Genomic DNA, 64676 nt, shown 5'->3' on the forward strand with positions numbered 1-64676 from the left:
GGTGGGGGTGGGGGGGGGATGAAGGGGATAGGAGGAGCATGAATCAGGTAACCATGTTAAAAATGTATATTAATAAATGTTAAAAAAAAAAATAATAATCTCCCAAACACAGAAGTCTAACCATACCATTCCTCTGTTGCAGAACCTCCAGTAGATAAATTTCAAGCATTTGAAAACCCTTACCAATCTACCTCCAGATTCCCTTTCCAGACTTTTTTCACATTACTCCCACTCAAATTCTATAGCCTAACTGGTTCATTTGTTTTCTTTGAACTATACATTGTATTTCCCTCCTCTGTACCTTTTTGCAGTTTATTTTCCCATGTCTATAGCCTGCTCTCATATTTTCTCTTTTTATTATTAACTCTAGCTTCATTCAAGGCTATATTCATACAGTACCTTCTAATGGGAAGACATTCATGATTCATCCTAGTTGTTCATGTTCTCTCCTTCCTAAAATATAAGAGCAGTCCGTCAACAGATGTCATATAATAGATACAAAGAAAAGCAAAGACAGTCCCTGCTCTTGTGGACTTCACAGTCTATTAGGAGAGACAATATGCAAACAACCATGTACAAACAAGCTATATAGAGAATAAATCAGAAATAATCAATAGCAAGAAGGCACTAGAATTAAGAGAAACCCAGAAGGGCTTCTTGTAGAAGGTGGGATTTTAGCTGGGACTTAAAGGAAAGCCAGGGAAGCCAGGAGTTGGGATGAGGAGAGAGAAAGTTCCAGTCATGGGAGAAAGCCAGTGAAAATGCCTGATTTCAGGAGATGGAGCATATTATTCCGGGAGGAATATCAAGGAGACCAATATTACTGGATCACTGAATATATAGTGGAGAAGGGAAGAGTTCACTCTTCCCAAAATGATGAAATGTAATCTCAACTCCACTCCCAATTTTGAAATAGGATGCTCACCTCCCATTTCATATTCTGAAAAACAAAACGAAACTTGTTTACTCGAAGTCTCCAAGAAAAACTTTAGAGCTACTTTCAGACCTGATCCAGGGAGACTTGTTTTCATTCCTTTTTAAAGGCTAAAGATCTTTGCAAAGGCCACCAATTATAGCTACCCTTTACCTCTATATCCTGAAATGGTTGGTGCCACCATGGTTGCCCACTCTATGGGATTTTGACCTCCTTCCCTTTCCTCAGATTCAAACAAATTAAGATTCCATAACTCAGGTTTGTGGATTACAAAAGGACTAAAACTCTAAAATGATATTTAAAATAGTACAATGAGAAAACATTATAAAGACATTCATTTGTTTGATAAACATTTATTAAATTCACATCATTTAAAGAATATTAAAGGGAAGATTCAAAATTCAGACAAGGTATATATTCTGCCCTTGAGAACTTACAGTCTAATATGAATATCGGGTGAAACACATATGTAGATCATCATATTAACTACTAAAGAAATATAATAGGCTAATAAATACGTTTTTGATAGAGGTTTAAAACCAACTATATTTGAGGTAGGGGAGGAGCAGAGTAAGACTATTGTCAATGGAAGAAATCTTGCTATACTTTAGATAATCTCTCAGCTTCTTTCCAACTCCAAATTATGTGATTGTATGTAATAGGAAATGTTGATTGATTTGAGCTTTAAATAATGGGTGGGAATTCAGCTCACACCCTAAAAATACCTTTATAAAGTTTTACAAAGACATGGCTACAAGAAATTGGTCTGTGCCAAACACAATATCATACTGAACACCTGCATCTATTTAAAAAAAAAAAAAGCACTTTGAATCAGTTCCAAACTAGATTTCTTAAAAAACTAATTCCTTTACATATTCATATCACCAGTACAATTTAAATGCATTTTTCAGTGGTATAAACCCATAATTTCAAATTTACATATAACTAAATTCTCCTTTATAAAGGCCAGAGATTTTTTTTCTCATCTGGGGTTCTATACCCACTTCAGGAAAAATGTGTTCAAAATGCTCTCCTTTAACAATATCTTTTCCTTAGAGATTATATCCTTCACTCCAGAAAATAAAACAGCTTTGTTAAAATAGCCTCCTTTTTGGATAGTACAAAAATCAGCCTTTGTCTGAAGCTTGGCCCTTCATATTCTTCACCAAAAAATATTATGGTATGATGTAAGTGCCAGCACTGTCTTAGTTCAGGTTCAATAGTGGGACAAAATAAGGCATGTGCAAGTCACTGAACATTTAACAAAGGAAGTTTATTTTGCCCTAACACAACAACAAGGATACAAGGGTACTTAGTTTTTTTAGAAGTAGACCACAACCATCTCCATCTGGAAAGATGTCTGGTCAATAAGTTATTAGAGTATGGTGAGTCATGTGGTCTCAGGAACACCCCCCCCCCCCCAGAATAGAGGCTCAGGCTTCATGCCAATAGGATTTTTCTCTTTTCTTTTCTTTTCTTTTCTTTTCTTTTCTTTTTTTTTTTTTTTTTTTTGGCTTCTTGACCAGGAAGTCATATCAGTGAAACTGAGCCAATGAGGGTAAGAAATTGGGACTCTCAAGGAAGCTGGAGTAAATAGAATTTGTATTGGGAAAAATCTGCTCCTATAACATGATATATTCTAGGGGTAGAGAAAGAATATAACTGATGCAATTGTGTCAATTAAAAGCTTTATTTAATGTGACACCTCCACCTATTCATCTTTCTTGCATTAAATTCACATCATATACAGATGCCACAAGTGGTTGAACTAGAAGTAGTTACCTCTCCTAGATTAATTTGAGTCAGAAAAAAATAACACCAGTTTAAAATGTAATACCCCTCAAATTCTACTCTCATCTTCTCTATTGGTACTTTTTCCTACTATTCTTGTTTACTAAAGGCAAAAGAATGATCATTGAAAATCTATTGTTCTGAAGGAGACTTCCTCTCTAGGGTTCTATTTCAACTTCTCTGTACATATGTGGTATGTACCTAATTATTTTGTTTATATATTGTTTTCTCTATTAAAATGTGAGTTTCTTCGATGTGGGCAATGCTAATTGGGTCTCATCCAAAGCTCAGATTGACAGCTCAGACTGACTCAATGGCAAGGAAACAAACTTTATTATAGGAGAATATAGTAATAGTGTGGCTACAGATAGTTAACTAATATAGTAAATAAAATAAGATAGGTAAGTAAGGTAAGCAAAGGTGGGTAGACATTTTCAGGAAGGCTTTTTATCTCTATTAATCACTAAGAAAGGTCATTTGTTTGGGTAGTTGTTGCCCTGTTGTTTCCAAGTAACTGATGTCACTTTATCAATGGTCCACTTTGGTCTGTTTGGCTTTACCCATTATTCACTCTGTTTGCCAAGGAGGGGGTGAGGGGGTGGAGGAAGGTAGCAAATCCCAATGTAAATGGGATGCTAATGATAGGTTAAATATCCCAGGGTAACTTTCAGTAAATTTTACTCTTTTCTTTGTAGACTCTAAAGAAGACAGTGATTGAGGAAATTGAACATTGATTAATCGATTGATTAGTTGTTCATAGTGGCAACTTAATATTGTCTTTATAACACGGGGCCTTCACATGTAGGCCAATTTTTTAATACTTCAAAAGGTGTGAGTCTCATCAGGGATGGTACTCTCTCCAAGATGCCATAATAAACACCTTAATACATGGCTCCATAAATTGCTGTGGCCCAAGAAGATTCAGTACTTGGGAATAAACCTCTCAAAATCAAAAACTAGACAGGGTCTCACAACAGGTATACAACCCTTTTAAGCTTGGTGACCAGATTTTACATTGCACTTTAAGATCTGCAAAGTACTTTGCATACATTATTCCATTTGAAACTCCAAATTTCCTACAAGGTAAACTCTAAGGGCATTTTTTTTTTAATTTTTTATTTTTAGAAAAATTTTCCATGGTTACATAATTCATGTTTTTACTTTACCCTTCACCCCCTCAACACCTCCCCCCCACCCCCACCCCCGTAGCTAACTCACATGTCCACTGGTTTTAAAATGTGTGGTCAGTCAAGACTTATTTACATATTATTGATAGTTACATTGGTGTGCTCTTTTCAGGTCTACATCCCCAATCATGTTCTCATCAACCCATGTGTTCAAGCAGTTGTTTTTCTTCTGTGTTTCCTCTCCTGTAGTTCTTCCTCTGAATGTAGGTAGCGTTCTTTTCCATAAATCCCTCAGAATTGTCCTGGGTCATTGCATTGCTGCCAGTACAGAAGTCCATTACATTCGATTTTACCATAGTATATCAGTCTCTGTATACAATGTTCTTCTGGCTCTGCTCCTTTCACTCTGCATCAATTCCTGGAGGTCTTTCCAGTTCACATGGAATTCCTCCAGTTTATTATTCCTTTGAGCACAATAGTATTCCATCACCAACATATACCACAATTTGTTCAGCCATTCCCCAATTGAAGGGTATATCCTTGCTTTCCAGTTTTTTGCCACCACAAAGAGCATAGCTATAAATATTTTTGTGCAAGTCTGTTTATCTATGATCTCTTTGGGTACAATCCCAGCAATGGTATGGCTGGATAAAAGGGCAGGCATTCTTTTATCGCTCTTTGGGCATAGTTCCAAATTGCCATCCAGAATGGTTGGATCAGTTCACAACTCCACCAGCAGTGCATTAACGTCCCAATTTTGCCACATCCCCTCCAACATTCATTACTCTTCCCTGCTATCATTTTAGCCAATCTGCTAGGTGTGAGGTGATACCTCAGAGTTGTTTTGATTTGCATTTCTCTAATTATTAGAGATTTAGAACACTTTTTCATGTGCTTATTGATACTTTTGATTTCTTTATCTGAAAATTGCCTATTCATGTCCCTTGCCCATTTATCAATTGGAGAATGGCTTGATTTTTTTATACAATTGACTTAGCTCCTTGTATATTTGAGTAATTAGACCTCTGTCCGAATTTTTTGTTATAAAGATTTTTTCCCAGTTTGTTGTTTCCCTTCTGATTTTTGTTGCATTGTTTTTGTTTGTACAAAACCTTTTTAATTTAATATAATCAAAATTATTTATTTTATATTTTATAATTTTTTCTAACTCTTGCTTGGTTTTAAAATCTCTCCTTCTTAGCTGTGTGGCCCTGGGCAAGTTCTAATTGCCTAGTCCTTACCATTCTTCTGCCTTGGAAGAGATATTTAGTATCAATTCCAATAAAGAAGATAAGGGGTTTGGTTTTGGCTTTGTTTTTTTTTTTTTTTTAAATAGACCAACTTGTATTTGATCCTAGAAAAAAGAGAGTCATTAGAGTTTATTGAGATTGGGGGATGACATGGTCCAACTTATACTTTAAAAATATCACTTTGGTATCTGAGTAAAGAATAGATTGGAGGGGAAAGAGATTGGAAGGAGGGAGGGCAGTTCAAAGGCTGTTGCAATAATTCAGACCAGAGACGATAAAGGATGGGAGGAGTGGGGTGGAGGTAGGTGTGACTGTATGAGTGGAGAGAACCACAATGAAATATCCTATAATCATAAAGCCCCAAAGAAGAATTTTCATGTAGGTCCTCCCAGGAAGAGCTTAATATCTTTTGGCTTAATTGCAATGAAGCATTCATCCTGTAAACATAGAGTTTTGCTCTCTGTAACATTTTCTTTGCTCCCTCCCCCTTCAGTAATTTCTCACTTTCACTTGATTATATACTCATGCCTGACTCATTCCCCTATTCTTTATTTTTTTTTAATTAAAAACATTTCTGGCTGGCTGAATCAGGTTTACCCAGGAATAATGACTTTACAATGAATAATTACTTTCTGTACCAGTCCTGTAATTGGGATTATAATAAATAATCATTGTTTCGGTCAGGATGATCAATCACCTGTTAATGACTAGTACCTACTTGTATCATTTGTCACTGTTTCAAGGACCAGTCATCACCTAGACCCAGACTTGGAGCCAGGCTAGGATATTTTTCATCCTCAGCCTGTTTAAAAGGGCATGCGAGGCAATGAGGCATCTCCTTCTAGCTTCTTCCCTCCCACTCCCCACCCCCTGCCACTAGACAATAGTATTTCATATTTCTATAATGCAAGTGAGAAAATGTGAGCCATGAGGTGAATTAATTTGTCCACAGGCCACAAGAAGAACAAATCGCAAAACCAAAATTCAAAACTAGGTCTTCTGATTCCATGGTCAATGCTTTTTCCACTGTACCACACTGCCTTTTTCTAGGATTGCTGACTTGCCAAGTTGGCAGAATTGAGTCAATTTGTACCCAGAGCTAGTAATCTGTTCCCTTAGTAGGAACCCTAAGTCCAGAATCAGCCTGTATACATTTAAGTCCAACAAAAAGATATTAAGCCTCTGATATATAGAAGGATCTTTGCTAAATTCAAACAATACATAATTAGAGTCAGTCTATTAAAGATAAAGACATAGTCAAAAATAACTGATATAAAAGATAGCGGAAGAGAGGGCCAGGCAAATTACTGAGTTATCACTTTCCCTAATGAAGGGGCAGTAATGGGACTAGAAGGGAAGCATGTCAGAGAAAGCATCATAGAGATGGTAGTAGCATTTGAGAAGGGAGGGAGGAACTCCAGGACTGATACTGGCTCAGCAATCACAGTTTCAAAGGCTTTCTGCAGTCTAGAAGATAGTCTATTCAGATCTGGTGACTTGAACTCTTTGGGAGCATTTTTTTTCTGCCATATGTTGTCCCCTCATTCTACTAACTTCATTTTATGTCTTGTCAGACTACTCAGGATTCTCTGAAATAATCTCTTTCATCATTTCTTATAATGCAATAAAACCCTAACACTGTACCATTCAATATTATATTCAAATAATACAATTTGTTCAGGTACTCCTCAATTGATGGGTCACTCTCCTTAGATTCTAGCTCTTTGCTTTCATTTTTTTAATCCTCCCTTCAGAGTCAGGAAATTACTTTTGCTTGGTTGGTTCCCTCCATCCTAATAGCTCCTTAATCTATCTCTGCTTTTTTCCCTGTGGAATTTGATATATTTCTAAGACAAATCACTTGTGTATGTTCAACCTTCCTTCTTCCATTTTAGATAAGAGTGAGCACCATCTGATGTTCACTTCCTACAATCCTTCCATCCTCATTTATATACTCTTCTTCTAATGCAGCCCCATTTATAAGAAATAATTTTCTTTCTCCTTTCTATAATCTATTATTTTTTACCTTCCTTTCTCTTTTCCCTCTTAAAATCCTCAGAACAGAACACTTCCTAAACTTTTTCCCAGGTAAGTTGTTTTTATATCAGATCTTACATTTTCTTTCACATTTTTAAGTTTTTTGATTTTTATTTCCTATCATCTCATAGATTCAATGATTTCTTTTTCATCTACTTCAAATAATACCTTTGTAAGGTACCATTTTCTGTTCTAAGCTATTGATTTTCTGTCCAATTCTTTGTTCCAGAGCTCTTATCTCATTTGTTATCTCTTGGTTCACTTCTTATATGCATATAGTACTTGTGTAAAACTGATTTTTTTACATTTAGAATACAATTATTGTGAAGCTATTTCCTCCTAGGTTAGATTTTGGGGTATTTTTACATCTCTTATAATGTTCTTTATCATGACTAGTATCTTCAATATCTACTAACTTTACTTTTTAGGGATCTCTAGAACTACAATAATTTTTATACTGATTCATGTTTACTTTGTTTTGCCTATTGCCCTATATAAGAATTTAAATTTAAATTTTTATGGTAAATATGAAAGTTCTAAAGTAATATTGTGGTTGCCAATTTAAAAAAAATTTACTCTTAAATTATGAATCTGTTAACTGCTCTTAACAATTTAGTTTAATAGAGATATAGCAAAAGAGAGAAATGTAGGAAGGAAGTAGAAAGTATTGCCTAGCTAGATATCCTATAATTTCTGTCCAAAGAAGTCGAGCTCACCACCCAGCAAGGGCTCTCAAGTCCCAATCTCCACATGGAGTTGTGGTAGTCTCTTAAGCCAGGAGTCCCAGTGGTGTCTTCAGCAAGGGTTCCACCAACACAGTCTCCTCCAAGAAAGGAAGACCTCTCTGGAACCAATCTCTCCATAAGCCAGGAAAGGAAGACCAGCTACGCACTGAATAAGCCAAGGCAGGGTCCAGAAAGAGTCTCCTCCTTCACTCTAGCTCACTGATGCAATGTCCAAAGACAAACTCCAAAGGGGAAGAAGTTCCAAGGAGAAGTCCCTTGGACAGGAAGTTCAGGACTTTTTATAGTCCTTTTTCCACATCACTTCCTTTCCGGAACCAATTGCAGTCTTTCAATTTGCCTAGCACCGCCCAGGGGCAGGGCAGTGGTCTCTGGAGTTATTACCTACTTTAGCAAGTGACTTGCAACTCTCTTACTTAGTGTCAAATAGGGGTACTTTAAATGTTTTATTTGATTAGCTAAAAATAGGCAGGAGGAAAGTTAATCCTATCTTCATACCTAGCATTAGCTCTTGTTTTGGGACACTATACTAGGACTAGTTTCTACCCCTTTCTTGGCGATGGATCCCTGCTTGGTCTCAGCCTGGATCTCCTGAGTTTTTGCACTGACCTCCACTTTTTGAGGCTAGATACACCCAACCTAAATCTTTGGGGTTCAGAGTACTGGATTTTCAGGGCCTTTTATGGTATCTCAGGACAGAAGGCTTGGGACCACAGAGACCTGGTTGCTTGGATCATCCCAATCTAAGTGTTGTCATGCTATTCTGGACATTACTACTCTCTGGGCCATCCAATGTCCCGACCCTGAGTCTTTTTTGGAGGGCTCTTCTCTCTCACTGTCTCTGCATTCAGAGTCTTTCCAGCTATGTGAATCTCTAGTGCATTACTAGACTCCTAGGAAACCCTCATTTTAAAGAGAAAGAAATTAAAGCCCTGAGAGGTTAAGTGACCTACCCACAGTCAAACAAGTGGCCATTAAACAGGACTTGAACCCAGACCTTCTGATTATAGATCCAGTTTTCTTTCCACTATACTCTACCTCTTTTCATAGATGGCCTTGAAGAATGAAAAGAATTTCAACAGGACTAGAGATGAAGGCAGAAGATATTCTAGGTCTACAGAGGGCCCTGAGTAAATGAAAGGAGGTGGGAAAAGGCAGGATGAGCTTGGGAAATAGCTCAGAGTCCAACTTCACTAGAATATAATCCACGTTCCATTGCTTATACATTATAGGCACCAACCAATACAATCTGAGTAGAGCACGAAAACATAAATAAGGTAAATTCAATGTCACAAAGGCTCATTAAACACCTACTCTGTACAGGTATTGTGATAGATACTAGAGATGCAAAAGACTGATTTTGATAGTGAAGTGAAATTGGAAAAGTAGTTTAGAGCATAAAATGTTTCTATTTTAACCTACGCACAACAGAGAAGTAGTAAGGGTCCTCAGCTCCAGAAATAAGATGGTCAGAACGAGCAATAGAAAGATTTGGGGGATCAGCTGTAGGAAGGATAAATTGGACATGAGGAAAGATAGGAAGTGGGAGGAGGGGGGACCAGTTAGGATGCTACTTCTAAGAAAGAAGGTAAATAAAAATTCTATAAGTAGAATCAAAGGAGAGACTGATGAAATCTTGTTTAATAAAATTTTTTAAATCTTGTTGTAAATAAGAGAGCTGTCTTCAGCTTTGTCTTCTGCAAGTAAGGAATTCTGCATTCAGAACTGCAGTTTGCTCTGATTATGCAATAAAGAAATGTTTATTTAATGACTTACAAATGATGTTAAAGGAAGATATATGAAGGTCATAACCTGCTGTTTTCCTGTGTATCATTTCTCTTTCCACATCCTTCTGAGAGAAGCTCATTAACTAGTTTTAAAAGGAAGTGACTTTATAGAAGAGGACTAAAAACTCATGGGAGGTAAGAAATATCAACATTTTAAATCAACTGTTCTTTCCTCCCTTTAATCTTTTCCTATTTGATGTATGATTATTTGTTTTTACTTCAAAAATCAAAATGTCAGAGAAAGAAAATTCTCATTTTGAATGACTGTGCATTACTATGGTTCCCTTTTGGAACCTAAATAAAAAAGAAGCATTTTAATTGGTCTTCCTCAAAAGCTCTCCTCTGTTTCCTGATCCTTTAATAAAAGCAATTCTGGGCCTTAAATTTTAATATGGGGAGCATAAATTTTGGCAGGTTCCACTTGAAGAGGAAAGTTGAATGCAGTATTAGTTCATACTTCATATGTTCAAAGGCCAGCATAGGCTAAGTATGGAGAAGCATAGTCATCAACTAGCTGATTATTTAGATTGTGGTATAATTATTACAAAAGAGATCAGAGAAAAAGGTAAAATACTCTTAAGTTCAAAAATATTTATAGCAGCTCTTTTTATGGTGGCAAAGAATTGGAAATTGAAGGGATGCCCATCAATTGGAGAATGATTGTACAAGTTGTGACATGCCATGGAGTACTATTATGCTATGAGAAATGATGAGGGGGATGGTTTCAGGAAAAACATCCCATAGTTTTAACCCTTCCACAAAAGTGTTAATAAGGGAAAATGTTTTACATGATTGCACATATAAAACCTATATGAGATTGCTTATCATCTCGAGGAGATTGGGGAGTTGGGGTAGGGGGAAAGGGAAGGAGGGAGAGGATTTGAGATTCATAAAATAAAAAAAGAAAAGATTTTGTACAAACAAAACCAATGTAACCAAGATTAGAAAGGAAACAACAAACTAGGGGAAGTGGGGTATTTTACAGCAAATTTCTCTGATAAAAGTCTCACTCAAATATATAGAGAACTGAATCAAATTTATAAGAATACAAATCATTCTCCAATTGACAAATAGTCAAATGATATGAATAAGCAGTTTTCAGATGAATAAATCAAAGTTACCAATAGTCTAAATCACTCTTGATTAGAGAAATACAAATTGAAACTCTGAGATATAACATGACATCTATTAGATTGGCCAATATGACAATAAAGAAAAATGATAAATGTTGGAGGAAGTATGGCAAAATTGAGACACTAATATGTTGGTGGTGGAATTGTAAACTAATCCACCCATTCTGGAGGACAATTTGGAATTGTGCCCAAGGGATATAAAACTGTGCATATCCTTTGATCCTGTAATACTACTACTAAGTCTGTATCTCAAAGAAATTAAAAAAAAAAAGAGGGGGATGGGGATACCTACTTGTACAAAAATATTTATAGTGGCTCTTTTTTTGGGGTGGCAAAGAATTGGAAATTCAGGAGGTGCCTGTCATTTGGGGAATGGCTGAACAAATTGTGGTATTTGATGGCGATGGAATACTACTGTACTCTAAGAAATGATGAACAGGATGATTTCAGAAAAAGCTGGAAAGACCTACATGTACTCATGCAGAGTAAAATAAGCAGAGCCAGGAGAAAATTGTTCATAGCAACAGCAATATTGTATGATGATCAATTGTGAGAGGCTTAACTTCTCTCAGCAACACAATGATTCAGGCCAATTCTAAAGGACTTATGACAAGAATGTGATCCACCTCCAGAGAAAGGACTGTTGGAGTTGGAATGCAGATCAAAGAAGACTATTTTTCACTTTTGTTTATTTGTGTTTTTATTTTGGAGTTTTGGTTTTATACTATTATTCTTACAACAATAATCAATACATGTATAATCCAGATCAAATTGCTTACTATCTCCAAGGGGTGGGGAGGAGAAGGAGGAAGGGAGACAATTTGTATCTTATAATTTTGGAAAACATATGTTGAAAATTGTTATTAGAAAGTGGCATCTAACCTTTACCATTCTTCTGCCTTGGAACCAATACACAGTATTGCTTCTAAGTCAGAAAGTAACAGTTAAAAAAAAGAAAGAAAAGAAAAGAAAAGAAAATTATTACATATAATTAGGAAAATAATATATTTTAAAAATAATAATAGCTTAAAATCTAAAATTTAAAAATTAATTAGATTTTTTAAAATCATGTATTGGAGCAGCTAGGTAGCATAGAAGAAAGCAAGCCAGGCCTGTAATCAGAAGAACCTGGGTTCAAATCTGGTCTCAGACAGATTTCTAGCTGTGTGACCTTAGGCAAGTCACTTAACCCTGATTACATTACTCTTCCTGAGAGTGGATACTGAGACTGAAGGTAAGGGTTTAAAAAAGAAAGAAAGAGAGAGAGCATGTATCCATTTAGAATGTATATGAAGTATGGTGTAATGTATTGGTCTAAGCTGAATTTCTTCCAGACTGCTTTTCAGTTTTTTTCAGCAGTTTTTGTCAAATAGAAGTTTTTCCCTATGTAATTTAAGTTTTCCACCTTATCAAACACTGGGTTTTTGAATTTTATTGTTTCTGAATATTCCTTGTGCATTCTGCTCTACTGATCTCTCTTTTTTTAACCAGTACCAAATGATGTTGATGACTACTACTTTGTAGTTTAGTTTGAGATATAGAAGTATTATTCCTCCTTTTGACTTATTTTCTTTTCATTTATCCTGATATTCTAGATCTTTTGTTTTTCAAAATAAATTTTTTCATTTTATAAAGTAACCCTTGCTAATTTGATTGGTATAGCATTAAAAAGTATAAATTAATATTGTTGTTAAATCATTTTTCAGTCATGTCTTATTCTTTGTAACCCTTTTCAGGATTTTCTTGGCAAAGTTTGTCATTTCCTTCTCCAACTCATTTTACAGATGAGGAATTTGAGGCAAAAATGGTTAAATGACTTGCCCAGGGTTATGTAACTAATAAGTATATCTGAGTACAAATTTGAACTTGGGAAGAGAAATCTTCCTGAATCCAGGCCTGGCATTCTAGCCATTGTACCACCTCACTGTCCATAATATTGGTAATATTGTCATTTATGTGATATTGGCGCTGACTAGCCATGAACATTTAATATTCCTCTACCTATTGAAGTTGTTCTTTCTTTTTTAGTTTAAGGATTACTGGGTAATTAAATCTATCCAAATCTTTTATGTGCTTTGGGAAGTTGATCTTCAGATATTTTATGCATTTTGTAGTTGTTTAGAATCAGATTTCCCTTTCTGTATTGCTTTTTGTGATTTGTTACTTTTATACAGAAATTTGCTTTTGATTTTGAGGTTTTATTGTGTAGCCTGTAACTTGACTCTTGTCCCAGTTGGTTTCTTTGCTGGTTTTCTGAGGTTTCAAAGTAAATAATTACATTATCAAAAAACAGGAATAGTTTTATCTCCTTTTAACTAATAATTTTCTTGTCTTATTGCTATTGCTATCATTTCCAGAACTATATCAAATAATAATGAGGAGAGGGAGGAATTCCTTGATTCTCCCCAATATCTATTCTTTAAAAGGTTCCAACATATATCCATTGTATATGATCCTCACTTTTAGCTTCAAATAGATGCTTTTTATGATACTAAAATAAGATCCTTCTATGCAAGGTTTTTAGCATGAAAGTCCTATATTTTGTCAAATTTTATTTTCTTATAAAATTTGTCACTTTTTTGTTTTATTGGACTGTTTGATCCATTCATATTTAAAGTTATGTACTGATCTCTAAATTTGTCATCTGTCTCTTAAATTGGAAGTTTTTTCATGTTACGATTTTCTCCTTATGTTGTAAATAGAATATTACATTTGTTCCTTCACTTATTTTAATTTTTAAGGGGGTCTTGTTCCCACTAGCTCTCTTCCTTTCATCCCAGCTCTCCTCTTCTTGTTTGTTATCATTTTCCCTTTAGAGTTTTATTTATTAGTTCCTCTTTCTCTCCTGCTTTTATCTGATTGTATATTTCTTCCCTCTCTGTTTTCCTCTCATTCAAATATTCCTCTCTTGCCTTTAATGTAGTCCTGTTCATTGGTTTTTAAATTTCATTTTCAAAGCCCTTTCCAAAAAAGGGCTTTTTCTTCCTCTCTTCATTATCCAACTTCTCTTTTTGTTTACTGTAAGCCCTGATTCTCTGATTCATGATTCCTGTAATCATTTGGCTTCTCTTTTTCTCTGGATTCCTTATACACAGTCAGGGCTTCCAAGGTATCCATCCTAGGCTCTGCCTTCTAGGTGCTTTCTGCCACTGACTTGTTTGGATTAACTAACTCATAGATTCCTCTTTTCCTCTGTGCCTTACTCTCAGGATAATGCCAATGATTGCAAATCTCAGAGAGAATACTGTGCTATGCTACACTACACACACACACACACACACACACACACACACACACACACTGGTCTACACTCTCTTTGGCTAATCTTTTTTTTTTCCTGTATTCACATGTTCTATGCTCTCAAGGGTTCCAACTCCCTCTCTCCCAAAACAAAAAAACTTTTCAGGCACCAAATCCTCCAGACCTCATCCATTGTAAGATCCACATCTCCCTTCACTCACATCAGTGGAACTCTCGTCCTGTTGTGGGGTGGGGCATGGGGGGACTAGAGATTAGCCCTCCGTCCAGGGAGGGTGCCCTTTCAAAAATGACAGACTATGGGGCAGCTGGGTAGCTCAGTGGATTGAGAGCCAGGCCTAGAGACAGGAGGTCCTAGGTTCAAATCTGGCCTCAGACACTTCCCAGCTATGTGACCTTGGGCAAGTCACTTGACCCCCGTTGCCTACCCTTACCACTCTTCCACCAAGGAACTAATACATAGAAGTTAAGGGTTTAAAAATAAAAATTAAAAAGAAAAGAAAAGAAAAGAAAAATGACAGACTCTGGTGGAAACCCTTTAAAGATAGAGAGGTTTATTTAGGTTAGATGGTTGGGAGGCAGTTTGTAAGACCAACTGCCTCCCTGAACAGAGAAAAGTTCAGGATTTTTATATCCTAAAGCGATGGGATCTAAGTGACTTGGAGGGAAAGGATGGGGAGGGGGATGAACAATGAGAACAAACAAGTGGGCAATCAGGGGAGAATAGGTACCAGAATAGGCGCTTTTGGATCTGGAGGCTTAAATGTAAGCACACATTGTTTATGACATCCTGATCACAGAGGTAGTCTTGGGGCATAGTACAAGTATACATCTTTTATGGTACCCTGATCATGTTAACGTTGGGGGTGTGGAATCATAATGGTGGGTAAATTATCTGGAGGAGCCTAATGCATTTGAGATGTAAACACAAGGTATCCCCTCATGCTCAGACCCTTATCTTAAGGCTAGTGTAGATATATCCAAAGCTTAGAGGTAGAAGATCCTATGTTTGTTCAGCTGTGAGTCCTGCAAGGTGAATTCCTCACGTAATCTTTGACCTGTGGTGTCTCTAGGAATTTGGGGTGTACTGAGGGACCCTGGTGCCCACCACAGTCCCATCTTCAAAGTAAGGTCTTCCTTCTTCCACCCTTTTTAATCTTAACTCGTAAAGGAGCCTGATTAGAGAAAACATCGACCTCAGAGTGAACTAGTTGGATTTGTCTGCATTATCTGAAAAAGCTACCTAAAAAGTATTTTCAGTGAGCTCTGCTTTGCTGTGTAACAAGATGCTGAGAGAAGAATGGACAACTTGGTTGACTAGAGAATCAACCCAAGGGGCTTTGCAGATTCTAGATTAATGGAACTAGTTATTATTACAATAGTGTAGTGGTTCCCAAACTTTTTTGACCTACCACCTCCTTTCCAGAAAAAATATTACTTAGCACCCCCTGGAAATTATGAAGCTATTTATTGAACTCAGAATAGAATGTAATACAAAAAAAGTGTGGCCATCACCGCTCCCCTTGATCGCTGCAGCACCCACCAGAGGGCAGTGGCACCCACTTTGGGAATCACTATTGAATAGTGTAACACCTCTTTAGCATTCTTTTTAAGGGTGATTAGGAAATTTAATTAATTCTGTGACAATAACTGACATATATCTAAGCACTTTAGTTTCCAAATGCTCAAAGCCTCATTATAGCATATATTGGTCAAAGATGCATAGGATCTCAGAGGTGCCAGTATGGAGCTTAGACCCAAAGCTAAAAGTGCTACTCTGGCACCTTCATCCAGTATTCATGACCTCTACAGCCAATCAAAGCAAGATTTTTAAAAATTAAGTTTTTATCCTTTCTAAAATATCCCAGACATGAAGCAAACAATGAATCAACCACAGGTCTACAGACATTTACTAAGTTCTGCTATGTGCTGGGCACATGCTAGGTGATGGGGTACTAAAACAAAAATGTTGGCAACCCTTATCCTCAAGGAGCTTACATTCCACAAGGGCAAATAACAAACACATAGAACATCTATGCAGAGTAAATGCAAGACACTTTGAAGGGAAGAAGACACTAGCCACTGAGAGGATGAGGAAAGACCTTGGGAAAGAACAAGGAGCTTTATTTTGATATTTGTATTCCCAGAGCTTGGTACAGTACATAACATGTAAGAAGAGTCCAAGAAATATTTTTTATTCATTCAAAACTTCATAGAGCCGGAAATAATTGTAAAATTCCACTTGTCCTGAGTTCACCAGTATTCTGCTGATTAGAAAGCAGTGATATCTCCCAAAGCAGAGAAGACACCAATTTTGTCGTTATGAAGCATTTGAGAATACACAGCAAGTCAAACAGGAAAATATTGCCTCTTACTCTCTGGAAGGGCACGGCTCCAACTTCTTTTGTTATGATACATTTTTGAAATATGCACTTTATAAAGTTAAAATCTTCCACAAAAGTCACTACATTCAATTTCATTTGTGCATCTGAGGAAAGTTCAAGTTAAATATTCATCTTTGTTTCCTGCTTTTTCAGTGTTCTGTCATCCAGGAAATGGGCTTTCTGAGCCTGATCTATCACCCTGGCTCTTTTCCAATGTTTGATCCATAGTTCATTCTTTTATTTCTTCCTTCAAGTCTGCAGTCATTCATTCAACACATGTAGTGAGTGGATCTGCTGAGATCCATGGCATCACATTACAACTAGGTTTACAATTATCTCCTCTATCATCCGTAACATGCCTCCTTTTAGCATCCCCTTAAGATTACTTTCCACCTACCTGCCTGCCATTTATCTTGTTTGTATACACTTGTTTGCATGTTGTCTCTCCCAGTAGAATGTGACTTCCTTGAAAGAAGAGATCTGGGATTTGCCCTTTTTTGCATCTCCAGGATTTTGCAGTTTATAGCACATAATAAGTACTTAATAATTAATAAATGTTTGTTTACTAACTAATCTTCATCTTTGGTACCCATAATTACCATCCTTGGCAAAAATTGACCTCATGTGCTTCCTTCCCCTTCTTATTGTTTTTTCTTCTTGTTTCAGTCATGTCCAGCTCTTTATGATTCCTTTTGGAATTTTCTTGGTGGACATACTGGAATGGTTTACCATTTCCTTCTCTAGCTCATTTTACAATTGAGAAAACTAAGACAAGCAAGGTTAAGTGACTTGCCCAGAGTCACATGACTATAGTCTGAGGCCAAATTTGAACTTAGGAAGAAGAGACTTCCTGATTCCAATCCCCAAACTCTATTCCTTGTATACCTAGCTGCCCTTTCCTCCTCTTATCCCTATTCAGGTCAACTCCATTCTTCTCCTTCTGTTGTGCCCTCCTGAATACAGAGTCTCTTCTAAGTAAACTTTCCCAAGTCCTCTTCCTTATCAATGGTCTGGCTTTTCATTCAGTCAGCCTCCATGAAACTGAAAACCAGTTTTCTCCTGGTGACAATATGTCCTTTACAATACTATTCAGAGGAAGGTATATCTTTCACTTTACATTCTCTTCCCAAACAACTTCAGTCTCCTATTCTCTCTGTGAAGATAGAATTAACTCTCCCTTTGTCTATTTTTTAGTTAATCAAATCACTTAGTAACTAGCTAAACATTAGGTAAGAGACCTCACAAGTCACTTACTAGTCCACACACCCCCAGGTCACAAGCATTGCCCCCCACCTTGGGCAGTGCTAGGCAAATTGGGAGACTGCAATTGGTTCCTGTAAAGAGGGGGAGAGACAGGAAATGACATGGAAAAAGAGGTATAAAAGAAAAGACCAACATGGTCTGATCTCTTTCCTTCCTTGGTTTTTGGAGAGACTGGTTCCTTGGAGACCATTCCTTCCTTGTCTTTTGGAGAAACTCTTCCCTTGGATTCTGCATCAGTGAGTAGAGCTGAAGAGACATGCTTTCCCTTGGAGTCATTTTGTGTTGGTGGAATTCTGGTTGAAGACACCACCAGGACTTCTGCCTAAGGACTACTGGGAAATCCACGTGGAGATCAGGTCTTGGGAAAGCCCCTTCTGGGTGCTGAATTGGACTTCACTTCACCAGAGAAGAACTTAGGGCTTGTAGACTAGACCAGACTTTGTCTCTTTCCTATATTTCCCACTTTCACTATCTCTACCTTGTTGTGAATAAAAGCTGCTAACAGTCATTTTGACTTAGGGTCCAATATTTTATAAATGGCGAACACTTTTATAATGCTCATATTTAGTCAAACCTAATTTTAATTGTACACTTCCCACACCACCACTCACATACAGGAAGGAGAATTAAATATTCCTTATTTGCCACTTTTTCACAAATACTGACATACTCTTTTAACAACCTCTTCTCTTTCAAAGATATATCATGGACAGGTAGAGAGTGCTTTGGAAAGAAAGTTAAGCCTAGAGTCAAAAAGAATTGAGTTCAAATCTAGCCACAGACACTAGCTGCTAGACTCTGGGAAAGTGACTTATTCTGCTTGCCTCAGTCTTCTCAAATGAAAAATGGGGATGATAATAACACCTACATCCTACAGTTGTTGAGTGGATCAAATGAGATCATATCTGTAAAACATTTGGCATAGTGCTTGCCACACTGTAGATGTTTGATACATATAGTATATTAATATTTATATATATTACATGTAACATATTTAATAACATATTTGTTCCCTCTCAATATCTTATATCCACTACAGTTTATGCTGTCATCAATTAAACTCCAGACCCCCCCCTTTCCCTTTCTAAATGATTTTTTAACATCTGATTCATTATCTTTCCCACTCAATACTTTTCCTTCATCTACAGTGACTTCAACATCTCATTAAATATTATCAGCACTAACTACCCTTTCAAAAACCTGGCCCTAGAGCTCCTTGTCTCCTTTTCGCCAGGGTATTTATCTCCATTCCATGTTGCACTTCCATTGGAATGATCACCTTGGATCCCTTTATTATCTGAAATTCTCTACATAACTTCAATCAAATGAACTAACAAATTTTTATTAAGTACTTTCTATGTGCCAGACACTGTCATGGTCACTAAGGATGCAAAGAGATAAATAAAAAAGTTGCTGCCTCCAAGGAGTTTATATTCCATACAGGGAAACATGTATACAAGGGAAATAACTAATACACACACACAGTAATTTGGAAGGGGTAGAAGAAGTCGTCACTAGTAGCAAAAAATTCAGAAAAGGAGATAACAGTTGGGATGAGTTTTGAACAAAATTGATTCTAATGAAATAGATTCAGTCACACATGACAAGAGATGTCATTTCAGGAAAAGGGGACATACATTTACAAAGCTCAGAAATAGGAAAAGGAATGCCATTTGCAGTAGGAAGCAGGCCATGGACCACAGAGTATGCCTATCATTCTGGAACCAGGCATGACTAACAAAAATGTGACTGCTAATATAGAAACAACAGGAACTTTGGGGGACCTGCTTGCTCCCTTACAGAGTTTTGGATAGAGAAGAGGAAATAGGCATAGTGGTTTCTCGTAGGAGTCCTTCTATCTCTCTCTTTGCCTTTGTATATAGTTGCTAAAACCTAAAATATGCTCTTTCTTCATCTCAGTCTTGAAGAATATTTGCTTTTCTTCAAATCATGGTTCAGGTGCCACTTTCCTAAGCCCCCAGTTATTAGCACTTGTTCCCTCTTGAAATTATTTTGTACTTACTTTTTGAATTTTCTTATTTGTTGTATACTCCTAGATGGACATAAGCTCATTGAAAGCAGAGAATGGCTAAATTTTTTTCCTTAACACATCCACAGTCTAGTGTTGAACACAGGAGCAATCAACACTCTCTGAGTCAAAATTAAAAAATAAAAATGGAGAGAAATGTGTAATAAAATTGAAAAGGTAGATTGGAACTAGATAATAAAGGGCTTTAAATGCCAAAATAGAACAGGGAGCCACTAAAACTTTTTGAGCAGTATATGGCATGATCAAATGCTGAAATGGTTACCAAAAAAATATAATAAAGGAATCTTCATGGGGAACATCTAATAATCACCTAGTATGTAAAAGGCACTCTGGAAAGCTCTGAGGCTACAAAGAAAGACAGAAGACGGTCCCTGGCCTCAAGGATCTCATAATCTAATGGTCAAAGATGACTCAGGTTATGGCTTGTCTAAATGAAATATAAGTTGATATAAATAGTAAACAGAGAAAGATTGTGTTTAATTATGGTCATAGAGAGTTTGAAATGAAGACAAAAATTAAAGTGCACAGGCCTACTAAGATGCTAGATATTTGGGACTTGAGTTTGAGGGAACTAGTAAGGACTAGAAAATAAATTTAGGAATCATCCAAGTAGAGAAGATAGCTGAAGTCAAGAAAGTAAGTCAATGGTCCTGAGAAAGAAAGTGCAAGAAGAGGAAAATCAAGATCTTAATACTGTAGCTTTGGGAAATACCCAAAGTTGGGAGCAGGAAGAACAGGATGAATCAGAAAAGGAAACAGAGTAGGAGTTATCTTGTTCTGAAAGAAACAGAAAAAGAAGAATAATGCATTTTTACAGAAGCCAAGAGAGAAAAGATTTCAAGGAGAAAGAGATTGTCCCCATGGGGTCAAATGCTATAAAAGTCATAGATACTAAATTCAAGGAACAGGTTAATGGGCTTTGCAATTAGAAAATCATTTCCTCAATAAAAAGCTATTTCAGGGGCAGCTGGGTAGCTCAGTGGATTGAGAGTCAGGTCTAGAGACAGGAGGTCCTAGGTTCAAAGTGAGCCTCAGACACTTCCCAGCTGTGTGACCCTGGGCAAGTCATTTGACCTCCATTGCCCACCCATACCACTCTTCCACCTAAGAATCAATACACAGAAGTTAAGGGTTTAAAAAAAAAAATAAAAAGCTATTTTTTTTCTCACTGCATTTTTGTTACTGTTCACCAATCTAGGACCAAAGATTATATATATATATATTTAATCACTGCTGCTCCTAAGATTGAGGTTGATGCATTAAACTTTAAACTCAGGAATTCTATTGCAATGCAATATTGTAATATAGGGCTAATACCCATGGAGTGACCATACTAAGTCTAGCACCATTATGGTAATCACCCAGGAGCAAAGAGGTTGCCAAGTTGCCTAATATTATATTGGTTTTAACAGTTGTATTCATGGGAAGCTGTAAAATGCCAGTGGTCTATATCAATCAGGGCTTAGTTGTCCCTTAGTATATGAAGAGCCCACACACAGGCTCTCAGAAGGCTTGAGTGAAAAGGGAGGGGCACAATCTTGGGAGCACTCTTTTACTTCCCCCCTCCCACCAAGCAGTTAGGAATCAGTTACAAATGGAGGTTGATCTCTTATCTTCTGGGCTCAGTCAGGAAACTAGGTAAGGCTGATCTCAAAAAGATATTAACTTTCTCTAAACTATTTCCCCACAGGTTTGAGTAAGGAGAAAATAACAAAAGCTTGATATCTTGAGGCTTTCAGGGAAAGACGAAGGGTCAGGCTTTGGGCCACATGGCTGGAGGAGCTCAGTTTGAGGAGATGCAAGTATATCCCTAAATAATAGCCAGGCACAGCTCCCAAATGATGAAGGGTTTAATGATATGTGGGGAATGGAAGGAAGGGGAGATTTAACAAGGATAGGAAAGGTCTGAGAAGCCCTAAACTGTTATGTCCAAGCAGCCCCTCCCCCCAGAGGGGAAAGGTATCTTGGTTAGCTAATAGTTCTCTAACCTAATAGATAATCTTCTCCTCTGGTCTAAATAACTAATTTGAGATAATAGTGAGGTTGATTGAAGGTCCAGTCAAGCTAGAGCAAGTTGGCAACAGAGAACTAAATGGCTTGGTTAAGATTCAAACCTAAAGATCTGGGATCATCAAACAGAGTGACCTGCTCACTTCAACCCCCAGGAATCAACTGCCCCTAACTACTGCCTTAAACTGCCCCCTCACCCAGAGTTCTGGGGTGGGGTGGGGGGTGGGGAACCTGGAATTCTCAGCTGAGGCTTGACCCACTTTCTTGCAACTGGAATTCCACTCTGCAATTTCAATGATACACTAAGTAGGGGTAAACCAGTCCAGGTTGGAAAAAATTCAGCACTTCAATGTGATTATAGTGGGATTAAGCCTATGAATGACTATTGCACATCCAACCTTGGCAAGATTAGGATGCCTAGTCCCTCTGTCCCTCAAAAAGATGATGTTCAGATTCTATCCCACTTACCTACAAAGAAAAACCCAACATCCTGAGAAACTTCCAGATGTAAATAACTATTTATTAATAGTGGTCAACAACTATGTACACATGTAATCTGATGCCACTGTGTTATGTGACAAGGTTTCATGTCAGGGCTTCTATGATATTTTTCCCACATCTTGAGATCATGATTTATTTTGGAGGTGAAATAACTTGTAGGTGAAATAATTTTAAATCCATAGAACAAAAAGGTTGAGATTTATTTTTATATCCAACCAAAGTATTCTTGGAGATCATGTAGCAAACATTTTCAAACATTATTGAAATAATAGCTTATCTAGCTAAAAGGCACAAATAGTAGACAGTAACCAATTTGATCAACATTTCCTAAATACTATTAAACAGGTCCTTCACCTCAAAGCCATTAGCAAACAAACTTATCAGCTCTTTCCAATAAGAGATGTGTTTCTACCTCAGACTTAAATTTCCTAACAAGCAGCAATACAGAGACAAATTTTTAAGAGAAAAATAAGCATTTACCTTAAAAATTAAGCTTAGAGTGGATTTGGAGACTTTGTTTTTGTTTGTTTAGCAGATGCTGAAATAATCCTTAGTATTGGAATCTAAATAGTTTTCCAAGAGGAATAATCATAGCTTTTTAAACTTAAAAAAAAACAATAGACATTCCATCAGCTAAAAACATGCAATATACATCACTCTTCTACATGTGTTTTCTCATGTGTGTGGTTGAATAGTTCAGTGGGAAGAGTCCTAGATTTCTGGTCAGAGGACCTAGGTTCAAAACCCATTTTTATAATTTTGGGGACACTTTCTATTTTTATGACTTTAGGAAAGTCCCTCAAACTCTCTTGAGGCATGGTTTCCCCATCTTTAAAATAAAAGAACCTGGATAACCTCTTAGGTTCCCTCCAGCACTCTGTTATATGAACCTATGAAACTTTTTAAACAATAATTCAATTCATAGTTTTTATTAAATGCCTACCATGTGCTAGGCACTGTCCAAAGTTCTGGGGTTAAAAAATGTAGCAAAAGATAGTCTTGTCTTCAAGAAGCTCTAATATTTGGATTTTAACCAATAAAGAATACAAAAGCCATTTCCAAAGAAAAGCATTGTTTATTGGCAGGTGTATATGTGGACTTCTAAGCAAAAAGATCCCAAATGAGCCTTAGCTCTCTTCTTTAAAGGGAGGCATGTCATCTTTCTGACTAGCCAGACAGCTAGACCTTTGGACCTTCCCTGGAAGTCCCCATTAGTGGATATTTCAAAAGAAAAGGTGGACTTAGAGACCTCAGTTCCTCCCTCATTACTTCATCACAGGGGAGGTGGGTCTTTTCCTAAATAAGGAAGATGCCAACACATCCCATCCACATGACTGGCCTACCTTACTTTCGAATGGGTCAAAGCTCATCAAGGCTAATCAGCCCTGCCTTTAATCCTTTTAAGACCATAACAAGAGACAAAAGATTCCAGCCTAGATTGATAATGTGAGGTGGGGGCTTAGGAGAGCTGGGAGTAACATTAGTTTGGAAACAGACTGTTTTAGCTTGACTTTGAGCAGCAGAAGAAAAAGTGATTTCACATAGAAATGTTACTAATAATAATACAATTCAATCTTAATTTTTTTTGCATTCCCCACTCTGATGCATTAGGAGACAAACTCCCCCATGAGTCATTCTGATGTAATATCCATACATTTCAGGATTGACTCACCAGGATACATTAGAGCTTAAAGGTACTATACATTTCATGGAAGGTGTAACTATGATGCTTAGGTGTTTCTTAACTTGATGTTAAAAATGATCGATAGATGCATTGACAGATAGTCAAAAAGAATGCACTCCTCTTCTGGCACAAGGGTCTTACAAACAAAATAACAATGCATGGGAAAGACATGAAAGGGATAGGTGATCTAATCCCCACATTTCATTCCATTGTGTCCAAGGAATCAGTCTCATGACACAGCTGTCAAATTTCCAGGGACATCTATTGCTGTCATCTTTCCCTTCTTAGGTCTTCTTTAATCATACTGACTCTCGCAGCAGTTTTTCTGGCAGATGTGCTTTTCCTGGTCCAGGTCACTAGTAATATCTTTCCCTAAAACTGCCTGGAAAAAAATCTTAATACAATTTAATACAGTCACTAAAATTTTGTATTGCCAATAACTAGGTCATATAGTGACAGCTAACTCAAACCTTAGGATTCTATTATTATTAATATAAAGGATATTCAATTATGAACCTCTGCTCTAGAGAATTTGCATTCCTTAAACTTCTTGTTGCTCTCTACTTCTATTGGAATCAAGTGCTTGCTTTGGAAACAGCAATACCAAACTGAAAGGAATTCAAAAGAATCTATGAAGATCTAACCTTTAAAGTTAACTTTTCTAGTTAAAAAATATTTTATGGGGCACCTGGGTAGCTCAGTGGATTGAGAGCCAGGCCTAAAGATGGGAGGTCCTAGGTTCAAATCTGGCCTCAGACACTTCCCAGCTGTGTGATCCTGGGCAAGTCACTTGACCCCCATTGCCTAACCCTTGCTACTCTTTTGCTTTGGAACCAATACCTAGTATTGATTCTAAGGCAGAAGGTAAAGGTTTCCTATATATATATATATTTACACACACACACACACACACACACACACACACACATACATAATTTCTACAAATTAGTGTTAGAACATGCTGAGGGGGATTTTTACCCTGAGTATAGAGTGGATGAGGTCCACTTTTGATATATTGTTGTTGGGTATTTTGTTGTGTATTGTCATTAGTCTCACTTGGAGTATTATAATTATTTTGATTATTGTCATATCTATAATTATTGTTATTTCAGTAGTTATTATTTCAGTTTTTATTATTCCTTTTTTCCTGATTCCACTTCTTACAGACCATCATTATGTGACCCCTTTTTCCACAGATGTGATACATTAATGATTGATTTGTGGATTCCTCCAAAAGGACTATGATCACTCCATGATTTTCTAAAGTTTTTCACTAAGTTACTGTTCTCCTCATCTTTCTGTTCATGGCCCTTAAATACATAAACTGCTACCTTCCTCAATTCCTCAAGATCCATAGAGTCCCAATTTGGGCAGCTAGTCTTAAAGTAGTCTCAAACCACTTTACAGCAATACTTAATGAATTGTCTATATATTTGTCTAATGTCCCTTTCCCTGGACAAATCCAGGTCTATATATCTATCTCCCAGCTTAATAAGTTTATTCATAAACTGAGAGTGACTTTACTGTGATTTTTGTTTAATGATCTCAAATTTAGCCCATGTTTCAGGCCTCTCAGAGCAAGCTCTCATTGCTTTGAGTAATGCCTCTCTGGCCTGGCATAGTTTTGTGTAATCCTATTCATTGTTAGGGGATCATTTTGAATCCTGCGTGAGCCAATGAATTACTCTCCTTTCTTGGTCCTGATTAACAAGAGAGATGATTTTGTTTTTCTCTCTGTCAAAAATTTTTGTAATAAATTATCAATGTCCATCCATCCAGGGTCATATATTCAAAAAATATTCTCTAGCTTTTTAATAATCACAATAGGATAATCCTCAAAGGAGGAAATATTTTACTTGAATCTCTCTGTATTTCAGGGGGTGAAGGATATATAGTATCTTAAAAGATACCACATCTCCAGTTTTATTGAAGTTGGGTACTTCCTTTAAGGTAAAAAAGCTTTTAGCTGAATTATTATCTGTTTCTGTCTCTAGGCTTTTTATTTGACTTGCCATAGAGCAGGTAATGGGTATAGGCAGAGAAATAGGTCATATGGGAGGAATTTGGATCACAATAGTGTAGGAAATGGGTTTAGGAGGGGGAATAGGTCAGGTGGGAGGAGTCTGAGTACATTTAGATGTAGTTAGAACAGGATGACAAGGAGTTGAGGTGGTTTGAGTATGAGCAGAAATTCATGGGGCAGGATGGAACAGAGACTGAGTTGGCTTTGATGATGAGAGAGTATGGAGAGATAAATCTCTCTTCTTACTCTAGAGGTTTCTCAAACTTTTCCCAGTGCTTTTTTTTTTTTAATTTTAAACCCTTAACTTCTGCATATTGACTTATAGGTGAAAGAGTGGTAAGGGTAGGCAATGGGGGTCAAGTGACTTGCCCAGGGTCACACAGCTGGGAAGTGTCTGAGGACACTAGGACCTCCTGTCTCTAGGCCTGGCTCTCAATCCACTGAGCTACCCAGCTGCCCCCCAGTGCTTTTTATATATGTCTTGAGAGCTCCCAAATTCTCCTCCAATTTTTTCTCAAGGTTACTTGAGTTATTTTCTAGTTTTCTTTCAAGTTGACTTTTAGTTCAGCTCTGAATTCAAACAAACAATTGTTCTATTTCTTCCTAAGGAAGAATAGGTAAAATGCCAAGCTTATTTCACCAGTTATAAACGGTACTATATAGAGCCACTGTGAAATGTTCTCTGGAATTATGAAACATTTTTTTCCACTTTATTTATTTATTTTTAATAGAAAATTTTTCCATGGTTTCATGATTCATGTTCTTTCTCTCCCCTCCCCACCATAGCTGATGCATATTTCCACTGGGTTTTACATGTGTCATTGATCAAGACCTATTTCATAATATTGATAGTTGCACTGGGGTGGTTGTTTAGAGTCAACATCCCCGATAATTTCCCCATCCAGCCATGTGATCAAGCATTTGTTTTTCTTCTGTGTTTCTACTCCCATAGTTCTTCCTCTGAATGTGAATAACGTTCTTTTTCATAAGTCTCTCAGAATTGTCCTGTATCATTGCATTGCTGCTAGTAAAGAAGTCCATTATGTTTGATTTTTACCATAGTGTATCAGTCTCTGTGTATAATGTTCTCCTGATTCTGCTCCTTTTACTCTGCATCAATTCCTGGAGGTCATTCCAGTTCACAGGGAATTCCTCCAGCTCATTATTCCTTTGAGCACAATAGTATTCCATCACCAACAGATACCACAATTTGATTATGAACCATTTTAAATAGAAAAGAAACAACATTTTCCCAACTTGGGTTATGCTGTTAAAAATCATAATTATTTGCCTGTTTACTTTTTTTTTTTAATTCAATTAATTAGTAAAATTGCTTGCAATTTTCCTTTTTGTCAGTAGGTGGTGCTAGGAGTTAGGGTGTGTCTTTTTAAGAATTTCAAATGAGTCAATTGTTGTGAGTGCAGGAACACCCTAATTAGCTTTTTAGGTGGAGAAGTGGTAAAAAATCTTAGCCCAAAACTAAGTTTTAGGAGGGATAACAGGAGGCAGCTGAAGCTTTGTATTTTAGGAAAAAAATAAAACACATTTTTGGGGGGGTAGGTAAAGCTCTTAGAATACAGCCTATATTTTAACAAAGAGATTTTGGAGTTTTTTCCTCTCTCCTTCCCCCTGAGGGTAAAAAACACTAGGACCACGTGCTTCTACTATGTGCTTCCAGGGAGCAGCTTTTTAGTGTTAAGTAGGGGTGTTTTCAGTTTTTGTTGATTAATTTTAAAACAAAACAGAAAATGTTTCTAATGTAACATTACTAAACAGTAGAATTATATCCTGGCTCTACATATTCCCAGAGCATTGTCTAATTGTCTAACTAGTCCTATACAACCCTGAGATGTTTAAAAGACATTCTTATACATGAATATATAATTAACAATAGGCAGATAGCCCAAATACTCATCTACTTAGTTGTGTTTAGGGGTATTGAAGAAATTATGATTTCAGGTTGGATAGCTTAGATCATATATAATAGTTAAAATTAAATCATGAGGCAATTAGTAGCTTTATTAGCTTTATTACATCAAAGTAGTGATAATAAAGACAGGGAAATGTAAGAAAGAGGTAGAGAGTTGACTAGCCTACCACTCTAAGTGCCTTTCTGATGAAATGAAGCTCGCCACCAACAAGGGTCCCAATCTCCATCCAGAAGAGCGTGAGAGCAAGCCTTCAGGCTCCAATCTTCAGCCAGAAGTTCACAAGAGTCACTTCAGCCAGAGTCGCCAGCAAAAAAGGTGTCTTCCAGCCCCTTGATCTCACCTTTATAAGCTGTTTTCTCAATGTCACATCTCAGGAACCAATCGTAGTTCCTTGTGGGATCCATTTCCTGTCTCATTGGTTTCAATTTCCTTTCTCTGAAAGGACCTCCAGGTGCTTGAATGATTAAATTAAATTAAAACAAAATGGAGGGGAATTCCAAGTCCTTGATTGATTAAATCAGAACAAAGGGAGGGGAATTTCTTTTTCACAATTCCCCCTGTGATTCTACTGGGAGACAAGTATGTTGAAATCTCCCCAATTGAGGGTTTGGGGAGATTAACTTGCCTATTCTCCCCAATGAATAATTTCAAATGAACAGCTTATACCTCTAAAGATTCTCTTAGTAGAGTTGTATAGAATATTGCACTTTACCAAGAGGGAATTACAACAATTTGTGGATAAGAGGAAAATAAAAGAGCAGAAACAATGATTGATATACGCATTGACAAAAAGCCAGTTGGGAGGCATTTCCCTTTGGAAATTTACATTCAAATTAAATGATATTCAACCCCCTTCACCCTTCAGTTCAATTCATTATATCCCAAAGTTCACTCTGGATCTTTTGATGTAATGTGTGGTTTCCACAGGCATCCTTATGGCACAGTCTTCAAAGATCTGCCTTCTTGATTCAGGGTGTTGGAGAGTTTCTTTTCCTGAAATTTCTTCAAAAGATTTTAAACCTTGGATTTTCGGGTAATGATACAATCTCTCCTGAAGATGGTGTTGACCAACACAACATTCTTGGTTTTCTTCATGAAGAAGTCCCCCCCAACATTTTTTTTTAATGGGGTATTTTACTACAAAATTATAGTTCTTCATTTTTACAATTCGCCCCAAACTGTATGAGATGTATCACACTAAAACTTCTAAAGATGTTAAGAGAATCCTTCACACATCATCATCTGATGTGTCACTGCTGCTTGTCTCTGTGTCATTCTCAAAAGTGGATTTGAAAGTGCTGTTTTTCCAGGGTCCAAACTTGAAGTCAAACATTAGGCCATTTTTCAAAATACCATTTTTTCTAAGACCATTCTTCTGTAACTGTTCACTAATAACTTGGAATTCCCTTATCTCATCCTCTGTTAAGGGAGCACATGTTTCATCATTTTCAATGTCTTCCTGCCAACCCATCTCCTTTAATAACCTAAGCTCTGCCTCAAGTGAACTGGAAAGACTATCAGTTTGTGGAAAGGTAGAAGATCGAATGATCTGTTGGGAAATCATGGAGGTACGGCCATTCTCTTGCAAAATTTCATTTTCATCAAAATTTCGGTTTATGTCCCTTTCATGGTGAGTGTTGTTGCTATTATACAAATTAAATGAGTCATCATCCTTCTCTGGCCCCATGAGACTTCCATCTTTGTGTTCCTCCTCCACTCTGTCCCTTTTCAATGCTTTTACAAAGTCTCTCTTCTTATCAGTGCACATCTGGGTCAGTTTGGTTAGATGAGGCTGATTAAGTTTATCCACAGGAGGAGAGGAATTTGAACAATTATACTCCTTAACTGAATTTGTTGATACACTAAAATTCTTGGCAGTTGATTTGAAGGCATTAAAGTTCCTAATGCCATGAGTAGACTCATGAGGGTAAGGAGTTCCAACATTATTTCCTTTAGTTTGGCTTTTCCATTCTGTAGGCTTTGTAGGTGGAACAGCAGGTTTAGGGACTAATCCTTTATAAACACTTGGACCAGTTCCATTTTTAACTGTCTGAGAATTAAGATTTCTTAGTGCAGGGAATCCAGATATCTGTAAATCTTTTGTACTGCCTTTTTTAATGTCCAGCATTCTTGGAGCTCTACATTTAGTATTTAAAGGATATTCCCATACACCTGCAGCTAAAGATTTATTCTGACTTGCCTTTCTCTCATATTCAGGATTTAAAGATGGAAAATCCTCAGCCTCAAATTGTTTGTGTTCTTCCTTGTCTTTTTTCCCAGTTTCATTGTCAGGGACATTGTTTTCATGCAGTCCTTGGCTTTTTCCAGAGTGGAAAGCACTGCTATGAGAACAGGAACTTCCACGATGGTGTCCCCCTCGATGACTTATGTTTTCAGTTCCATTTCTTCCATGTGAACGCCATCTATTTTTTTTTTTCCTTCCAAAGTTTCCTCCATTAGAGCATCCAATACCAGAATCTGAAAAATTGTGTCTTCTATAATTTATATCATGATTCTCTGCCCAGTGCAAGTTTTCAGAATATTTTTGAAAATTCAGTGATGACTTTGTTGATTTTGGTGGAGTAGGAAATTTAAGCCAGGCTGGAGCAAAGTCATACTGTGCCATTTAGGTTTGGTCTCTCTGACTCAGTGAAACAAAGTTTCAACACCTTGTGACAAGCCCAGAAGACAATTCAACTGGAAAAACTCTATATGCAAAGATGATAAATCCTGAAGTCAGAGTCGAAGGAATAATCTTTAAATAATCAAATTACCCTTGTATGCCTCAGATCCTCATCTGTAAAATGTGCTGGAGAAGGAAATGGTAAACTACACCAGTATAAATTCCAACAGGACTGCACAGGAAGGTGTTACTTTTCTCTCTGACGTCTTCACTCTTTCAGTTCATTTTTTTAAAATTTTGAATCTTCTGAAATAATATCCAAGTTCCTTGAAAGTACCTGACTTGTTTATTTTTTAATTATTAAATTGCCTGCAATTCTACTTCCTATCTTTAGGTGGCACTATCCTACTGGTTACTGGCTAGTTAGGGTCTCAGAGCTAGAGGACAGTGTCCTAAATATTAGGAAGAAAAAAATCATGTGGGTGCAGACACACCCTAATTTACTAACCTTTGAATGGAGGGCAGCAAAAGCCTTAACCTGAGGCCAAATTTGGGAGGGAGGAAAAAAAAAGAAAAAAGAAAAGGCTTTTTGCTTAAGGCAACATAAAACACACTTCCTTGTAGGTAAAACTGTCCCTCAGGGTATAACCTGAGTTTTAGTTAAAAGGCTGGAAAGAGTTCTCTCCCTTCCCCTCCCCCCTCAGGGGTAAAAAACCCGGCAGGGAGCCTCTTCACTGGGCTGGCCTAGGAGGGCAAAAGGCAGAGGGAAAAAAATGGTCTGAGGATGCCAAAACCTTGGATGGAGAGCACAGGCTGTGGCCAGGGTACCCTGTTGGGATTTTGCCCTTAGTAGGCCCTGAAACTCTTTGCTGGGTCAAGGGAGCAGCTTTAGAGATCTTGCTACTGATTTCCCCAATGCCCCACCTCCACTTAAGCTAATGCTAAAGCCACCTTGGGGCTCAGAAAGGGCCTTAAAAAACAGACTTTTTTTTTTTAAGGAGAGCAAGATACTCTCTTTTAAAGGGCTAGAAATTACAGAGATTTGGGTTACACCTGGTTTTGGGGTCAAGAAATTAGAGCTTAATTCCCAAAATCTAGCTCTATTCAGAAAAAAAAAACAAACAAACAAAAAAAAAAAAAGCTAAGCTTGTTAACCTCCTCCAATACGTAACCCCTTCTCACCAATCAGCCTTATCACTCACCCAATGAAGTAGTCGGGGAGTCTAAATTGAAGCTGAGCTCCAAGCCAATGATCCAAACCACAATCTCCAGCAAAACTCCTTCAAAGACTCTCCCAAATAAGAAGACTAGAAGACTATCTCCAGCAGACAATCTCTTCAGACTATCTTCTCAAAGACCATCTGCTCTGAGGCAGTTCAGGCTTGCTTTTATGGTGACTTCTTGGCTCCGCCTCTCTTCACAAGGACCAATCAGTTTCCAAATTGTCTAGTACTGCCCAGAGAGCAGAGTCTGTGGGATCAACTTCTCACCTGCTAAAGGTCAATTTCTCATCAAAAAGATTCACACTTTCCTGGTTGAACAGTTTCTGAGGGTGTGAACTCTTGTGTGAACTCTTAAAAAAATTCACAAGTTTCTGACTGATTTAGTTTAAAAAAATGATGGAGCTTTCCAAGTATCTTGCTGGCTTCTCACCTAGCACTAAGTAGGGTGTAAATTCACTAAGTGGTTTCCAAGATCCTCCACCTAGTTCAAGCCTGTGTTGCAATCAAAAGGTAGACACTTCTTCCTGATCTCAAGTCTGGTGATCTATTTACTGCATCACATAATTGTTTTTTCCAGATTTTTTAAAAAAATATTTTGTGTAGCCAAAATCAGAAGGGAAACAACAAATTGGGAAAAAATCTTTATAACGAAAAACTCTGACAGGGGTCTAATTACTCAAATATACAAGGAGTTAAACCAATTGTATAAAAAAATCAAGCCATTCCCCAATTGATAAATGGGCAAGAGACATGAATAGGCAATTTTCAGGTAAAGAAATCAAAAGTATCAATAAGCACATGAGAAAGTGTTCTAAATCTCTAATAATTAGAGAAATGCAAATCAAAACAATGCTGAGGTATCACCTCACACCTAGCAGATTGGCTAAAATGAAAGAAGGGGAGAGTAATGAATGCTGGAGGGGATATGGCAAAACTGGGACATATTGCTGGTGGAGTTGTGAACTGATCCAACCATTCTGGATGGCAATTTGAACTATGCTCAAAGGGCTATAAAAGAATGCCTGCCCTTTGATCCAGCCATACCATTGTTGGGTTTGTACCCCAAAGATATCACAGATAAACAGACTTGTACGAAAATATTTATAACCACGCTTTTTATGGTGGCAAAAAACTGGAAAATGAGGGTATGCCCTTCAATTGGGGAATGGCTTAACAAATTGTGGTATATGCTGGTGATGGAATACTTTTGCTCAATGGAATAATAAACTGGAGGAATTCCATGTGAACTGGAAAGACCTCCGGGAATTGATGCAGAGAGAAAGGAGCAGAGCCAGGAGAATGTTATACACAGAGACCAATACACTGTGGTAAAATAGAATGTAATGAACTTCTGTACTAGCAGCAATGCAATGACCCAGGACAATTCTGAGGGACTTATGGAAAAGAATGATACCCACATTCAGAGGAAGAACTGCAGGAGTGGAAACAGAAGAAAAACAACTGCTCGAACACATGGGTTGAGGCGGACATGATTGGGGATGTGGGCTTGAAACTCACACCAATGCAACTAACAACAATTTGGAAATAGGTCTTGATCAATGACACATGTTAAAACCAGTGGAAATACGCATCAGCCATGGGGGGTTGGGGGGGGAGAAGCTGGGGGAGATGAAGGGGAAAGTAAGAGCATGAATTATGTTAACTTTTCTAAAAAATAAATGTTAATAAATGTTAAAAAAAAATAAAAAGGTTAATTTGGAGGAAAAAAAATATTTTATGGAAAGCACTGTTATATATCACTCTCTCTCCATGAATGACTTACCTCTTGTCATCTGATGGACCTTGATGATTACCTTTTACATCACTTCTAGTGCCTGTCATCATTACCACCCACTTACACCTACTTTGTCATTAACTTTTGAGTTATCTGAAAGAAATATGATCATTTTGAAATTGTAAAGTTATGTGATTTCTAAAATCAAGGTTGCATCATCAAAAATGATATCTACTTCTAAAGAGAGAACTTATGAACTCTGGGTATAAAAAGCATATGTTTTTTGCTTTCTTTATTTTTCTTTTTTATAACATGTATAATATGGAAATATGTTTTGCATGGTTTCACAGGCTTAATTGATAAATTGTTTGCTTTCTCCGTGGGTAAGGGGGAAGCTTTCGGGGAACACCTAGATAAAAATAGGGAGCTGGTAAGTTAGCCAGAAGACTTTAAGGCTCCCTCTTGTGAGGGACATAGAGGGTTGTTGGGTGAATACCTAGATCCCTTAGAGTTAGGAACCCCTTGTTCTGATTCTCAGTTTGCATCCAATCTTATAATAAAAGAGATACTAATTTTATATATCAATTGTCTCCAAGGCATTTGGGCAACTGGCCCAGTGAAAGGAAGTGATTCTGCTTAACTCTCACTAACCAGAGGTTAGAATACCTGAAGATCATGGCTGGGTATTCAGGGGATTCCCAAGTGAAAACTGCTCTATACGCTCTGGGTCTCTCCTCCCCTATATCTTTTTTTTTTTTTTTTACTTCCCACTTTATTTTATTTTATTTTTTTAGAAAAATTTTCCATGGTTACATGATTCATTTTTTCTCTCACCCTCCCACCCCCCAAAGCCTACATGCATTTCCACTGGATTTTACATGTGTCATCAATCAAAACCTATTTCTATATTATTGGTAATTTCACTGGGGTGTTTGAATCCATTACATTTTATTTTACCACAGTGTATCAGTCTCTGTGTACAATGTTCTCCTTGTTCTGCTCCTTTCACTCTGCATCAATTCCTGGAGGTCACTCCAGTTCACATGGAATTCCTACAGTTCTTTATTCCTTTGAGCACAATAGTATTCCATCACCAGCAGATACCACAATTTGTTCAGCCATTCCCCAATCGAAGGGTATATCCTCGTTTTCCGGTTTTTTGCCATTACAAAGAATGCGGTTATAAATATTTTTGTACATGTCTTTTTCTTTATGATCTCTTTGGGGTATAAACTGAGCAGTGGTATGGCTGGATCAAAGGGCAGACAGTCTTTTAAAGCACTTTATGCATAGTTCCAAATTGCCATGCAGAATGGTCAGATCAATGTGAACTGAACTCCACCAGCAATGCATTAATGTCCCAATTTTGCCACATCCCCTCCAACATTCACCACTTTCCTTTGCTGGCATGTTAGCCACTCTGCTCAGAGTTGTTTTGATTTGCATTTCTCTAATTATTAGAGATTTAGAACACTTTCTCATGTGCTTATTGATAGTTTTGATTTCTTTATCTGAAAATTGCCTATTCATGTCCCTTGCCCATTTATAGTTGGGGAATGGCTTGTTTTTTTGAACAATTGATTTTAGCTCCTTATATATTTGAGAAATTAGACCTTTGTCAGATTTTTTTTGTTATAAATGTTTTCACAATTTTTTGATTCCCTTCTAATTTTGGTTGCATTGGTTTTGTTTGTACAAAAACTTTTTAATTTAATGTAATCAAAATTATTTATTTTATATTTTATAATTTTTTCTAACTCTTGCTTGATTTTTAAATCTTTCCTTTCCCAAATATCTGACAAGTATACTATTCTGTATTCACCTAATTTACTTATAGTTTCCTTCTTTATATTCAAGTCATTCAACCATTCTGAATTTATCTTGATTTAGAGTAATCTCTCCCATATTGTTTTCCAATTTTCCCAGCAGTTTTTCTCAAATAGTGGATTTTTGTCCCAAAAGCTGGGCTCTTTGGATTTATCATAGACTGTCTTGCTGACATCACTTACCTCCAGTCTATTCCACTGATCCTTTTGTCTCTTAGCCAGTACCATATTGTTTTGATGACCATTGCTTTATAGTACACTTGCTGGAGTCTTTTTGCTTGTATTCTATTTAAGATTTTTGCATCTATGTTCATTATAGAGATTCTTTCTCTGTTTTTGATCTACCTAGCTTTGGGATCAGTACTGTATTTGTGTCATAAAAGGAATTTGGTAGAATGTCTTTGCTTATTATGTTAAATAATTTGTATAGAATTGGGATTAATTGTTCTTTGAATGTTTGATAGAATTCATTTGTGAATCCATCTGATCCTGGGGATTTTTTCTTAGGGAGTTCTTTGGTGGTTTGTTCAATTTCTTTTTCTGATATGGGATTATTTAAGTATTCTATTTTTTCAGCTTTTAATCTAGGCAATTTATATTTTTGTAAATATTCATCTATATTACCTAGATTGCTATTTTTATTGCCATATAATTGGGCAAAATAGTTTTAATGATTGCCTTAATTTCCTCTTCATTAGCGGTGAGGTCTCCCTTTTCATCTTTGATACTGTTAATTTGGTTTTCTTCTTTCCTTTTTTTAATTAGATTGGCCAGTACTTTGTCAATTTTATTTGTTTTTTCAAAATACCAGCTTCTAATCTTATTTATTAATTCAATAGTTCTTTTACTTTCTATTTTATTAATTTCTCCTTTAATTTTTATGATCTCTAATTTAGTTTTCATCTGGGGATTTTTAATTTTTTTACTTTCTAGTTTTTTTTTATTTTCATGCCCAATTCATTGATCTTTGCCCTCCCTAATTTGTTAATATATGCACTCAATGATATAAATTTCCCCTTGAGTACTGCTTTGGCTGCATTCCACAGATTTTGGTAGGATGTCTCATCATTGTCATTCTCTTCTATGAAATTGTTAATTGTTTCTATGATTTGTTCTTTAATTAATTGATTTTGGAGAATCATATTATTTAGTTTCCAATTATTTTTTTATTTGCCTATCCATGTACCCTTACTAATTATTATTTTTATTGCATTATGATCTGAAAAGGTTGCATTTATTATTTCTGCTTTTTTGCATTTGTTTGCCATGTTTCTAGGTCCTAGTACATGGTCAATCTTTATAGATGTACCATGTGCTGCTGAAAAGAAGGTGCGTTCCTTTTTGTCCCTATTTATTTTTCTCCACATGTCTGTTAACTCTAATTTTTCTAGGATTTCATTCACCTCTCTTACCTCTTTCTTATTTATTTTTTGGTTTGATTTATCTAGATCTGATAGGGGAAGGTTCAGGTCTCCTACTAGTATTTTTACTATCTATTTCCTCCTTGAGCTCTGCCAGTTTCTCCTTTAGAAATTTAGATGTTATATACCATTTGGTGCATACATATTAAGTACTGCTATTTCTTCATTGTCTATACCATTTATCAGAATGTAATTACCTTCCCTATCTCTTTTAACCAGATCTATTTTTACTTTGGCTTTGTCAGATATCAAGATCGCAACTCCTGCCTTTTTTTCTCAGTTGAAGCCCAATAGATTTTGCTCCAGTTTTTTATTTTTACTCTATCTACTTGCCTCATGTGTGTTTCCTGTTGACAACATATGGTAGGATTTTGGTTTCTAATCCACTCTGCTATTTGCTCCCGTTTTATGGTCAAGTTCATGCCATTCATATTCAGAGTTATAATTATCAACTGTGTATTCCCCAACATTTTGATTCCCTGTCCTTGTCCTGCCCTTTCTTCTTCCACTCTTTCCTTCTATACCAGTGTTTTGTTTTTAATCAGTCTCCCTAGTCCCCTCCCTTATTGTACTTCCCTTTCTTCCCCCTCCCTTCTTATTCCCCTCTTATTATTCTTTAGGGTCTTTTTAAGCTACTCCTCTCTGCCCTCTCCCTCCCTAGTATTGCTTCCCTCCCCACCAGTCCATTTGTTACCCTTCTACTTTTCTATAGGGCGAGAATCAATTTTCTGCCCCAATGGATCTGATTGTTCTTACCTCTTTAAGTTACTTTCAATGCACTTAAGAATTAATTATTTCCTCTCTCCAACCTCTTTACCCTTCCAGTGTATTGGTCTTCTCCCCTGTTGCCCCCACAGGCTTCTTTATGGAATTTAAATTTACTCCATTTTGTCTCTTTTCCCATTTCTCTTAATATTATCTTCTTTTTTTTTACCTCTAGTTTTACATATATATCTTGACATTTCATCCTATACAGTTTGTCACTGTTCCTTCTAAGTATACTTCTTCTAACTACCCTGATGATAATAATTTTTAAGAGTTACCAATATCATCTTTTGGGGCCCCTTAAAGAAAAGGTTATGTTTTTTTGTTTTTTGTTTTTCCCCCTCTCTTAATTACCTTTTGGTGATTCTCTTGACTTCTGTGTTAGGGCAGCAAATTCTCTGTTTAAGAAATTTTAAACCATAGATGCCCTGACTACTTTTCCCTGTAATCACGTCAGGGTATGACTTTGGGAAACTTAAACCAACCTTCTGACATTTCTTTGTTGGCTTCAGAAGGGGTCCCAACCCTTAGGTATCTTTTGATCTTTCTATTTGAAAATCAAGATTTCTGTTCAGTGCTGGTCTTTTCTCCATGAATATCATGTAATTTTGCTAATGGGTCAGATAGAACACTTGGTTGGGAATTTATCTTATAGAATGGTTTAATCGCAAATTACAAAATTGTGTTTGCAGTGGAATTATAATCTGGAGATATATATAGTCTGGAGATTTATAGCAATTGGCCGATATTTTTCTAAAATTTTGAGAAAACTATCATATTCCCTATCTCCATGTAATTCCAAAATGCAATCAATTTCTTAATCACTAGCGAGAGATTTTATAACAATGAATTTAGCTTCTAGGAGAGGCTCTAAGTAAGATTTTATGATATGGTAAACTTTATTATTGCAACAGCAGATGAGAAATAATTTACCCCTTGTCAACTTGAAATTTGGAGACCCTAAGTCTGCCCTTGTCCCCTGAGAATTTACTTATCTTTTAGGCTAAGGCTAAAACATATCCAAATCTAATAATTTGTATGTGTGAGAAAGGAATTCCCCTCCTTTTGTTTTAATTTAATCAATGAAGGACCTGGAGGTCCTTTCAGAGAAAGAAAGAAACCAACAAAACAGGAAATAGATCCCACAAGCACTGCCCCCTGGGCAGCGCTAGGCAAATTAAGGAACTATGATTGGTTCCTGAGATGTGATGTGGGAGAGCTAGTGGGTGGAGAAAAGGGCTTATAAAGGCCAGACCTTTATAAGGGGCTGGGAAACACTTTTTGTGCTGGCGACACTTGCTGAAGAGACTCTTGAGGACTTCTGACTGGAGACTGGAACCTGAAGGCTGACTCTCATGCTTTTCTGGCTGAAGATTGGGAACTGTTATAGGTAATTTATGATTTATAGAGAGGCTTAAGTAGTGAATAAGTAAAAGGCAGACCAACCTGGCTGGCTGAGAACATTCTAAGTCCTGTACTCCCTAGCCCTTGTGGATTATTTTGCTGAGACCAAAAGGGTTCCTGAGTTTAAACTGTACCTGTAAGTCATTGAGGACAGATTGGGTGAGATTCCCAAAGCCCCTGTCACATTCATCTAAGCCATTGCTGGTTGTCTATTAGGTAGTTTAAGATTAGCCAACTCAGCTACCACCATTCTTTGGCAGTTGTTACCCTTAGAAGTTAGAAACGCCTCTCCCTCCAATCCCATCCTTACCAGACCATTAAACTTAACTTTGTTACAACTTCCTCATCATCCTCTTCCTCAACCATCAAGAATCCACAGAGATTTTAACTGTATCTCTGGCTGTTGTGAAAGTTCCCAATCTGTTTCTCATTTCCCCTTGAAGATTCATTAGTTTTATTTGTTACCCCTTTTCCCCAGTGAGGTCTGTGTGCCTCACAGGGTGTTTCCTTGTGTTTTCAGTTTCTTCCCTGTCAGTTGTCAGTTATCCAGGTTCCATTCTTTAAGATCCTTATTGGTGGTGAGCCTCATTTCATTGGAAAGGCACTTAGGGTGGTAGGCTAAGCAACTCTCAACCTCTTTCCTACATTTCCTTCTCTTTACTATCTCTATTTTGATTAAACTAAAGTGTTAAAGCTACTAACTGTAAAAAGGAATTCTTTGTTCTCTTTGTCTATTCTGAGTTTACACTTGTGAAAAGGGAATCCTTTATTCTCTTTGCTTAGTTGGAGTTGACACTTTGGTTAACATTAACTTAAGTACCCCTACTTAGTACCTCACTAGACTGAAGACAGAATTAACTCTCCTTTGTCTACCTTTTAAATTGAATCAACAAAAGATTGAACACCCTATTTAGTGCTAGGTGAGAAGCCAGCAAGGTACATGGAGAGCTCCACCCTTTTTTTAAAACTCTTTTAAGAGTTCACACAAGAGTTCATACCCTCAGAAACTGTTCAGTTAGGAAACTGTGAACCTTTTTGATGAGAAATTGACATTCAGAAGGTGAGAAGTCGATCCCACAGACACTTCTCCCTGGGCAGTGCTAGACAACTTGGAAACTGTAATTGGCCCCTGTGAAGAGGGGAGGAGACAAGAAGTCACCATAAAAGCAAGCCTGAACTCCCTCAGAAAAGGTAGTCTTTGAGAAGATAGTCTGAAGAGATTGTCTGCTGGAGATAGTCTTCTGACTGGGGAGAGTCTTTGAGGGAGCTTTGCTGGAGACTGTGGTTTGGATCCTTGGCTTGGAGCTCAGCTTCAGCTTAGACTCTGACTCTTGGACTACTTCCTTGGGCGAGTAAAAGACTGACTCCCTTGTAGTTTCCTAAGAGATTAGCTTCCATCTTGGTGGAGGCCTCAAGTGGTTACTCACTACAGGCCCTCCTGGCTGAGGACTAGTATAGTTATTCTCTCTAACCTTTCACATTTCTCTACTTTATTGTTTCCCCTCTATTTTTGTAAATAAACTTCTGACTTGAGATATAATAATTTCAGTGACCACATTATTTCATATAATTTAAGTCCAACCATTAAATTTAACCTTTACACTCCTTGGTATCAAAGATTACAATGACTTCTTCAGGACCATGCTTCATCTCATTGTATGAGGGACAGCCTGGTGTAATAGTAGTAGTCCTTCATATTTATATAGTGCCTTAAAATCAGCAAAATATTTTATGCACATTTTCTCCACTGTGAGGCAGAGTGGCATAGTTAATTGAGTACTGGACCTAAATTCAAAACTTGATTTCAAAAACTTCCTCTAACACTTATTGTATAACCATGAACAAGTCACTTAACTGTTCTATAATTTCCTCATCTGTAAAATGAGGGAGTTGGATTAGGTAACTTCTTTGATGCCTTTCAACACAAAATCTATGAATATATGATCATCTCTAAGCCTCAGTTACCTCATGTAGGAAATGAGAAGGTTCAACAAGATGGTCTTTAAGATCCCTTTTGGCTCTAGATCTACAACTCTCTTTGGTCATTCAGTTAGTTAGACTAGAATGTGAAACCAACTCAATCATCTATCAGGTATAGGGCTTAATGAAAATCAGTTATCCTCACTGAGTCCCAGGTTCACCTGTTAAATGCAGGTAATAATTATTACAGAGTTATTGTAAGGAGAAAATGAGATAAAGTACATAAAACTCTTCACAAATCTCAAAGAACTATGAGGGTCAGTTGTTATTATTTTAGGGCCAATTTTCTCATTTGCTTTCAGTGTGCAGTTTCTCCTAAGCTAGGGGGCACATTTCTGAACTGAAGACACCCTACAGTGAAAAGCATTTGAAAATTATTTAGAAAATATATCATTTGTAAAAAGGATAGTTTCATGGTATTAAGCCTTGGAAAACTTTCCATGGAGGGATACCACCTGGACTGATCACCTCTAATCTCCTTAAAAGTACCAATCAAGTGCCACCTCTTTCTCTAAAGCTTTCCTTAATTCCCTCCAGGTCATATGTGATCTCTTCTGAGCTTTTTATATCAATTTTTTTTAATGTGCTTACCCTATTTGACTTTGTGTTATTATTATTTGTGGCTATGTCTTGTTCCTTAATAGGTTGTCAGTTCAAAAGACTAATCCTAAAATCATCACAATCTTACAATGACTTGTGAGCAGTTGACTTAATTTGGGAGAATAGTCAGTCAATCAATCAACATTTATTATCTACCATGCATCAGATACTGTGCTAAGCACTAGAAGCAGTCCTGATCCTTGAGCAACAAGGATTAGATTTTCTTATTATATGCTATCCAAGAATATATAAAGTCCTTCTCCAATGCTGTGACATTTGATTCTTTCAAGGTAATGCTAACTAACACTGGCAATTCCTGTATTGGAGTGTATATTGTCTGAGCCTACTTAGGTGCAGAGAAGTTCACTGTAAAAGGCTGGCCTCTGAGGTGTGACTTTTCCAGCCAGAGAAAATAATTAAATACTAACTTTTAAAATTTTTTAAATTCAAAATAGATTTAAATAAATTATTTTTAAACAATTCATTAAAGTAGAGTGGCTATGCCATCTGCTTTAGTAGAATGATTACCAACAAACACCCAAGAGAACACTCATGTTCTGAAATACTGAAGCATGCTGTTAAAAGGACCCAGTGTTGAACAGGACAATACAGTGTGGTTTTGTGGCCAAAGAACTTCAACCAATGTTAGGTCATACCTGACAAAATCCTGGCTCTGCTATTTACAACCATGTGACTGAATAAATCACTTAACTTCTCTGAGACCCATTTTTCTTGTCAGCAAAACAGAGATAACAATATCTTCGATATCTACATCCTAGGATGAAATCAAGGCTTAGATTAGATGGAAAAAAGCATTTTGAAAATCTTCAAATGCTAAAATCAATATGCTGTACTTTGCTTCTACAACTGATAGTCTAAGCAGGGGAAAAGGGGGAAAAAAGTTCACATTTGCTGATAGCATTTCCTTTTGACAAGCCCTGCAGGAAATTATATGAGATTATTCTGATGATTAACAACCTAATCAATCAATATGTGTTGACTGAGTGCCTGCTTTACCTTAGACAAAAATCAAGGCCTTGGAGAGCATTCTGTTGCTTTACTAAAGGAGGCTAGACTGCAGATTTCCTCTGGGCTCCTAAGGAATATATAGGAGTGAGGAAAGTATGTGTGCATGTGTGTGTGTGTGTGTGTGTGTGGTGTATGAGGATTTATGGGTGGCATGTCCCTGGCACTGTCGTCACCCAAAGGCCCAACAAGGTAGAGTAAATGGGGGCTTTGCTGTGACCTCAGGCATTCAGGTATACTCTGTCCTCTTCATGGTGAGTTATCATGTCAATGACACACAGTTCTGCTTAGGTAAGTGCTTCTGGGTCTCAGCTTCCTCATCTATAAAACTAAGTGTAAAAGAATTTTTTATTCTCTTTGTCTACTTTGAGCTAACACTTCGTTAGCTATCAAGTAAGAAAATTCACAAGTCACTTGTTAAAATGAGAACTCAAGCACCCCTACTTAACACTAAGTAAGACTGTTCACAAGTCACTAAAGTGGGTTTTGACTCAGAAACTTGTGAATCCTATGATAAAAGTTAATACCTTCAGAAGCCTATGATAAAAGGTTGACACCTACAGAGGTGAGAAGTGGATCCCACAGACACTGCCCCCCTGAGCAGTGCTAGGCAATTTGGAAGCTGTGATTGGCCCCAGTGAAGAGGGAAAGGGACAAGAAATCACTATAAAAGCCCTGAACTTCTTCAGCTAGAAGGAGTCTTCTGCAAGCAGTCATCATCAACTGGTAACCTGCTTCTTGGAGGTAACTTGGGACTTGAACTGCTTCTGGGGTGAGTAGCTGGCCTTCCTTTCCTGGTGTCTGGAGAGATTAGTTTCATAGAGACTTTCTCTTCCTGAAGGAGGTCATGTGGGTGGAACTCCAGGTCCTCTGGTCAAGGGTTAACAAGGCCTGCCAGGCTAAGGCCAGCACTGGAGTATGATTTAGTGTGATAGGGTAGACATCTTCCCTCTTTTTGTATTTTTCTACTTTCACTCTTTCTACCCTTCTTGTAATAAAAGCTATTAAAAGTCATTTCAACTTGAGCTATAATATTTTTAAATCGGCAACCACAAGATTATTTTAGAATCCTCACATATTTAATCAAATCCTTAATTTAATTCCTTACAAAAGGGTTAAACTAGATAAGCTTTTAAGGTCTCTATCAAACTCTAAATCTCATGATCTTTCTCTACCTCATACTAAGCAACGCAATCACACTAAATATGCAGATTCTATTTAATTTTAAACCCTAGTCAGGGTCAATCATGTCTTTTGAGGAAGCTATCTTGCAATATTGAAATTCTACAGGTCTACTGTGAAGATTTTTGTGGAAATAGAAGGGACATATATGTTTTGTTTCACCCTCTTCTTACCTGTTCCCAAACATTCATTTTCTAATTATAATGACTTATAGGATCACAGATTCAAACATAGCAGACACCCAGACCCTCTTTGGAGGTGATTTGGCACTCTTTCAATAACTACTTGGATGTGAACTGGATAGAAATATCAGATTCTGGGGAAGGGTTTAAGGGGAACTAGGGACCTAGCTAGTCACTTTCAGGAATGAGGAGTTGCTACCTCTCAGGGAAAACTTGTCTAATGTTAAATGGTGGGGATTAGAGAATGAATTGACTGGGGGGAGGTGGGGGAGGAGGAGGGGAGAGACAGAGACAGAGACAGAGAGAGACAGAGAGACAGAGACAGAGAGAGAGACTCTCACCCACAGGCCACTGTGTGGAAGCTGCTGGCAGAAAGGCTATGCCTCTCCCCACCTGACAGGCTTTGCTGGACTAGGCCTGTCAGTTGTCTCCTTTTAATAGCTACCCAGGCAGGGAACCACTGAGAAGTTGTGTGTGTAATCAACTTCTCTAGCTCCTCAACCTGGGGTTGGATGAATATTGATAAGGGCTATTGGTGCTCTGATTGAATAGCGATGTGGATATGACTGCATGATTATCTCCCCTTCCCAAGGGCTTTAGATGTATTCACCACTCAGGAAAAGTACTTTGTAACAAATAACTATATTTGGTTCAAGCTTAATAGGGTTAGGAACAAGGGAAAGGATGGAGGATTTGGGAACCTTATTGCTAATAGACTAAATAAATGATCAAGGCTTTAGAGATTGCTAGATCAGGTAGAGACTGGAGATTCTTCACCCTCTCACTAACTCTGGCTTGACTTGACCAAAGCCAAGCCAAAGATTAGGGAAGGCTATTGATGATCTTGGATGACAGTAGTGTTCTCTCACAGCTCTATCAATGATGGTTGTAATAGCTCTCTAGCTCTCTCAAGCAAGGCAGATCAATTGCAGGTACAGGCCTACCCTCTTTCTTGACCTCCCACCTCCCAAGACTGCTCCAGAACTGAGCCATTTTGTGCTGTGCATGATGGGTATTTATAGGGTTGGCTCCAACAGACTTTTGGCCCCGGCTCACGGCACCTGGGTACATTCCGAGGTCTCCAACTGACGGTCTTGTCACTCAAAGTAGTGTCCATTTTGTCTTAGAAATTCATTACAACACTAATTAAATTACATGGAAATTGTGAAATCATACAACCAGTTAGTTGCCTGTAGAGACTCAGACCCTAGCCCCAAACTCACCCCTTTATACCTATTTCCTTAGTAGCAGACAACAACCCTAAGCCTACCCTTTTGCAGCTATGTCTTCAGTCATTACCTTTTTGGTGGAAACTTGGCAGGGAAAGCTTCAGCATAAACGAAGAGCTTCTTCCTTCTCAGCCTTCACAAGACTGAAGTAATCCTGTACAAAACTGAGGCTTCAAAATTGGAGGGAGGAGGGAAGTCTTGGGTAGAAGAAGTATTTACTCACCTAAACTCAGATGCAATTGAGACTTACCTTTAAAGAACAATGTTGGAGCTGACATTGCTTTGTTTTATCTTAAGACTGAGTCTCCCTATCTTGCCCAAACTAGAGTGCAGCAGTCATTCAAGTACAGGATCCCACTGATCAGCAGGTGAGCTTTGACCAGCCATTTGTGACCTGGACTGGCTCATCCCTTTCCCCTCTAACACATCCCAGCAAAGGTACCCCATATTAGTGCCAGACTTGGGTGTGTTTATCCAATTGACTTACCCTACCACAGCTCAAAACTTCCAAGGTTTGTGGATAACAGTGTCAGCTTCACCAGGACCAGGGACTGGCAGCAGGCAGAGCCACCATGCCTGGTCTCATCCCCTTATTTTAGAGGTGAAGGAATTAAGACTTGTAAAAAGTAAACAATTCATTCAACATAATGTGGCTGGTGACTAAGCTTCCCACTAGAAGCCCTTACCTCCAGTTTGGGCCTATATTCTTCCTACTCTCCCACAGCTGCCTCCTAGATTTCATCTAGGATAATACTTTCCACACTTTCTCTCACATAAGTCATCAGTAGGCACAAGATTGATGGAAGCAACACTTTTACCCATGATTTTACTCTCCCAGTGCTCGATTCTAAGGTTTCCTGATTCACTCAGCAAACATTTTAAGTACTTACAAATGTGTACAGCCACTGTGCTACGTGCTTTCTACCCTTTTGGAAATACCAACATGGGTCCTACAGTCAGTCTAGTAAAGGGTGGAAAATAATACATATATTTGATGTTTACCAAAAAAAATGCTATATGTGTTCTGCAGGTCATTATTGACGGAAGGAAAATGACATTTGAATTGGAATTTAAAAGATCAATACAAATTCAACATGCCAAGAGAGGATAGTGTTACAGTTATGAGAAAAAGCATGTTAGAGCAGTCTCTTCAAGGTATAGAAAATAATCTAGTTTGGATAATGCATGCTATGCAAAGCAATTTGAATTAAAGTTGAAAGGTAGGTTAATGTGTAACTGTAATCATAGTAATAATAATGGTTAACATTTCCTACTACATGCTAAGAGCTTTACAATTATCTCATTTGATTCTCACAAACACCCTGGGAGATGAGTATTATTATTATCTCCATTTTACAGGTGAAGAAGAAGCAGAAGATAAGTGATTTGCCCAGGGTCACACAGCTAGTAAGTGCAGGAGGCCAGATTTGAATCTAGGACCTCCCGTCTCTAGGCCTGGCTCTCAATCCACTGAGCTACCCAGCTACCCCCTCACTTAGAATTTTTTGTCACATGATTACATCTGTGCCTAAGAAAGATTTCTTCCTCCAACATCATCATCCAGGGTCCCAGAATGTATTTATTTTTCACAACCAAATAACTTAAATCCTTACATCATGATGTTTGTAAACTTAAAGGATTTTTGGTACCATTAAGCCTTGTGCTATCACCCTACAAGTTCTGTAGCCAAAAAAGTTCCCAAATGACAATCACAAGCTCCAACAAAAGCTAGTCTTACAAAGGCTTATTTAAAAATTAAAATTCCTTTAACCTGAAATCAGGAATGCAATCACCATAGCTATATACAACCCTATCTATACTAATGTTGCTGCTGCATTCCCAACTAGAGGTACTGAAAGAATGAAGAACAAAAGGAGATTGATGGAAAATAGGGTAGTATAGCTCATGGGAAGAGAGGGAGAGAAATATAGGGAAAGGGAAAGGAATGAGGTTCTGAGATAATATTGGTAGGCAACCCTTATCAAGAAAAAGGGCAACATTTAAGTGCATGTTAGTCCAAACATCTTTATTTTGTGCTTCATTTTTCATAAGGCCTCTCTACCAAGAAAAAAATTCTTCATCCTTCTCTCCACAGGGATCAGGTGTGGAACCAAGCCCATCACTAGTGGACACAGGCAGTGGTGAGACTTGTGCCAAGAAAAGCCAAGAGCTAAAATCACAGACAAGCCCATTCTTGGGTTGATATCCTTTCAAAGATTACGTGGGCAGCAGGAAATAGAGCAATGAACTGGAATAACAGAAAATGCTCCCCTAGGAAACAGTCTGTGTAGGACAACATTCAGACACAGATGAGACCTGCTGCAGTGCAGGTAGGAGAACACAGGAATTCAATAAGAGACTCCAGGATCTGCAGAACTCGTGCAACTCAATCCAAAGTGCCTGGGAAAACAAAGGGCAATAGAGGATAAAGTATAATGAAGGAAATAGTTTTATTCAAACCAGCTAACATTAAAGGAAAGAGAAACTTGCCTTTGCCTTTGGCAACAAAGGCACTGAGCTACAGGTCCCAGCCATGTCTTATTAATACATCTTTGTAATTCCACAATACCTAGGTCTGAGCAGTCAATAAAACGTTTGCTAAATGAATCAGTGTTTAAGAACAAAGAGAAATGCTTTTGAAGACACATATGCAAACAGTTCGAGAAAAGGATGGGTTGGGTCATAGGCAAGAGGTTCAAAAAGAAAGGACCAGAGTTGAAGAATAGTCATATACCAGACACATACTCCCTACCCCATCCTGGACCCCTTCACAGAATTACTGTGAGAATCAAATGAGAGAAGAAGGGAGCCAAGAACAAAATAGAGGAGCCAGAGGATGTGATATGAAGTGTTACTGCACCCTAAGAAACAGTGAGCATGATCTGACAGAAGCTGATAGTATAATGACAGAAGCACAAGAAGAGCAAAGAAAATATACCCAAGCCACCCAAACAAGGAGCTCTTTTAAAGCCCATTCAGCTAGGGGGTCATCCCTCTTTTGCCTTTAGGTCTCCATTGGAAAAGAATCTGTGACTTCCTGAACCCATCCATTCTACTTTGTATAAACAGGCAGAAAGTTAGAAATTTGTCCCTAAACATTCTGAGTACAAATATTTAGGGTAAAATGGGCCTGTACCTATGAATTTAGTAGTATGGGAAACTCCTAATAAGGAAGTTTCCTCCACCAGTACAAACAAACCCCTTCTCTGTAACCCAGGCCCAGGGAATTCCCTGGGGTCCAAGTTAAGTGACTTATCCAGGCTCACAAAACCAGTGGGTTTCAGAAGTATTATGTGAAACCCGGTTTCCCTAACTCCAAGATGGGTCACTATGCACTCACTATACCATGCTGCCTCTCAGAGGGAGGTGGACAACATAATCAAAGGCATAGGCAAATAGGTAAGATTAAGAAATATACTCCCAATAAATGGCCTCAAAATAATCATTTTAAATGCCACTGTTCCCTGAAAAGGATAAAAGTGGGCTAATAGACAATGATTCTTGTAAACTACTAAATTAGTAATCATATCTGCATCTAACATTAGAAATAGGAGAAAGTTAACATGGTGGGGAATAAATAAACATTAATATTCAGTGGGCTTTCACAATCCCCTCTCACTCCTCAGCGTTAGTATTTTTCATGAAATATCAACTCTCCAAGTAAAGAACTTGAGAGTTAGAAGTCATTTCATAGTGTGAAGATGGGATTGATTCTCCCTTTGCCTAATTTTAAATTTAATCAACCAAAAGCTTGAACACCCCTACTTGGCACTAGGTGGGAGAACTAAAGTCATTTAAGAGAGCTCCTTTCAACTCATTCAGTCAAAAACTTGTGAATCCTTTGTAATGAGTTATAACCCTCATAGGATGAGAGGTGGAACCTACAAACACTGCCCTTCCCACCCAGTGCTAAGCAAATTTAAAGGCTGCAGTTGGTTCCCATAAAGTGGAAGAAGGGATAGGAAGGGATGTAAAGAAAGGTCCATAAAAAGGGCCTGAACTTCCTGTCAGGAAGTCTTCAGCCTGAATCTGGGGCATGGAGGAGCTTCTTCTTTGGGAGTTCAGTCTTGGACTTCACTTGGACCTGGGACTCTGGCACTTGAACTGTTTCTGGTAAGATTGCTCTTGGATCTTCTCCTTTTGGACTTCAGATTGGGTGAGTGAAAAAAAGCTGACCCTCCTTTCCTGGCTTCCGGAGAGTTTAGTTCCTAAGAGGAACTCCCTTCTTGGAGGAAGCCACATGGGTTGAACCCTTGCTTAACTTAACACCAAGCCCTCCGGCTGAGGGGTTACAAGCCCTGCCTGGGTTCAGCCTGAGACCGGAGCAACATTTAGGATGATAAAATAGACTTCTTATTCTACCCTCTTTCACATTTCTCTACTTTCACTCTTTCCCTCTTGAAAATAAAGCTTCAAAAAAGTCATTTTGACTTGAGCTGTATTAATTTTAAAATCGGCGCTACATTGTCTTATATTTACTCCAACCATAGATAAGAACAAAATCACACTGATGGCTTTCTACTGTGAGATTCTGAGCTCAAACTATTAATACAGAATAAAAAGAAAAAGAATGTTCACCCCTGGCAGAAAACTCACCTTCTAGAAAAGCAAATTCATCCACAGCTTCTATTGCATTATCTATAAGGTAAAAAAGGAAAAGACAATTGGTGTAGGCAGACAAAAAGTGCTTCATCCCCTTGGCAACAGAACCAAAAGAAGTCCAGAAAATAGTTATAAAATCTATCCCATTCTGTCTTATAATAGTATTTCTGAAGGATACTCTTGCTCCCCACCATCCCAGAGATACTGAGAATTGTGAAAAACTCTCAGGAGCATTTAATAAGGTGGAAAAAGAGGGCACCTCATGATAAGACTGGTATAGAGTCTGAACTCAAATCTGTACCCTCTATATTCTGAAGATTATAAATGGAAGTTGGGGGAGGGGAGGCAGGAGAAGGGGTGCTAGGAAATGGCATAGTCAAAAAATGATGAAACATAGTCTCAGCAAGTTGGAATGTTACCTTAAAAGTAAAACCACAAAACTCCTAAGTCTTAATATATTAAAATAAAATATCAACTATAATATTAAGGCCAGTCCTACACAAAATTCAGAAGCAGATGAAACTTTTCTTTGGTACTCCCAGCTTCCTTATAGCTTTGCCAACATCCCCTTCTGTCAAAACACCCAGTACCCTCATATTCTCGCCCACTTCTCAATCTCACACCCCCAAAACTCATAGACTTTTAAAGTGGATACTTCAAACACACGACCCTCTCACCCTCTGAATAGGCTGAATGAAAAACAATAAGACTATACCCAGGTCCTTCCTCTGAAGAGTTTTCCTTTTCCCTTGTTGGGCACAGAAGTAGGCATCTCTTGCAATAGTTTCCACAAAGAGTTCCTATGGCAAAAGCAAAGAAACGGTCATATAAGTGAGGCCCATCATGAAGTGGGGAAGCTCCGCTTCTTGCTGACAAGTGGCAGCAGGGAAAGAAAAGTGGCCAGGTCATAGGCACCAACATAGGCTTACTAGTATTCAGCATTACTTCTCCATTCTTACTGACTTCTTATCTCATTTCCAATAGGGTTGTTCCAAATCTTCTCTTTCCTCAAACCAAGCATACACCTAAACCCAGAATGTAATGAAGATAACAGCCTTCTATTTCCTGGAGATTGACAGCTCTCAGATGGGCATGTCCTTCAAATTCTCACCATTATTCCTCAAATCTTCTCAGCATCAACACCCAATATGTCCTACCCCACTTCATTTTCAAAAGAAGATGGAATCATTCCTTCTCCCTCATACATTTTTCCATATATCTTTCTCCACATATATTCCTATCTCTCCATCCTAAACAGCATTTCCATGACCTTTCTATCCCATTCAGCTATTGCATTACCTTTTTTCCTCTCTGAAATTAAAACTGATCAGTATTCTACTGAAACTGCTCTCTAAAAGGTCAACAATGACTTCTCTGACCTCTCTGTAGGACTTGGCACTGACCACACCCTCTTAATATAAACTCCCTCCCTTTCCCTCTTATTTCAGATATACCACACTCCCCTACTTCTCTAACCACTCCTTTATCTCCTTTCCTGGGCCCTCAACTTCTCAACTGTTTGAAGGGTAAAGAGGGAGAACTGGAGGGTGCAGGCTTAATGAGGTTCTGTTCTTGACCCTCTCCTCAATACTTTCTCCTTTGGCAATCTCATTTACTTCCACAGAATTTCAGAGTTGGTAGGAACCGTTAGGCCAATCCACACCTAAAAGAAACCCCTCAATGACAACATTCAATTCAATAAATATTTACTAGATTGCTGCTTCTAAGATGTGACTAGTTAGATCACAACTTCTGAATGCCTTAAGCAATGTTTTAGATGATTAATTGTAAAAAACGTTGCTGATAGAGGAAATATTCTCAGCAGGAGTTCTCTATATCAGTGAAATGAGATGTGCCATCAAAACAAAAAAGGAGGGCATGGAGAGGGAGAATCCCTATTACATATGACAACCATTCAAATATTAGAAGTTAATTATCAAATTCCCCACATACACACACACACACCTCTAGACTAAACCTCTCCAATACCTACAAATAGTTTTCAGAGGACATGAACCTGAGGCTACTCACAATCCTAGCTGTCCTCCTCTGGACCCTCTAATTTGCCAATATCCTTCCTTAAAAAGTGGTACCTAAGACAAATTATTTTGGAGAAAGAAAGGGTAAACTAAACTACTTCAGTATCTTCGCCAAGAAAACCCTAGATGGGGTCCAAAAGTGTTACATCTAAACAACATAATTTAGCAGATTAGCTTCTGGTATCATGGAATAATCCCAAATCCATCATCTCCAACCTTCATCTCTCTCCCAAACTTTAACATCTACAAATAAAATATCCTTTAAGTCAAAAACCATGATCCAATGATCCTATAAATCGAAGGCAGGACATATGTCCTTAAATGCCCCAATGGTTACTCAAATTTAATATACAAAAAAATTAGATGTATCTTTTTCTTTTTTAACTATTACCTTCTGTCTTGGAATTGATACTGAGCATTGATCCCAAGAGAGAAGGGTAGTAAGGGGTAGGTAACTGGGATTAAGTGACATGCCCAGGGCCACACAGCTAGGAAGTATCTGAGGCCACATTTAAACCCAGATCCTCCCATCTCCAGGCCTGGTCTTCTATCCACTCATCCACCTTGCTTACCCCTGAAATATCTTAAATCTAAAATTTTCTCCTTCCAACTTCACTACTCCTATCAGCTGCGTCATTATTTACCTAATCTCTACTATTCAAAACCTTGCTGTGATCTTTGATTCTTCCTGGTCTCCCACCTTATATAATCAATCAGTTACCAAGTCCCATCTGCTAAATCTTACTCACAAAATCATTTTCCTCCAACTTGTCCTTCCTAATCCCACTAATATGACTTGCATGAGATCCCGTTACCACCTAACTTTGATTAGCTTCCTAATAGGTCTTAATACCCCTTAACTGCTCCTTCTCTTCCAATATCTCCTTCATTCTGTCATCATATTCTTCCTTATCATGAATCAAGGACTATAAATTTGGAAAATTTAGAAGCCATTAAGGACAGTCAGGGTAGGAACTAGTCCTGGAGTAAGAAAACCTAGGTTCAGATCCCAGCTCTGCTACTTAACACCTGTGTGATCTGGGGCAAGTTATTTCACCTTCGCGTGCCTCGGTCTGGCCCCACCTCCCTATAATGAAAGGATAAGAGCAGATGACCTCTGAGGTCCTCTCCAGCTCTAAGTCTATGAACCTGCTCATTTTACAAATGAGGACACTGAAGCTCAAGAAGGGTAGGTGACTTGCCCAGGATCATACAGATAAATAAGTGTCTGGAGTGATCTCTGAACCCAAGTTTTCCTAAAAGATTTTGCACTGTTTGTCTGGCTCTCCCAAACACAACTCATTAGGCACCTCCCCCAGTTCCACCCTCTTCCACTAAATTCCACCCAGCCCAGCCCCTTATCCTCAAAGCCACGCCCCGTGGTCCGCCAGGGCCCGCCCCGCGCACCGCGGCTCGCGCCAGGATGAAGATGGCTTCCTGGCCTGCAAGCGTCACGTCTGGGTCTGCCTTCACCAGCGCTTTCACCCGCGCCAGAGGCAACCGCGACAAGCGGGGCCCAACCGAAGCTGCTGGGGCCTGCGGCTGAGGGGCCGCCGCCGATTCTGCCTCTCCACTGGGGCCCTCCTCTTCCACTGGCGCAGCCGCCGGGCTGACTGTCACAGCCGCCGTGGCAGCCGCCGCTGCCATCCCGAGCACCCGTGCGTACCGCGGGCGCGTTCCCCCAGCCTGAGCGCGTGCGCGCGGCGCCGGCCCCTTTCCCGCCCTGGACTCCTGGTTCCGCCCCTCCCTTACCAGCCTCTGAGCCATCCTCGGTCCTGCGTTACCGTATTTGTCCACTTCGCCCCGTTGCTGCGCCTGAAGAATCCTCCCACGGTCTCTTTTTAGGTCTCCTCGAGCTAGCTTCTCGGAAAACACCTAGAGCATCAGTCCCCGTCCGGACAACTTGGGTTTTGAACCAAGCGCTGCTGCTGACAAACATTTACCAAACTTCAGCTGTCTGTGTTAAAAGCTGAATTTAGTGCCTATGCTGAGATCTGAAAGGGTCCATTTTTTGTTCGTCCTCTCGATAAACCCCACTTTACATGCTGCAAAAGTGATGTTCAGGTTCACTAAACTAGTCAGTGTGGGAGGAAAGATTAGAACCCGGGTGTTGGAGGTCAGTGTCTCTTCCACTGCACCGCTTGTCCTTCCCTGGCCTTTAATTCTTGAGATACAAATGTAAATTGTTTGTAATAGTACACAAGTGTGTGGGAGAGATGCAAAACAGTGCTCTTAGAGCTGTCTGGAGCAAGGGCAAGCAGGGAAGAGGTCCTAGAAGATTCATTTTATGGTTTGACCCCTAAAAGATCTATATAAGAACAAAAGCTTCATGAGAAAGAGAGCTTTCCAGACTAGGAATTCTTGGGAGCAGAGCTACTGAGGCAGCTTCATAGACAGAGACAATTAAAGGCATTTAATCCATTGTCCTTCCCTGCCCAGGACTCCTACCCAATAAGGTATATTTAGTTATTTCAGGCTTTCTTGGTAAAGAAATTGGTTTGCCATTTCCCTTCTCCAACCCACTTTAATGATAAGGAAACTGAGGCAGACAGGTTTCAGTGATTTATCCAGGTTCACACAGCTAGGAAGTGACTGAGGCTGGATTTGAACTCAAAAAGATGAGTCTGTCTAACGCCAGATGCTGCACTTTATCCGCTGTACCACTGTCCAATAAGCTGTCCAACAAGAAGGCTAGAAAAATAAAATCTATGCAAATATGTATGTATAGTTATGCAAAACAGTGTCCTATGACCTTGTGCAAACCTTTCCCTCATCTTTAGGCCTCAGTTTGGAACTATCTAATGGAGAAGGGGCAGAGGTGTGGCCCAGATAATCTCTCAAAAGTCCCTTACATGGGGGGCAGTTAGGTGGTTCATTGGGTTGAGAGCCAGGCCTAAGGATGGAAAGTTCTGGGTTCAAGTGTGACTTCAGACACTTTCTAGTTGTATAATCCTGGACAAGTCACTTACCCCCATTGCCTAGCTCTTACCACTTTTTTTTTTTTTTACACAGTATTGGTTCTAAGACAGAAGCTAAGTTTTTGGTTTTTTGTTTTTTTTTAAGCCTAATGCCTTTTAATATGCCCTTCTGTGGCCCTCTTATCCACATCATGCTTTGCTCACATAGCCTTTCTAATAGCCCTTCTTATGATTCTAAGTATAGGTAGGGGAAATTGCCAAATTTGAAATTCTGTTACCTGAGTTTGAAAAGGTTTTCCTATATGACTGTATTCTGTGATCCTAGAAATATCTCTTTTCTTCCTTGGATCTCAGTTTTATCATATGTAAAAGGGGATAGAGATGGGAGTGAGAGGTAAATAGTCTTTTACTACTTACTTCATTGGGTGATAAGGAAAGGGCTTTGTAAATCAGGTCATACAAATGTGAATTATTATTATTGTACATATTACATACTAATAGTATTTATTATTATATCCACTGACTTCTATACTTTTCAGAGGAAAATGTGTGCTTTTTCAGAAAGACTAGGAATTCTAACCAGTGCTTACTACTTGTATAGCAAGCCATATAGCCTCACTGATCCTATAGTTATTAGGAAAGCACTCTGCAAAGTGTAGTGGACTAGATCTTCCTGAATAACAAATATAGAAACCAAATATAATAATAATTTTTTTTTTAAGTCAAGCATCAAAGATCAGAAAAATAAACCTGGATTCTTGTCCCAACTCAACCACATTGACTGTGGATCATTACCTTTTTGAGTCTCTCTAAATGGAGCCAGATATAGATGAGCTCTTTCAACTCAAAATTCTATAGTAAGTGCTTAAAATTTAGAGTTGTTACAATTGGGGACCTTCTTTATGTCAGTGCCTTGGTAGGACATAAGCCCAATTCTTCCAGAAATGATGAATACAATATTTCTAAGTTCAGTGAAATTTTCCACCAGAATCTAACACAGGTTTTCCACCTTAAGGAGTAATATGTTGGTTGTTGTCTTTTGTACCTGTCAACTTAGAAAAACACAGAACCACTAGTCAACAAGACCAAATCAGGACTAGAGACAATGTTCAATATTCAGCTGCCACACAGTCAAATGCTTAATGCCAAAGCTCTGGAATTCTAGCAACAGTGTCTCTGGGAAAATGTACCACCAAAGATGATTTTCCAAAGAATAATAGAACATAGAGGTTTTATATACCTTTTGGGAAATTAAGGACAGGGAAATGTGATTGATTAACTTTACAATGGCCACAGGGAAATAAGGAATCCGAGGCTGGATTATCAGAGTAGTTGATGCTTTACAATGAATAAAAAAGGAAGATTCTAGCCAGGGGCTAGGCTACCTGGGAGAGAACTTCTAAGACAAAAAGGGTTCTTAAGATTTGATTATCTACTAATCTCACCTAAACTGGGATCATTAAGTACTTTAAGGTTTATTGTTCAGTCAGAGACAAAGTCTGACTGAGACTTCCCTTAAGCCAAGTTCTCTAGGAACAGGGGCAAACTTGGAGTTCCAAAAATACAGTTGACATACCCAGAGAGAAACAAAATTATATCACTATGTCAATGTATAGTTTGTGTGTGTGACTGTGGCTGATCAGACCAATACAAGCCCAGAAGGAGGCTTTACATCAGGTAACCCTCTGTCTAAAAGTTTCTTTTAAAGAGTAATTATATGTCAAGCAAAACCTCCTAAGTTTTTGCTGAGTGCAGAGGTCAACATGGAAAGAAAGTATGCTCAGGCCTTCAGGAAGTTGAGAAGACAAATTATATGCACATGAACACCTGGAAATCTTCCAACAAGTGCAAAGAAGTTATGCACAAATGGGACCCTTCAGTGTTGAAGAAACACAGAGAAAGTGGTGACCCTGTAGGCAATGAGTTTCAAAAGGTTTTCTCTCTTCCTTCAAAGCACTTTTCCAAGTTTACTTTCATTTATCTGCATCCTGTTTCAATCTTCTTTTGCTCTTTTCACTGTCCTTTAATTTAACATGGTCTAATGAGAAAAGTGCTATAAAGTCAAAGGACCTGGATTAAATTTCTGGCTCTGCTATTTACTATCTTTGGGACCTTAGAAAAGCCACATCACATCTTTGGATTCTTGGTTACCCTATTTGGGAAGAACAACTTTGTAAGCACAAAGATTTCTCAGGATGCACAGCACCAGATGTTTTACCTACCGCTAGTATTCATCGAAATACAAAACTTAACAGTATGTAAGCATTCAAATAAACAAAAAAGATGTCAATTGACAAAAATTATAAATAAATGTTTTGAACCAAGTTCTCCATTCTAGTGATGGCAAACCTATGGCACAGGTGCCAATGATGATATGCAGAGAACTCTCTGTGGATACTCGGCTGCCCTCACTCCCCCCCCCCCCAGAGTTCATTACTAGAAAGGCAGAGAAACTTGGGTGGGGCCCCCTCTCCACCATTCCTGACATACATTTTTTCACATCCCTCACCCCTATGCCCAGCAGCCAATGGGAGTGCACAGTGGGTAAAGTGGGCAGCTCACAGGTGGCAGAGCTGGAGGGGAGCAGAGCACTCTGGCCACTCCCCTACCTCTCTCTATATTTGCTGAGGGCATTCCTCACTTCACCCACTTCTCTGCCAGGCAGCCCAATGGGAACCCTTCCTCCTTCCCCTGAGTGGAGTAAGGAGGTGGGGGGGGGTAGAGGGGGTGCAGCAATTTATCTGAGGTGAAGGGGCAGCACTCCATCTCTAAAAGATTCACCATCACCTTTTATTCCCTTTGCTACGCTTGCTTCCTCAGACTAAAAGTAAAATACCATGCTGTTCATGCTAAAAAGCTGGCAGCAAAGGAGCACTAAATGGAAAAGAAGAGGTTAAAACAAAAGGGCTACATCAGGCAGAAAAGACATCAATCACTTTGCATATTTTAAGTATCTACAGAGTGTTAGGCACTGAATATACAGACAAAACTTCCCTCCAAGAATGTATAGTCTATTAAGGATATTAAACTAAACAAAACACAAAATTATTAAATACTCAGAAAAACCATGACTTTAGCCAGGAGAGGAGTTCAGCACAATTTCTTAGGCCTCCACACACAGTCATGAGCTCAAAACCCACACAGAGCCCCAAAGTTCTGGCTACTATAGCTACTGACCCCTGGAGGAAATCACTGCACTAGATGACAACTCTGAAGAAAAACAGAATTTGGGGAACTTGTATACCTTTTAGGGAACTGAAAACAAGAGTATAGTTGATTGACTTTACAATGGCTACAAAGAAAATGAGGAGTCCTTGACAGGATTATAAGGGAGAGGCTGATGCTTTACAATGGACACAAAAGGAAAAGATCTAGCCAAGGGCTAGGCTACTGGAGAAAGGACTTTGACACAAAGGGAGAAACTACCAGGACAAAAATGGTACTTAACACCTGATTAAGTCTGCTAGCTCCACCTAAAATACTTTAAGGTTGATTGTTAGTCTAAAACCTGTGAAGTTGGGACTTCCCTCTGAGAGAAATTCTCATGTGACAGGGTCAAGTGTGAGCTTCTGCTATGAACTTGGGGTTCTCAAGGTCTCAAGATTAGGGTTTCTAGATTCTGATTTGACAGGAGAATCAAGGTAGACACTTAAAACAAAATATCTAACCATGTGGTTACTTGCTGGTGAGGAAGATAAACTGAGATGTTAATCACCTCTAAAGATCAGAAGGCTGGTATGGGAAAATCTCCAAGTAGAGCTTCCCTAGTAATTCATTCCTTTCTCCAATGTGCCTTTCCTTTCAAACCACACATTTTGATTTCTAGAGTATGGAGGACAATATCCACTTGCTCTAGTTTTTGTTGTTTTAGTTTTGTTTTGTTTTTTTACTAAGAGTAGCTCAGTCTTAGATTCATTGCAAGATGCCCTACTTTATATTAAATATTATATTATGGTCTACATTAAAATATATAAATAAATGGTAACAAAAAAAGATTTTTTTTAAGAGTCTAGAAAGTAGCATGTGTCTATATAACACATTGAAGCTAACAAAGTTTAGGGGTGAGAGAAAATTTTGTAAAGGTGAGGAGATAGTAACCTACCTGGTCTCAATGTACTACATAAAAGTTAAAAAAAAACTCAGAACCATCAAAGATTATGTGAAAGACAGAATGGAAGGACTATGACTACAAAGAAGGTGTTTATGAGAGATTTTTGAAAGGAGAGGAAAAGTAAGAACAAAGCTTATGATTTTGGGCAGTGATTCCCAAAGTGAGTGCTACTGCCCCCTGGTGGGTGCTGTAGCGATTAGGGGTGGGGGAGGTGATGGCCACAGGTGCATTTATCTATTAATTGCCATTAAAATTTTTTAAAAAATCAATTTCCAGGGGGCTAAGTAATATTTTTTCTGGAAAGGGGGTGGTAGGCCAAAAATGTTTGGGAACCACTGATCTTGGGTAAAGGTATAAATGACCATAACGAAGGAGAAGAGGAAAATATCCAAACAATAGAGTTTATTTTGATTATTGTTAGGGACCAAGACTTTAAGAAAAGATAGTCACTCTTCTAAGAATAGATATCATTCACTCTTCTAAGATAAGATATTGATCATAGGCCCAGCCTTGCTTGGAGACAGTAAGACCCCACCAGAGATTTTCTATGCTCTCTTTCCGCATTCCTTTCCCCCTTAGTATCTGCCCACCCCCTTCTGCCCTCAGCGTATATATTCTTGTCATAGATCTCCAATAAACGAGCCTCGTATCCATCAAAACGACTCTGTCTTGCACGCGAGGTCTCCCCTCTTCTTCCCCTATGGGTAATTAGGTTGCCGTTTCCCCGGACCCCTCAGTTGTGTCCGGCTGGACCCGGACAGTGGCGCCCAACGTGGGGCAAGGCGAAAACGGCTTACCGGACAACTGAGGAGCAGCTGTCGGGGCCGCGAAGACGTAACGGGTAGAGGCTGAGCAAGACGCCTCGAGGTAGGGTAAGTTGTCCCATCCCCCATAGGCATTTAAAAATCAAGAGTGTTTCTAAAAAAGGTGTGTGTGTGTGTGTGTGTGTGTGTGTGTGTGTGTGCTAGGAAAGTGGAAGGAATACGTGTGCATGATGGGAAAAACACTCTCGAAGGAAACAGTGTTCGTGACTGAACTAAAACATAGTCTTAGGAAGAGAGGCAGCAGAGTAAAAAAGGACCTGTTCAGGTTCTATGGCTTGATTCGTGACTTTCTTAAAGAAGCCGACACGAGTCAACAAGTCTCGCACCTCCTCAGCTTGGCCGAGGACGCTATCTTAGAATCTAAGATAAAAAATGAAGAACCAAACTCCACTAAAGAACAGAGCTCGCCCCTCAAGGGGAATGAGCGTCCCTCCTGTCTTTTAGAGGAACCTATCAAAAATCCCTCCCTTGAGGAGCCCCTTGTTCCCTCTAAGCCCAGACCACGCCTTTATCCAGTCCTATTCACGGACCCTCCTCAAGATAGCACTCTTAATCCGGCTTATCAAGCGGAACTAGAGGAGGAGACAGCCCGCTACCATAACAATGGCGCTCTGAGGAATAGACCTCCTCCCTACAACCCCCCATCCCCCACCATCCAACTTGCCCTCCCACATGATTCCTCTGACTCCCAGCAGGAGGAAGAGGGGGAGGAGGAAAGCGGATCCCGTGGAAATTCCAGGGCCGCAGATACTTCAGGCCTCCCTCACCATCATAGGCCAATTTATAAAAAATTAAAAATTAAGCACATTAAAGACCTGCATTCGGCAGTTAAAAATTATGGCCTGAATGCCCCTTTTACACTCTCCATCCTAGAAGGGCTTGGAGGAGAGGGACACATGCTCCCCTCTGAATGGTCCAAAGTTGTGCAATCTGTCCTATCCCGAGGGCAATTTCAGACTCCCACCCCCCTTCAGGCTCAAACCCAAAGACCACCTCCCAGCGTTTGCCCTAAATGTCGAAAGGGTCGGCACTGGGCTCGAGATTGCCGAGCCAAACCTCAGAACTTTTCCCCAATGTCGGGAAACGGGATGCGGGGCTCCCACGGGAGCCCCTGCCCAGTTCCCTTACTCGAGCCACAGCCCGCAGCGCAGGCCTGGACCTCTGTGCCGCCTCCACCCCAATATTGACCCCTGAAGAAGGCCCGGTAGTCCTCCCCACCNAGGTCTCCCCTCTTCTTCCCCTATGGGTAATTAGGTTGCCGTTTCCCCGGACCCCTCGGTTGTGTCCGGCTGGACCCGGACAGATTATAAGAAATATGCAATTCATTTAGATTTTGTGAAAATTGTTGCTTGAGAATTATAAATGTATAAAATAAACAATAGTTACTTTTTTAAAAGTAAAGCAAAAGACAATGAAGTCTCTCCTCAAAGGGCTCCTTAAAGAACAGAATCAATCAATAAACATTTATTAGACACCTTCTTTGTGCCAGGCACTGGAAAAACCAAGCCAAAAATGAAATACTTGACCTCAAAGTACTTGTATACTATTTGGAAAATACAAAATATATATGCATAGACAAGACATATGCAAAATGAATACAAGTTAATTGGACAGGGAAGGCATTAATAGCTGATAAGGATCAGGGAAAGGCCCCATGTGGAAGGGTGCATTTGAACTTTAAAGGAAATTAGGAAATCTTAGAGGCAAGGGTGAGGAGAAAAAGCATTCCAGCCATGGAGGGCAGGCTGTACAAAGGCAAGAAGACGGGAGGTGGATTCAAATCTGATATCACAGTTAAAGATAAAGCAATTATCATTATCTATAAACACTAACAAAATTATGCTAAAAATCATAAAATGTAAAAGATTCCTTAGAAATTGATTTGTACAACCTCCTCATTTTACAGTTGAGGAAACTGAGGCCATGAGAATTTAATTTCCTTGACCAAAGTCACAATGGCAAAGATACAGAGAACAGATCTCTGGACTCCCAAGGAAGTTCTCTTTCTACTATATCCAAATTGCCTCTTTTTTTCAATGTCTTATACTGTATACGTAACAAATAAAATTAATATAGAGGAACAGAATTAAAAATATCATGGTTTCAAAGGTTTATTGGAAGCCATTTAGAAAAATGAAGCCACGTGCCTATTAAGATTTAGTTCAAAAGTTGCGCCATACCTCTGCCCCCTGGCTGCTTCAGCAGGAAAAGAGAGCATACCAATCAAGTTCTGAGTCTTTATACCTCTGTCTACATAAGTACACAAAAGGAATCATGGGAAATGTAGTTTTGAAAGAGTCCTAAATGTCCACAGGAAGTTTAGATCAGGGACCTCAAAATTAATTCAATGACCCCCAAATTTCCAATATCACATTTAAAACATTGGTTTTGCTCTCTCTCCTTCTATCTCTTCTACCTACCTCTTATCTCTAACTATTGTAGTTAGATTTTTAGGGGTATGAGATGATTACGTCAAATGATCAATTGGGGGAGATGAGTCTCCCAAATGATCACAGGGGAGATTGTGATAATTAGATTAAGTCTACACTGCCCATCCTTAGATTTAATCACCAAAGGTGAGAACACCTCCAATTTTGGGAGGTCCATAACCTATGTGTGCTAGAGTGGGTGACAAATCAGAATCAACTGACTGCCCCTAGGCAGTCCTAAGAGAAGCGTCTGTTGTGATTAGACACGCAAACTAGGTGGGAGGCACAGGAAGTGACATATAAGTGACCCCTTTAAAAAGAGAGAGTTGAGTGAGTCAAGGAGTCTTCTGCTAGAGAAGGAGCTCTTCTGGTTTATGGAGAAGTGCCAGCTGGGACCCTGAAACCTTGGTGAGACCTTCTTAATATCTTCCTGGAATTCTCCGTAGTGAGTTTAAAGACTGAATCTTCCTGAACTTCTCTTAAGGAAATTCCCTTTAATAGAGATTCTGTGACTGAAGCCTTTGCTTCATTCGCCTCCGGGCCCCCCAGCCCTCTGGGCCTCTGGCCCTCTGACTCTCAGCTTAGGTTAATTAAATCTACCTGGATTAACTAGGGGAATTGTAGCAATTTACCTACTATGTTAGATTCTTATTTCCTTATTTCTTCTACCTCTTGTTAATTGTAAATAAACTTCCATAAAAGTAAATTTTGACTTGAGATTATTATTAATTGAGGATTGATAATTGTTCAATCTTCTGGCCACCAATATTTAACATATTCGAACCAAAACCCCCTTTCCCCACTACATATATAGACTGTGTAATTGGCCCTAAAGTATTATTAAGCATACATGCAATACATAATACAACCATTGTATCATAATCTTGACTTCTCAGAAACTAATAGGCTTGCTAAAATAAACTCAAACTAGTATTTAACTAACAACATGGTTTGCTATTTTAGAATTGAAAAGACCTTTGTGAGATGACTTGAATGTTCAACATTATAATGACTGGTTTGGGTCCCTATCTGTATCATTGCAGTTTCCACAGATGGAGCCAATTAATGACCACCTGTAAGTTTAGCTCCATTTTAGGCTTCAAGCTCTAGGGCCAATATAGCTCATAAGCAGAGGAAACATAAAAGCCCATAGGCTCATAGCTCTGTTGGCTCAGCATTGTGAAAGGGAATTCTTTATTCTCTTTGTCTATTTTCAAGTTAATCAACCAAAATCTTAAACATCCCTACTTAACACTAAATAAAGGAGTTCCCAAGTCACTTAACTAAAATGGATGACAAATCCAGGAACTTGTGAATCTTTTGATAAGAGTTTATACCCTCAGAGGATGAGAGGTGGATCCCATAGACACTACCCCCCTGGGCAATGCTAGGCAATTTGGAAACTGTGATTGGCCCCTGTGAAGAAGAGGAAGGGACAGAAAGTGATGTGGAAAAAAGGACTATAAAAAGTCCTGAACTTCCTGTCTAAGAGGTCTTCTGCTTGATTCTTAGGCTTGGAGCTTCGGCTGGTGACTTGCCTCTTGGAGGTGACTTGGGACTTGGACCTCAGCTTCAACATGGGACTTTGGCTCTTGAACTGTTTCTTGGGTGAGTGAGTAGCTGGCTTTCCTTTCCTGGCTTCTGGAGAGAGATTAGCTCTGGAGAGACTTTCTCTTCTTGGAAAGACTTCCCCTCTTGGAGGAAGAGACCACATGGGGGGAACACTGGATTAACAAGCCCTGCCAGGCTGAGACGAGGACCAGAGCAATATTTATTGTGATAGGCTAGACATCTTCTCTACTGTCTTTTTGTATTTCTCTACTTTCACTTTTTCTACCTCTTTGTAAATAAAAACTATTAAAAGTCATTTTGGCTTGAGCTACTTTAAATCAGTGACCACCATATTAGAATTCTCACATATTTAGTCAAACCCTTAATTTAATTCCTTACAGCATTGTCAGCTTTGCAGCTGGTCCCACTCAAACTATATACTCTGGTCTGACTAACTGGCTTCCTTGCTTGTTCCTTATGACCAAGACCCCATTTTATAGCTCAGGTCCAGTAAGTGGGCCCATATCTTTTCCCCCTTGGCCTACATCCCCAACTTAGCACCAATCTGGCACTTCAATTCCTCAATCAAACAGGTATTAAGTGCCTACCATTTACCTTGGCACTGTTCTATGTGCCAAGAAAATAAAGAAAAAAATGAAACTATTCCTACTATTGAGTAATTTACATTCTATCCTCCAGAGCTAGAGTCCTGTTTTATTCTCATTGATCCTCCCAAAGTCAGGAATTCTAAATTTCTCAACCCTAAGCTCAATAATAGAATTTCCACTGCCTTCTCCTAGACCTCCTTGACACTAACAATATACTTGAACCTCTTCTTATGATTTGTTGTCAAAATTCTCTGACATCCACTCACCTGTCCAGTTGTTCTATTGTCCATTGTTAGGTTCTTTCCAGTCACTCTAGTGTATCTGTCTAATTTCCAAGCCAGCCATTATTAAACTGAACTGTCCCTGCCAACTGAATACTGGATCCTTCTACCCATCATTTAAAAGATATTTAGGGAATTTGTGTGTGTGTGCCTTTTGCTCCTTCTTTTGTTCCTTCCTTCCTTCTTCCTATTCATCCATCCTTCTTATTCC

At 38.5% G+C, this 64676-nt stretch overlaps 2 protein-coding genes across 2 annotated transcripts; both read right to left on the minus strand.

Annotated features, from left to right (window-relative positions):
- Window positions 1-29134: 29134 nt before the first annotated feature.
- Window positions 29135-30532, minus strand: LOC123233438 (vasculin-like). The gene has a single exon (XM_044659548.1). The coding sequence runs from the start codon at window positions 30530-30532 to the stop codon at window positions 29135-29137; it is 1398 nt and encodes a 465-aa protein (XP_044515483.1).
- Window positions 30533-47101: 16569 nt separating this feature from the next.
- On the minus strand, window positions 47102-53431 carry POLE4 (DNA polymerase epsilon 4, accessory subunit). The gene is made up of 4 exons (XM_044660883.1): window positions 53151-53431; window positions 50420-50504; window positions 49699-49740; window positions 47102-47502 (listed from the first exon to the last, which is right to left on the minus strand). The coding sequence occupies exons 1-4, from the start codon at window positions 53388-53390 to the stop codon at window positions 47489-47491; spliced, it is 381 nt and encodes a 126-aa protein (XP_044516818.1). The 5' UTR covers window positions 53391-53431; the 3' UTR covers window positions 47102-47488.
- Between the last annotated feature and the right edge of the window lie 11245 nt (window positions 53432-64676).

The sequence above is a fragment of the Gracilinanus agilis genome, chromosome 2 (assembly GCF_016433145.1).
Source record: "Gracilinanus agilis isolate LMUSP501 chromosome 2, AgileGrace, whole genome shotgun sequence".
Classification (NCBI taxonomy): domain Eukaryota; kingdom Metazoa; phylum Chordata; class Mammalia; order Didelphimorphia; family Didelphidae; genus Gracilinanus; species Gracilinanus agilis.

What these genes read in the sequence shown, in the direction of transcription:
- POLE4 (XM_044660883.1), bottom strand. Translation starts at nt 53,390, where the DNA reads ATGGCAGCGGCGGCTGCCACGGCGGCTGTGACAGTCAGCCCGGCGGCT. An exon ending in TCATCCTGGCGCGAGCCGCG is followed by an intron (nt 50,505 to 53,150) that starts GTGCGCGGGGCG and finishes CTTTTGCCATAG; the next exon opens with GAACTCTTTGTGGAAACTAT. An exon ending in TCTTCAGAGGAAGGACCTGG is followed by an intron (nt 49,741 to 50,419) that starts GTATAGTCTTAT and finishes TTTACCTTATAG; the next exon opens with ATAATGCAATAGAAGCTGTG.
- LOC123233438 (XM_044659548.1), bottom strand. Translation starts at nt 30,532, where the DNA reads ATGGCACAGTATGACTTTGCTCCAGCCTGGCTTAAATTTCCTACTCCA.